This window comes from Leucopleurus acutus, assembly GCF_964270905.1.
Source record: "Leucopleurus acutus genome assembly, chromosome: X".
Taxonomy (NCBI): Eukaryota; Metazoa; Chordata; class Mammalia; order Artiodactyla; family Delphinidae; genus Leucopleurus; species Leucopleurus acutus.
This window is the reverse complement of record NC_139148.1, coordinates 21732336-21804424: the sequence shown is the minus strand read 5'-3', so window position 1 is coordinate 21804424 and position 72089 is coordinate 21732336. Positions and strand designations below refer to the sequence as shown.

General features: G+C 42.0%; 2 protein-coding genes across 2 annotated transcripts; both read right to left on the bottom strand.

Annotated features, from left to right (window-relative positions):
- Positions 1-3778: 3778 nt before the first annotated feature.
- LOC309978094 (melanoma-associated antigen B4-like) lies at positions 3779-4822 on the bottom strand (the record flags this gene model as incomplete). The annotated part of the gene is made up of 1 exon (XM_082864434.1): positions 3779-4822. One exon carries the CDS (start codon positions 4820-4822, stop codon positions 3779-3781), a length of 1044 nt encoding a protein of 347 aa, XP_082720560.1.
- Positions 4823-25811: 20989 nt separating this feature from the next.
- LOC309978093 (uncharacterized protein) lies at positions 25812-56794 on the bottom strand (the record flags this gene model as incomplete). The annotated part of the gene is given in 5 exon segments (XM_082864433.1): positions 25812-25855; positions 25858-27059; positions 28076-28359; positions 30757-30877; positions 55719-56794. Coding segments are annotated over 5 exon segments (2727 nt in total).
- Positions 56795-72089: the final 15295 nt, after the last annotated feature.

Below are 72089 nucleotides of genomic sequence, written 5' to 3'. Positions count from 1 at the left end.
TCCTGCCACCCCTGCCTCAGGCATGCTGGGGCAACAGCAGGGGCTGGTGGTCTTCTACATTGAGGAGTCTCTTAGGTCACATTCAAGACCGTCATTCAACTGGTGGCAGGTCATGGGACCCATTCCCTCTGCTGTTCTGAGGTTGACATCACAAACCTCCCTGGGATCTATGAGAAAGAAATGAAGGGGGTCCTCAGCTTATCAACCCTGTCCAGGTGGCCCCAGTACTGACTGCTCAGTGGGGGGTTTTCTGTCCTGGCCTCTGGAGTCCTCAGTCCTCATTAAGGGTCCTTAATTCGGCTACACATAGGGCCTGATATCCCCACCCCTTTCATTGAATGGTGGCTACACCTTCAAACTAAGGATTTCACTTCCCATAGACCTGATACAAATAAGTGTTGGTGGAGCTTCAGCTTGATAGTCCTGCCCTGGATCCTCAAGGGCTGTAACAAGGAGCAGGGCTGGATTCCTTATCACTTCTATTTAGTGGTAGATGATCCCTCAGTCCTTGCTTTGACCTCTGTCATGTCCTGGAATTCCACCCTCCCTTGCCCTTAGGCCTGCCCCTTATACTAAGGCCAGCACCACCCTGAAACCCCTAGGAGAAAGTGAGATTCTCCTCATCTGACCATACCTGTCCTTGGTCTTCTGAGGCTGAGAGTAAGGAATGAATTCTATGGTTATGGGGTATGTGGTTCCCTTAGTCCTCAGGGTATTCACCTGGTCTCTCGAAAAACCTGGAAATCATCCCACTGCTGGCCCTAGGCCGTACCCCTTAGACCATGTCCCTCACCCCCTTGTGACACCATAGGAGGAAATATGTCACATCATGTCAACAAAGCCCAGGGATACCAGGGATACCAGGACGGGCATGGTTCTGTGGGGTTCTCTCACAGTCTAAAGGCAGAGGTTTCCTTAAGTCCTCACTCGGGATTCTCACCTTGACTCCGGGCAGGGCTTGGGACTTCTTCCTTTGTTTACCTAAGGACCCTCTCCTCAGACTAAAATCCTCACTTCCTGAGGTGCCAGAGAGGCAAGGTCTGGGAATGCCACATGAGGCTACTCCTACCTGTGCCCTTCCAGTGTTGACATCAGGATTCAGGCTCCTTGGGGCTCTCTCTGTTCAGGGTAGGGGTGTGCCCTCAGTCCTCACTCAGGTTCCTCACCTTGACTTCTGAAGGGCCCTAAGTTTCCTCTTTCTTTCAACTTAAAGTCACCCATTTAGACCAAAGCTCTTATGTTCCTCTAAACCCTGAAAATAAGTGAGGGGATGCTCAGCCTGGCAGCCCTGCCTTGGCCTTCTAAGTCTGAGAGCAGACACAGGCCAGTCTCTCTGTGACTTCAGTTATTATGTGGTTTTTGTCTCCTCAGTCCTCATTCATCAAGTCTTCACCTTGACTCCTATCTCTTCCATAAAAGGCTTCTTGGGAAATGCCACATCCTTGAAAACTCTTAATTGATCTCCCTACAACAAATCTTGCAGGAATAGGTTGAGCCCCAGGAGTGATGTGAGATGGGAAGCTGCAGCCAAGCAAGGGCTCCAGCACAGGTGTTGTGCTATCAGAGAAAACACGCTGATCTCTTCCTTCTCTTCACTGGCCAGATATAGCCTTATATAACCTCAATTCTAATAGATTTACTTTCTACAGGGAAAGGGCTGAATTAAATGATTTTGTGAGCCCCTGATCTTTTGAGGTTTACTGACATTCCTTCATAGATAGTTATATTGTCACCAAACGCTATCTATTTCTTTCTTTATTTGTACCTCACTTTTATTTTCATATTTTTATTACTTATTCCTGGAGCTTTTTTTTCCAAAACCATGTTTGGGGTATGAAGTCCTGCTTTTTAACACCTGAAATACATTTTGGACTAGTGAGCAGAAAAATGAAGTGACCCAAGGTCGGCCTCAGCCTGGGAGGAGTGGCATAGTGCGGGCTCTAGAGGGATTCAGAGCCAGGGTTCAGTCCAGCTGTCACTTACCAGCCTTGAATTTGAGAATATTCCAACTTCTTTATCTGCAAAGTGAGTCTGAAAAAGTCTATAGTGTAGGACCACAGGCATGGATATGTATGTAAACCACCTGGCAGTTTGAGACAAAGTTTGGTACTTTCAATGAATGGCAGTTATTACTAAGATGATTTTGACCCCAAATGATAACAAACTTCCTTCACAGAATTTTATTTCTAGCCTACATTAGAGAAAATGCAACTCCAAACAATATAGAAATCCACATCAGCCAAAATGCCAACCGAGTAAAACTAAGTAGTATTTCCCTATTAGAGCATTTGTTTTAATATTGGCATGGGGTCATCTTCTCCAGATGGATGCAACTAGGAGTTCATTTGTCTCAAGGACCAACAACTTCCCTCCCAGGTGCCTTTTCATCCAAACCACCCCTAATTTCATTCATACCATTGCCACTAAAATTTGAGCCCTCCCTTAGAGTTTGCCAAATTACACTCAAAATAACCTAATTAAAATGCCCTTTCACTGGAGTGAGCTCTGGCAATCCCATCCCACAAAAAGAGAGACAGTCCAGTGGCTTCTTGGCATCTCATTTCAATGAGTATCACCTTTATTTCTCAGAAACTCTCTGGACCGCCCATGCCTAAAACACCTAGTTTGAGTGTTCACTTGCCCTGGGGCAAGTGCATAGGACCCCTTCCATTCCCTAGGTGGGGATTCTCTCTGGTTTTTCCACATCCCAAAGTTAACTGTGAAGATATGTTTTCCATTCCAGGTTTAGTCTCTCAACTCTGAGAAACACCATCTGAGTGGCCCTTTCCATCACTCCCACAGCTTCATCTAGCCCACCATGCATCCTGTTAATTACTTCCTGCTGAGGGACTAGAAGTTTCCCAAGACCCAACGCTGCCTTTATCAGGTAACTTACACTCCTTGCTCTCATTTGGAACCTCCTCTTCCACACCCTCACTTTTAAAAAAAAATGTTCATTTGTTTATTTCTTTGAGTGTATCTTACCATCTTCCTTACATGATAGCTGATGCTAGACTCTAAAAATTCTATGGGCAGTGGCTTGGTCTTCATTTTCTTACCAACCATAGTAGTACTGGAGAGGCTTCCAAAGAGAAGATGGTCAATTAATTTGAGAGAAAAAAGAAGGAATGACCAAGAAGTCTTATTTACCATGATTTAATTTTCAAACAGTTTGAATAACCTAAGCAAAGCTAGGTATATATTATTTAATTTTACAAGCAAAGAGAAAGAAAAGAAGGCAAACTAAGAATTAACCAGCCTTTACTTTTGTATCACCATTTTGAGATCCCCAATATTTTCTCGTGGGATTCTTTCTCGTTTCCACGAAAAATCCTATTCCAATGCCATGTTACCTTGTTCTGTAGCAAAAGGAAAATATTGAAGGCTTTTCAGTTTTTTTTGCAATTAGCAAACTCTTAATCTTAAAACTGAACAGCAATAAACATGACATCCATGACATTAATACACTTCGATTCTAAAGCAAAATAAACATTCAATGAAGTAATAACATTTGAAAAGATACTAAACATCTCTATCATAAATCTATCTATCTAGCATCTCTCTACCTACTTATCTACCTTTAACTAGGTATTCTTCATTTGGAAAAAAGAAAGAGATATATATTTTATTAAAACTAACTGCACCTAAACTACCATACTACTTAAAACTGTAAGAACATATATATTTTGTTCCCTCCACCCCTACTACTCTGCTCTATTTAGGAGCCTGACTGCTCTCTTCCAAAACAAAGTGAGCAAACTGCCCGCGGCCTCCCTCCCTACATGTGGGAGGAGCTGCGGGCCTTGGCCCTGGAAGGGGCTCTGCCCTCAGCAACAGCTGCAGCCCTGGCCGCGGCTCTCTCTTCCTCATCTTTCAGAGCCTCCTCATAGAGATCTGGTAAGGCACTGGGGACGGTACCGATGATCTTGGCCAAAAACTCCAGCACTTTCATCTTGCTGGTTTCAGCGTGGGCTCTCGGGCCCCACAGGAACTCATAGCGCGGAGGATCGCTGTTGGGCACCTGGCGGTACGTCAGGTACTTCTGCTGCACGAAATCTTTGCTGATGAGCCTCCCGGGATCCCCGAAGATCAAGTGCCTCCTCCCAGCATGGTAACCCAACGCATTGAGGAATTTCCAGAGCTCCTCTTCGGTGGCACGGTTGCCCTTCATGAAGATCGCGCCCAGGACAGTCATCAGGAGGCCGGACGTGGGCATCCTGAACTCATCACTCGGACTTGCGTCGCTGGGGAGGGCCATCTTGCTGATGAGGGCGTAGGAGTGACTGCTGGGGTCGACTTCCTTCAGCTCGAGGCCAAAGACAGCCTCCATGATATTAGAGGCTCTGCTGAGGATCTGAGGGAAGTGCTTCTTGTACTTCTTGTTGAGAGTCTTCAGCAGTGCTGCCTGCAGGATGGGCTCCTTCGTTATGTACTTCTCCAGCAGGAACTCCACGAACATTGTGGACTTCCTTCTCAGAGGATCTCTGCAACTGCTGCGAACGGAAGGTGCTGCCTGGGAGGTACCTGCACTTTTCTCATCTTGGCTCTGGGCACCCTCTTCAGATCCTGGGCATGAAACTCCTTCATCACGAGAGGTAGTGGCTGGGGCTCCCTGAGGCTCCTGGTGAGTGCCAGCAGCAGGGGAGCTCGGGGAAGTATCCCGAGAAACAGAAGCGGGGGAAGATGGCGACTCTTGTATCTCTTCTGCCGCCGCCGCCGCCGCCTCCTCAGTGGCCTGGGCACCCTTGAGACTCTGAGTCTCCCCCTGGGCCTGGTGGCGTTTCTTGCGGCCATGGCGCTTGTTCCTCCGGCGCCGAGGCATGATGACACAGGTCAGGGCCAGCAGGCGGGAGTGTGCGCAGGAAGGCAGGCAACGAAGGCACCTGGGGGAGGGACAAGGAGATGCTGTGAGCACCCTCAGCGGGGAGATTCCTCCCTGGCTTTAACCAAGGCCGCCTCTGCAGGGTCCTGGAGGGCACTGCTCGAGGACCCACAGGGCTCCTGTTCTCCTGCTCAGCCTGTACCCTGAGACCCCTGTGGAGGACGGTAGAGTGAGCCTTGGGCCACAGCCAGCCAGCCCTGCCTGGGCGGTAGGGGGGTGACAGTGGGGGCTGGCAGGGGAGGTAGGTCTCCGCGGTTCCCATTCAGAGTCAGGATGACAGTTGGTGGCAAGACACCCCCACCCCCTCCCCTCTGCTGCTCTGAAGTTGACACCACCATCTTCCATGACACCCAGGAGGAGGAAAGGAGGGAGCGTTCAGCCCACCACCGAAGGGTCCTGGGACCCTCCGTTCTGCTGCCTGGTGGCTGCCCCTTCAGAACAACGCTCTCACCTCCCTCGGACCTGGCAGAGGAAATTACGGGCAGTCTCAGCCTGAACCTGGCAGAGGAAATTACGGGCAGTCTCAGCCTGACAGTCCTTTCTTGGGAGTCTAAGGGTTGACAGGAGGGGACGGGCCATATTCTCTCTTGTCCCTTCTCTTCGGGGTGGGTGACTCCCTCAGTCCTCACTCGGGGTCCTCCCTGGACGGCCGGTGCAGCCTGGAGCTCCTCATTGCCCCGGGGGCCATCTGCTCGCACCAGTGCCGGCACCTCCTTGCGTCTCATTGGGAGGCGGTGAGGGTGACCACGCGGCCGCACGTGGCAGAGTTTTGCCAGGCCTGCAGCGTGCGGCACACAGTCGAGGCCCTGTGGCTGGCGGCCCCACTGGCCCTCACTCAGGGGCTTGGGCTGACTCTTGGGAGTGCTTAGGGACGCGCCTGCTGCGGGCCTGCACCTCCCCTCTCAGACAGCAGCCCTCCCTCCTCCGTGTGTGGCCAGAAGGAAGCGGCTGACAACAGGGGAGGGGTTCTGAGGTGCCCTTGCGACGGGGAGGACGCTCCTCGCCCTGACTCCTCCCGTGCCCTGGAAATCCTCCCTCTGCTGACCTGCGGCCAGCCCCTCAGGACAAGGCCGCCTCCTCCCTGGGCCTCCCGCGTCTGTCCGTCCGTCCGCGTTCGCACTGAGGGAGCCCCTCAGTCTTTAGACCTGCCCGGAGGCTCCCAGGCCGACGTCAGGGGCGGGGTCCGCGTGGCCGCCATTCTGGGGTGTGGAGCCCCTCGGTCCCCACGAGGGTCCCGTCCTTCACGCCACAGGGCCTGGGGCGCTCCCTGTACTGAGCTGAGCCAGGGTCCACCAGCCTCAGAGCGAGGCCTTCCTTGCCCGAGACCCCGCGGGGGAAGCGGATGGACTTTGGGCCTAACAGCCAGGCCCGAGCCTCTGGGGCCGAGAGCAGGGCCGCGGTGGGCGGGGCCTGTGTGGCCGCCTCTTTTCGGAGGGAATGGGGATTGGGGGTGTCGGGGGCCTGTCCCCGCACTTCTAACTGGGGCCACCTCACACCTTGACACCTGACGAGACGTGGCACTCCTCCTGTGGCTCACCCTCGCCGGACGGCAGCTCTCAAAAATGGCGCGCCCCCACAGCGCGCTTACGAGGAAGTCACATCCGGTCATGCGCATCTGGGGTCCAGGAGGACAGCAGGGGCGGGGCCAGGGCGGGGCCAGGGCGGGGCCGGGCGGGACGCAGGCGGTGGGGGGGGGCGTTTCTGGGGGAGCTTCCCGCAGGACTGGCACGAGGGCCTTCCATTGACTCTTGGCGGGTCCTGGGACATTTCCCTCTGCTGAGCTGAGTCAGCAGGCGTCACACCTCGGCTCTCATTTCTGTCGGCGCCCTCAGCCGGAAGTATGTGGGGCCCTGAGCCTCACAGCCATGCCTGGGTCCCTCGAGACTGACAGTGAGGGCGCTTTGGGGCCCCCTCTTCTGTGGTGGATGCTGCTCTCAATCCTCTCTCAGTGTCTTCTCTTGACTCCCTGTAGGTGCTGGGCTACCTCCCGTCTGCTGACCTGAGGCCAAGGTCTCACATCAAAGACATCAACTCCCTGAGACTGCTGGTGTGAAGTGCAGGCACATCTCATCTGGACTCTTCTGCCTGGAGCCTCCCAGACATGGCTGCTGCAGGTAAGATGAGCTGAGGGGAAAGGAGGCGAGACTCTCTTCTGTGGTTTGGAGCCCGTCAGGTCTCACTCAAGGTCCTCACATCGACTGCTGGCGGGGCCTGCGATTCCTTCCTTCTCTGGTATGAATCCATCCCTGTCCCCAGCCATGCCCCACAGAATCCCAGAGGAGTTAGTGAAGGGGCGCCTTAGCCTGACAGTTCCCACTGTGGTCTCTCTTTGTTGACATCAGGGGCATTGCCCAAAAGTTCAGAAATGAATTTCTGTCCTTTTGTACAACTACTGTGTTACTTGCTTTTCTCTTTTAGTCCGTGTGCAATGGTCTATTAAGATGATCACTTAAAAAGGCCAGTTGTCATGCACTAAGAAAGTTTCAGATGGTTATTTCACAGCCTGTGGACCATACTGCCACATCCAGCCCAATCTTTGGTGTCCCATGCTCCTGGCATGCGGGCTCTGAAATGCTGCCTCAGATTCCTTCAGTGAAGCAGTAGAGATTCATGGTCCCAGAGCACAGTGGAAGAATCAAGGGCTCAACGTTATAGGCTTTTCTCTAATCAATCCTGTCATCTGCCTCTCTTGCAGGCTACAGACCTGTCTCGAATTCAGGGCCTCCCCCTACCTGCCCACACTCAGGTTCTAGTTCAGTGGAGACTTATTGTCCCTCAGGGATTATTTAGTTTTGTGTTTTTGCGTTTGTTAATGTTTTTTCTTTGTTCTTTCTGTAATGTTTCCATGGTTGATTTTGGGTACAGGAAACAGTAGCCCATGTTTGACTGTAATCAGCTGCTGTGGATAAGGTACTAAATCTGTAAATAAATTAAGGAAAATTGATACTCTTACAATGTCTGTGCCTGATGAATACACATAACATACTATTCTGGTTGAGACATCTTTTTCCTAAGTCAATCAGGAAATTCTTATTGTTGCCTCCATGTAGATTATATACATATTTGTATGGTTTCTTTCTAGGTATGTTTTTATATTGTTGCTTTTGTCTATGGTGTATTTTCTTTTTTTTGATTTTTTTTAACATCTTTAGTGGAGTATAATTGCTTTACAATGGTGTGTTAGTTTCTGCTTTATAACAAAGTGAATCAGTTATACATATACATATATCCCCATATCTCTTCCCTCTAGCGTCTCCCTCCCACCCTCCCCACCCCACCCCTCTAGGTGGTCACAAAGCACTGAGCTGATCTCCCTGTGCTATGCGGCTGCTTCCCACTAGCTATCTGTTTTACGTTTGGTAGTGTATATATGTCCATGCCACTCTCTCACTTTGTCCCAGCTTACCCTTGCCCCTCCCCATATCCTCATGTCCATTCTCTAGTAGGTCTGCATTTTTATTCCCGTGTTGCTCCTAGGTTCTTCATGACCCTTTATTATTTTTTTAGATTCCATCTATATGTGTTAGCATACGGTATTTGTCTTTCTATTTCTGACTTACTTCACTCTGTATGACAGTCTCTAGGTCCATCCACCTCGCTACAAATACCTCAGTTTCGTTCCTTTTTATTGATGTGTAATATTCCATTGTATATATGTGCCACATCCTCTTTATCCATTCATCTGTTGATGGGCACTTAGGTTGCTTCCATTTCCTGGCTATTGTAAATAGAGCTGCAATGAACATTTTGGTACATGCCTCTTTTTGAATTATGGTTTTCTCAGGGTATTTGCCCAGTAGTGGGATTGCTGGGTCATATGGTAGTTCTATTTGTAGTTTTTTAAGGAACCTCCATCCTGTTCTCCATAGTGGCTATATCAATCTACATTCCCACCAACAGTGCAAGAGGGTTCCCTTTTCTCCACACCCTCTCCAGCATTTACTGTTTGTAGATTTTTTGATGATGGCCATTCTGACCAGTGTGAGATGACATCTCATTGTAGTTTTGATTTGCATTTCTCTAATGATTAATGATGTTGAGCATTCTTTCAAGTGTCTGTTGGCAATCTGTATGTCTTCTTTGGAGAAATGTCTATTTAGGTCTTCTGCCCATGTTTGGATTGGGTTGTTTATCTTTTTCATATTGAGCTGCATGAGTTACTTGTATGTTTTGGACATTAATCCTTTGTCAGTTGCTTCATTTGCAAATATTTTCTCTCATTCTGAGGGTAGTCTTTTCGTCTTGTTTATGGTTTCCTTTGCTATGCAAAAGCTTTTAAGTTTCAATGGGTCCCATTTGTTTATTTTTGTTTTTATTTCCATTTCTCTAGGAGGTGGGTGAAAAAGGATCTTGCTTTCATTTATGTCACAGAGTGTTCTGCCTATGTTTTCCTCTAAGAGGTTGATGGTGTCTGGCCTTACATTTAGGTCTTCAATCCATTTTGAGTTTATTTTTGTGTGTGGTGTTAGAGAGTGTTCTGATTTCATTCTTTTACATGTAGCTGTCCAGTTTTCCCAGCACCACTTATTGAAGAGGCTGTCTTTTCTCCACTGTATATTCTTGCCTCCTTTATCAAAGATAAGGTGACCGTATGTGCGTGGGTTTATCTCTGGACTTTCTATCCTGTTTCATTGATCTATATTTGTGTTTCTGTGCCAGTACCATACTGTCTTGATCACTGTAGCTTTGTTGTATAGTCCAAAGTCAGGAAGCCTGATTCCTCCAGCTCCGTTTTTCTTTCTCAAGATTGCTTTGGCTATTCGGGGTCTTTTGTGTTTCCATACAAATTGTGAAAGTTTTTGTTCTAGTTCTGTGAAAAATGCCAGTGGTAGTTTGATAGGGATTGCATTGAATCTGTATATTGCTTTGGGTAGTAGAGTCATTTTCACAATGTTTGTTCTTCCGATTGAAGAACATGGTATATCTCTCCATCTACTTGTATCATCTTTAATTTCTTTCATCAGTGTCTTATAATTTTCTGCATACAGGTCTTTTGTCTCCTTAGGTAGGTTTATTCTTAGATATTTTATTCTTTTTGTTGCAATGGTGAATGGGGGTGTTTTCTTAACTTCACTTTCAGATTTTTCATCATTAGTGTATAGGAATGCAAGAGATTTCTGTGCATTAATTTTGTATCCTGCTACTTTACCAAATTCATTGATTAGCTCTAGTAGTTTTCTGGTAGCATCTGTAAGATTCTCTATGTAGAGTATCATGTCATCTGCAAACAGTGACAGCTTTACTTCTTCTTTTCCAATTTGGATTGCTTTTATTTCTTTTTCTCCTCTGAATGCTGCTGTGGCTAAAACTTCCAAAACTGTGTTGAATAATAGTGGTGCGAGTGGACGACCTTGTCTTGTTCCTGATCTTAGGGAAATGATTTCAGTTTTTTACCATGAGGATGATGTTGGCGGTGGGTATGTCATATATGGCCTATATTATGTTGAGGAAATTTCTATCTATGTCTACTTTCTGGAGGGTTTTTATCATAAATGGGTGTTGAATTTTGTCGAAAGCTTTCTCTGCATCTATTGAGATGATCATCTGGTTTTTCTTCTTCCATTTGTTAATATGGTGTATCATGTTGATCGATTTCCGTCTATTGAAGAATCCTTGCATTCCTGGGATAAACCCCACTGGACCATGGTGTATGATCCTTGTAATGTGCTGCTGGACTCTGTTTGGTAGTATTTTGTTGAGGAGTTTTGCGTCTATGTTCAACAGTGGTATTGGTCTGCAGTTTTCTTTCTTTGTGACATCTTTGTCTGGTTTTGGTATCAGAGTGATGGTGGCCTCATAGAATGAGTTTGGGAGTGTTCCTCCCTCTGCTATATTTTGGAAGAGTTTGAGAAGGATAGGTGTTAGTGCTTCTCTAAATGTTTGATAGAATTCGCCTGTGAAGCCATCTGGTCCTGGGCTTTTGTTTGTTGGAAGATTTTTAATCACAGTTTCAATTTTAGTGCTTGTGATTGGTCTGTTCATATTTTGTATTTCTTCCTGGTTCTGTCTCTCAAGGTTGTGCATTTCTAAGAATTTGTCCATTTCTTCCAGGTTGTCCATTTTATTGGCATAGAGTTCCTTGTAGTAAACTCTCATGATCCTTGGTATTTCTGCAGTGTCAGTTGTTACTTCCCCTTTTTCATTTCTAATTCTATTGATTTGAGTTTTCTTGCTTTTTTTCTTGATAAGTCTGGCTAATGGTTTATCAATTTTGTTTATCTTTTCGAAGAACCAGCTTTTAATTTTATTGATGTCTGCTATCATTTCTTTTTCATTTATTTCTGATATGATCTTTAACATTTCTTTCCTTCTGCTAACTTTGGGCTTTTTTTGTTTTCTTTCTCTGATTGCTTTAGGTGTAAGGTTAGGTTGTTTATTTGAGATTTCTCTTGTTTCTTGAGGTAGAATTGTATTGCTGCAAACTTCCCTCTTAGAACTGCTTTTGCTGCATCCCATAGGTTTCGGGTCATCGTGTTTCATTGTCATTTGTGTCTAGGTATTTTTTCATTTCCTCTTTGATTTCTTCAGTGATCTCTTGGTTATTAAGTAGTGTGTTGTTTAGTCTCCATGTGTTTGTATTTCTTACAGATTTTTTCCTGTAATTGATATCTAGTCTCATAGCGTTGTGGTCGGGAAAATATACTTGATACGAGTTCAGTTTTCTTAAATTTACCAACGGTTGATTCGTGACCCAAGATATGATGTATCCTGGAGAATGTTCCACGAGCACTTGAGAAGAATGTGTATTCTGTTGTTTTTGGATGGAATGTCCTATCAATATCAATTAAGTCCATCTTGTTTAATGTGTCATTTAAAGCTTGTGTTTCCTTATTTATTTTCATTTTGGATGATCTGTCCATTGGTGAAAGTGGGGTGTTAACGTCCCCTACTATGATTATGTTACTGTCACTTTCCCCTTTTATGGCTGCTAGTATTTGCCTTACATATTGAGGTGCTCCTATGTTGGAGTGCATAAATATTTACAGTTGTTATAGCTTCTTCTTGGATTGATCCCTTGATCACTATGTAGTGTCCTTCTTTGTCTCTTCTAATAGTCTTTGTTTTAAAGTCCATTGTGTCGGATATGAGAATTGCTACTCCAGTTTTCTTTTGGTTTGCATTTGCATGGAATATCTTTTTCCATCCCCTAACTTTCAGTTTGTATGTGTCCCTAGGTCTGAAGTGGGTCTCTTGTAGACAGCATACATACGGGTCTTGTTTCTGTATCCATTCGGCCAATCTATGTCTTCTGGTTGGAGCATTTAGTCCATTTACATTTAAGGTTATTATTGATATGTATGTTCCTTTTACCATTTTCTTAATTGTTTTGGGTTTATTATTGCAGGCCTTTTCCTTCTCTTGTGTTTCCTGCCTAGGGTAGTCCCTTTAGCATTTGTTGTAAAGCTGGTTTGGTGGTGCTGAATTCTCTTAGCTTTTGCTTGTCTGTCAAGCTATTAATTTCTCCGTCAAATCTGAATAAGATCCTTGGTGGGTAGAGTAATCTTGGTTGTAGGTTTTTCTCCTTCATCTTTTTAAATATGTCCTGCCACTCCATTCTGGCTTGCAGGGTCTCTGCTGAATGATCAGCTCTTAACCTTCTGGGGATTCCCTTATGTGTTATTTGTTGTTTTTCCCTTGCTGCTTTTAATATTTGTTCTTTGTATTTAATTTTTGATAGCTTGGTTAGTATGTGTCTTGGCCTGTTTCTCCTTGGATTTATCCTGTATGGGGCTCTCTGTGCTTCCTGGACTTAACTATTTCCTTTCCCATATTAGGGAAGTTTTCAATTATAATCTCTTGAAACAGTCCCTTGCTTTTGCTCTTCTTCTTCTGGGACCCCTATTATTCGAATGTTGGTGTGTTTAATGTTGTCCCAGAGGTCTCTGAGACTGTCCTCAATTCTTTTTATTCTTTTTTCTTTATTTGGCTCTGCAGTAGTTATTTCTACTATTTTATCTTCCAGGTCACTTATCCGTTCTTCTCCCTTGGTTATTCTGCTGTTGATCCCTTCTAGAGAATTTTTAATTTCATTTATTGTGTTGTTCATCACTGTTTGTTTGCTCTTTAGTTCTTCCAAGTCCTTGTTAAATGTTTCTTGTATTTTCTCCATTCTGTTTCCAAGCTTTTGGATCATCTTTACTATCATTATTCTGAATTCTTTTTCAGGTAGACTGCCTATTTCCTCTTCATTTGTTAGGTCTGGTGGGTTTTTATCTTGCTCCTTCATCTGCTGTGTGTTTCTCTGTCTTCTCATTTTGCTTAATTTACTGTGTTTGGGGTCTCCTTTTCGCAGGCTGCAGGTTCGTAGTTCCCGTTGTTTTTGGTGTCTGTCCGCAGTGGCTAAGGTTGATTCAGTGGGTTGTCTAGGCTTCCTGGTGCAGGGGACTAGTGCCTGTGTTCTGGTGGATGAGGCTTCCTGGTGGAGGGGACTAGTGCCTGTGTTCTGGTGGATGAGGCTTGTCTTTCTTGTGGGCAGGTCCACGTCTGGTGGTGTGTTTTGGGGTGTCTGTGGCCTTATTATAATTTTCGGCAGCCTTTGTGCTAATGGATGGGGTTGTGTTCCTGTCTTGCTAGTTGTTTGGCATGGGGTGTCCAGCACTGTAGCTTGCTGGTCATTGAGTGGAGCTGGGTCTTGGCATTGAGATGGAGATCTCTGGGAGATTTTTGCCGTTTGATATAACGTGGAGCTGGGAGGTCTCTTGTGGACCAGTGTCCTGAACTTGGCTCTCTCACTTCAGTGGCACAGCCCTGATGCCTGGCTGGAGCACCACGAGCCTGTCCTCCACACGGCTCAGAATTAAAGGGAGAAAGAAAAAAAAGAAAGGAAGAAGATAAAATAAAGTAAATTAAAATAAAGTTATTAAAATAAAAAATAATGATTAAGAAAAAAGTTTTAAGTAATTAAAAAAAAAAGGCAAACAGACAGAACCCTAGGACAAACGGTAAAAGCAAAGCTCTACAAACAAAATCATACACAGAAGCATACACATACACACTTACAAAAAAGAGAGAAAGGGAAAACATATATTTATGTATCGTTGCTCCCAATGTCCACCTCCTCAATTTGGGATGATTCGTTGTCTGTTCAGGTATTCCACAGATGTAGGGTACATCAAGCTGATTGTGGAGATTTAATCTGCTGCTCCTGAGGCTCCTGGGAGAGATTTCCCGTTCTCTTCTTTGTTTGCACACCTCCTGGGGTTCAGCTTTGGATTTGGACCCGCCTCTGCGTGTAGGTCGCCTGAGGGCATCTGTTCTTCGCTCAGAGAGGATGGGGTGAAAGGAGCAGCTGATTCGGGGGCTCTGGCTCACTCAGGCCGATGGGAGGGAGGGGTACGGATTGCAGGGCGAGGCTGCGGAGGCCAGTGTGACGTTGCACCAGCCTGAGGCGTGCCGTGCGTTCCCCCGGGTAAATTGTCCCTATATCACGGGACCCTGGCAGTGGCGGGCTGCACAGGCTCCCGGGAGGGGGGAGGTGTGGAGCGTCACCTGTGCTCGCACACAGGCTTCTTGGTGGCGGCAGCAGCGGCCTTAGCATCTCATGCCCGTCTCTGGGGTTCGCCTTGACAGCCGCACCTCGCCCCCCTCCTTGGAGCTCCTTTAAGCAGCGCTCTGAATCCCCTCTCTTCACACACCAGGAAACAAAGAGGAGAAAAAGTCTCTTGTCTCTTCGGCAGCTCCAGACTTTTTCCCGGACTCCATTGCGGCTAGCTGTGGCGCACTATCCCCCTTCAGGCTGTGTTTACCCAGCCAACCCCAGTCCTCTCCCTGGGATCCGACCTCCGGAGCCCTGAAGCCCGAGCCTCAGCTCGCAGCCCCCACCTGCCCTGGCGGGCGAGCAGACAAGCCTCTCGGGCTGGTGAGTGCTGGTTGGCACCGATCCTCTGTGCGGGAATCTCTGAGCCTTGCCCTCCACACCCCTGTTGCTGCACTCTCCTCCGTGGCTCCGAAGCTTCCACCTTCCGCCACCCATGGTCTCCGCCCGCGAAGGGGCTTCCTAGTGTGTGGAAACCTTTCCTCCTTCACAGCTCCCTCCCACTGGTGCAATTGCCGTCCCCATTCTTTGGTCTCTGTTTTTTCTTTCTTCTTTTGCCCTACCCAGGTACGTGGGGGAGTTTCTTGCCTTTTGGGAGGTCTGAGGTCTTCTGCCGGCGTTCAGTAGTACATGTTCTGTAGGAGTTGTTCCATGTGTAGTTGTATTTCTGATGTATTTGCGGGACGAAGGTGATCTCTGTGTCTTACTCTTTTGCCATCTTGAAGCTCCTGATGTATTTTCTATCAACATGATCTAAGGAATTGTTGATAGTGTTTCCGGCCAGTCTCTTGATTGCGCTGTGGTGATCTTTTTTCCACCAGGTTTCTGAAGTTCCTTATATGTTTGACTATTTTCTGTGCCGATTCCCTTAGAGTTTTAATTAGAGGATCGAATTATTGGCATTGCTATCTTTTGCTTTTCGTCACTCATGACTCTTATTTATTTGCTATTGTTGTGTATAGCTCTGTACTGGCTATGTGTTCTTGTGCAGATTTTTTTCTAGTTTTTAAATCAATAGACTTTTTTAAAGAACAGATTTAGGACTACAGAAAATTAAGCAGCTAGTGCAAAGAGTTCCCATACAGCCACTCACTTCTTCCAGTTAGATTCTCCTATTATTAACATCTTATATTGGTTCAGTGGATACAAGTTCATTTGTTATAATTGATCAACTCATAGTGATACATTATTATTGACTATTGCCCACTGTTTATAACACACTTCACTTTTTGTGCTTTACACTTCTATAGTGGTTGACAAAGGCATGATGTCATCTACTCACCAACAGAGCATCATGCAGAAGAGTTTCACTGCCCTAAAAATCTCCCGTGGTCCACCTGTCCATCCCTCAAAACCTCACTTTGAGCCCCTGACAACTCTGAACTTTTTACTCTCTCTAGAGTTTTGCCTTTTCCAGAATATAATATTGACGGAATCCTACAGTATGTAGGCTTTTTATTTATTTATTTATTTTTTAACATCTTTATTGGAGTATAATTGCTTTACAATGGTGTGTTAGTTTCTGTTTTATAACAAAGTGAATCAGTTATACATATATCCCCATATCTCTTCCCTCTTGCGTCTCCCTCCCTCCCACCCTCCCTATCCCACCCCTCTAGGTGGTCACAAAGCACCGAGCTGATCTCCCTGTGCTATGCGGCTGCTTCCCACTAGCTATCTATTTTACGTTTGGTAGTATATATATGTCCATGCCACTCTCTCACCTTATCCCAGCTTACCCTTCCCCCTCCCCATATCCTCAGGTCCATTCTCTAGTAGGTCTGCATCTTTATTCCCATCTTGCCCCTAGGTTCTTCATGACCATTTTTTTTTCTTAGATTCCATATGTATGTGTTAGCATACGGTATTTGTTTTTCTCTTTCTGACTTACTTCACTCTGTATGACAGACTCTAGGTCCATCCACCTCACGACAAATAACTCAATAAGTAGGCTTTTTAAACTAGTTCCTTTTGCTAATCAATATACATTTAAGTTTCTCTATATCTGTTTGTGGTTTGAAATGTCATTTCTTTTCATGGCTGAATCGCATTCCGTCATGTGGACTACCACAGTTTGTGTACCCATTCATCTGCTGAAGGTCATCTTGGTTGATTTCAGTTTCTGGCAGCTATGAATTAGTGTACTATTAACATTTGTTTGAAGGCTTTTGGATGGACATAAGTTTTCAACTCTTTTGAGTAAATACCTAGGCGTTTAATTGCTAGATCATATGATAAGATTACATTTAGCTTAAAAGAAACTTCCAGACAGTTTCCAGTGTGTCTCTATCACTTTGCATTCCCTTTAGCACTGAATGAGAGTTCCTATTGGTCCCCATCCTTGCCAGCATTTGATATTGTCAGGTGTTTGTTTTTGTTTTAGCCATATTGATAGGTATCTCTTTGTTATTTTAATCCCAAATTCCGTGAAGACCCGTGATGTTGATCATCTTTTCGTATGCTGCTTCCCATCTGTGTATATTTTTGGTGAGGCGTCTGTTCATCTCTTTTAACCACTGTTAAATTGACTTTTTTGTTCTCTTATTGTGGAGTTTTTTAAGAGTTCATTGTATATTTTTGATTCATGTTTATTATCAGATATGTCTCTTACAATTATTTTTTTCCCAGTCTGCGGCTTATCTTTTCATTCTCTTAATAGTACCTTTTACAGAGTAGAAGTTTTTAATTTTAATGAAGTTCAGCTTATCATTTTTCTCTTTCATGGATTGTGCTTTTGGTGTTGTGTCTAAAATCTCGTTGCCAAACCTAAGACTTTCTCCTATATTACCTTCTGTTTTGTTTGCTTTTTTTTGTTTGTTTGTTTTCCCACTCCTCATGGCAGGCAGGATCTTAGTTCCCTGACCAGGGATCAAACCCATGCCCCCTGCAGTGGAAGTGCAGTCTTAACCACTGGACCGTGAGGGGAGTCCCTGGATTTTTTTTAATTTTGAGTTTTCCATTTAGGTCTGTGATCCATTTTGAGTTAATTGTTTTGCAACATGTAAAGTCTGTATCAGCATTCTTTTTTGTTGTATGTGGATGTCTAGTTGTCCCAGCACTGTGAGTTAAAAGACTCCTTTCTCTATTGAATTGCCTTTGCTCCTTTGTTAAAGATCAGTTGACTGTATGAGGGGTCTGTTTCTAGGTTTTCTATTCTGTGCCTTGGTCTATTTGTCTCTTCTTTTGCTAATAGTTTGTGGTCTTGATTATTGTAGCTTTAAAGTCCGTTTTGAAATCCAGTAATATCAGTTCTCTGACTTTGATCTTCTTCGGTATTGATTTGAGTTGGTTATTATGGATCTTTTCATTTTTTATATAAACTCTAGATTGTTTGTTACTATCTACAAAATACCTTGCTGGAGTTTTGAGCAGAATTGTTTTGAGTATATAAATCAAGTTGGGAGTAACTGATATCTCAACAATCTTGCAACCTCCTATCCATGAACATGGAGTGTTTCTCTATTTATTTAGATCTTCCTTAATTTTTTTCAGTGACATCTGTATTTCTCATATAAATCTTATACTTATTTTTCTAAGAATTATTTATAATCGATCTTTTTTTGGTGCTAATGTAAATGGCATTAGGTTTCTCAATTGCAAGTTCAATTTGTTTATTGGAAAACAATTGACTGTTGAGTATTAACCTTGGCTTACTGATACCAGGAGTTTTCTTCTTGTTGGTTATTTGAGATTTCCTACGTAGACAATTAGGTCATCTGTGAGCAAAAACAGGTTTATTTTTTCCATTCAGATCTGTATGTCTTTTTCTTCCTTCTCTTATCTTATTGCATTGGCTAGGACTTCCAGTCCAGTGTTGAATAGACATGGTGAGAAGGCATATCTTAGCCTTGTTCCTGATCTTAGTGTGAGAGCATCTATCGTCTCAGTATGAAGTAGGATGTTTTACCTGTTTTTTGTTTTTTTTTTTTAAGATGTTCTATTCAGTATATGAAGCTGAGCCAATGCCTCTCTACTTCTAGTTTGCTGGGAAATTTTATGATGAATGGGTATTGGATTTTATCAAATTCTTTTCTTCACCTATTGATATGATCATGTAATTATTTTCTTTGGCCTAGTGATATGATGAGTTAGCATTACTGATTTTCAAATGTTGCACACCTGAAATAAAGTCCACTTAGTTGTGGTATATAATTCCTTTTATACATTGTTAGATTTGTTTTGCTTATACTTTGTTGGGGAATTTGCATCTATGTTCATGAGAGATATTGGTGGTCAATTCTCCTTTCTTTTAATTTCTTTTTCTGGTTTTGACATTAGAGTGGTGCTGGCCTCATAGAATGAATTAGGAAGTGTCCCCTCTGCTTCTGTTTTCTGGAAGAGATTGTAGAGAATTGTTTTCATGTCTTCCTTAACTTTTTGTTAGAATTCATCAGTGGAATCATCTGGGCCTGGTGCTGTCTTTACTGGAAGCTTATTAATTATAGATTAAATTTCTTTAATAGATACAGACCTATTCTGATTATCTATTTATCCTTGTATAGTTTTGTATCTTCAAGCAATTTGTCGATTTAACTTTTCAAATTTGTAGGCATAGAGTTGTTTATAATATTCATTTATTATCCTTTTAATGTCCGTGGAATCAGTAGTGTTGGCCCTTCTTTCATTTCTGCTATTAGCAGTTTAATTGGTGTTTTCTCTCTTTTTATTTTCCTTGAGTAGCCTGGTTAGACTGTTATCTTGTTTTTTCTTTTTTTCTTTTGGATATGTGCAAAGAAACAGCTTCTGGGTTTGTTGCTTTTCACCTTTTTTTTCCCCTTTCTTCAGTGTCATTGATTTCTGCTTTGATTTATTATTTCTTTTTCCTCTGCTTTTTTTCTCTTCTTTCACCAGTTTACTAAGGTAGAAGCTTAAATTATTGATTTTAGATTTTTCTAGTATAGACATTCAATGCTATACATGTCCCTTTAAGTCCTGGTTTTGCTATATTACACAACTTTTGATAAGTTGTAATTTTGTTTCCATTTACTTAAACATATTTAAAAATTTCTCATTAGATTTTCTCTTTGGCCCATGTGTTATTTAGAAGTATATTGTTTAATCTCCAAATACCCTTGATTTTCTTGCTACTTTTTTGTTATCAATTTCTAGTTTATTTCCATCGCAGAATGAGATTATTCTTTGTATCATTTATATTCTTTTAAGTTTGATGATGTGTGTTTTATGGCATAGAATATGATCTATCTTGGTGTATGTTCCGTGTGGACTTGAAGATAATGTGCTTTCTGCTTTTGTCAAGTATTCTATGAATGTCATTCAGATCTAGTTAATTGATGTTGCTTTTCAGTTCAACTGCACCTTACTGATTTTCTGCCTAGTGGATTTGGCAATTATGAAAAGAGATGTGTTGACATCTCCTTCTATAAGAGTAGATGTGTCTCATCAGTGTTTGCCTCGTGTATCTTAACAGAATTTTTTGGTGCATACACATTAAGGGTTGCCATGATTTCTTTGAGAATTGGCCACTTAATCATTAAGTAATGCCCATCTTTATTCCTGACTTTCTTGTTGTGAATACTGCTTTGTCTGAAATAATATAGCTAGAGCAGATGGGTTTTTTTCCACTCATATTAGCATGGTAGAGTTTTCTCCATCCCTTTACTTTTTTTTTTGAATTTTATTTTATTTTATTTTTTTACACAGCAGGTTCTTATTAGGTATCTGTTTTGTACATATCGGTATATATACGTCTATCCCAATCTCCCCATTCATCCCACCCCCGCTTTGCCCCCCTTGGTGTCCATACGTTTGTTCTCTACATCTGTGTCTCTATTTTCGCCTTGCAGACTGGTTCATCTGTACCATTTTTCTAGATTCCATATGTAGGCATTAATATACAATATTTGTTTTTCTCTTTCTGGCTTACTTCACTCTGCATGATAGTCTCTAGGTCCGTCCACGTCTCTACAAATGACCCAATTTCATTCCTATTTATGGCTGAGTAATACTCCATTGTATATATGTACCACACCTGCTTTATCCATTCATCTGTCGATGGGCATTTAGGTTGCTTCCATGACCTGGCTATTGTATCCATCCCTTTACTTTTAATCATTTCATGTCTTTATATTTAAAGTGTGTTTCTTGTAAACAGCATAGGGTTAGATCTCCTTTGTTTTCATTCTTTTTTTATCAATCTCTACCTTTTAATTGGTATATTTAGACCATTCACATTAAAAGTGATTATTGATATAGTTGGATTAACATTGACCATATTTGTAACTGTTTTCTACTCCTTGAGCTTACTCTTTGTTTCCTTTTCAATCTCGTGCTCTTTTTCTGCCTTCTCTAGTTTTAATTCAAGATTTCATGTTATTCCATTTTCTCTCCTCTTTCGCATATCAGTTATACATTTATAAAATTTCTAGTGGTTTCTGTAGCGTTTCCGTTATACATTTGCAACGTATTCAAGTCCTCTTTCAAATAACCCCATCCTGCTTCACGGTTAGTGCAGGTATCTCGTAACAGTGCAAGTATACCATTTCTGCCATTTATTTTTCTTATCCATAATGTATAATCACTGGATGCATTGCTGTTATATTATTATTTTGAAGAAATAGTTATCTTTTTTGATCAGTTGAAAATAATAAAAATAAAAGGCTTTTTTTAATCTTCATTTATTTCTTGTGTTACTCTCTTCCTTTCTTTTCATCAGCCAAAGCTTCTGACCTATATCATTTTCCTTTTCCCAGAAGAACTTCTTTTAACATTTCTTGCAAAGTAGATCTGTGTGACAAATTTCCATCAGTTTTTTTGTCTGTCAGAGAAAGTCTTTATTTCTCATTACTGTTGAGGGATTTTCTCCCCCTGGCTACAGAATTCTAGGTTGGTCGTAGTGTTTTTGTTGTTGTTGTTGGGTTTTTTCATTTCAATGCTTTAAAAATTTAACTGTAGTCTTTTCTTGATAGCATTTTTTTGAAGAGAAATTTTGGTAATTGTTACCCTTGTTCCTCTATAGTAAGTTCTTTTTTTCTCTAGCTCGTCTCAAGAATTCTCTTTCTGTTTGGTTTTCTGCAGTTTGAGTATGATATGCCTAGGTGTAGATTTTTTTTTCTCTTTATCCTGCTTGGTGTTCTCCGAGCTTCCTAGATCTGTGGTTTAGTGTCTGTCATTAATTTGGGGAAATTCTCAGTCATTATTACTTTGAAAATTCTGCTGCTTTCTCTGTTTCTTCTCAGATTATTCCCACTATGCATATGTTACATCTCTTGTAGTTGTTCCACAATCCTTGGTTACTCTTTTCTTTTTTAAAAATTGTTTTCTCTTTGCTTTTTAGTTTGAGGGGTTTCTACCAACGTATATCTTTAATTTCACTGATTCTTTGCTTGGCCATGTGCAGTCTACCCGGTGAGCCCATCAGTGGCATTCTTCATGTCAGTTTCGATGTTTTTGATTTCTCACATTTCCTTTTGATGGTTTCCTACAGTTTCCGTCTCTCTATGTACATTACCTACTATTCTTGCACGTTGTTCACTTTTTCCATTAGAGGCCTAGCGCATGAATCATAAGTATTCTAAAATTCTAGTCTGATATTCCAGATTATCTCCTATATCTGAGTGTGGTTAATTGCGTTGTTTAATCAGACTGTGCTTTTCTGCCTTTTAGACCCCTGTGGAGGACGGTAGAGTGAGCCTTGGGGTACAGGCTGCCAGCCTACCTGAGTGTCACTGGGGTGACAGAAGGGGCTGCCAGTGGGACCTTCCGTGTCCTAGGGCGGGGAGTCTGCTCAGTTCATCTTCAGGATCTTTAGGTGGACGGCAGCCAGGGCCTGGGCTTCCTCCCCTCTGTTGCTCTGCAGTTGACACCTCAGTGGTCCCGGGGGCCCACGAGGAGGAAGTGAGTGGTGGCCCAGCTCACCGGCCTGACGGGGAACACCGTGCTGACAGCTCTGTGGAGTCCTTTCTATCCTGGGATCACTGGGTCCTCAGTCCCTATTCAGTGCTCTCAGCTGGCTTCACGTAGGGCCTGGGACCCACCCTTCTGCCCTCTGATGGCTTTACCTTCAGGCTAAGGGTCTCACCTCCCTTAGACCTGATGTAAAGGAGCCTCGGCCCGACTGCCCTGTCCTGAACCTTCAAGTGCTGAAAGCAGGGGCAAGGCTAGACTCCTTGTCGTCCCCACAGCTCAGCGGGTGGGGCATGTTCCCCTTAGTCGTCACTCAGGGTTCTCAGTTTGACTCCTGGGAAGGCCTGTGGCTCCTGTCTCTTTACCTGAGGACATGTGCTCATAGAAAGGCCCACCGCTCTCTGAGAGCCAACAGAAGAAAGTGAGGGTAGCCTGATGTCCCACATCTACCTGTGGTCTCTGAAGGCAGGAAGCCGGGGCCGGCAGATCCAGGCCTTGTTATGCTTGGCCGCGCTGGTCCTCACTCAGGCCCTTCCTCAGTTTGACTCCTGGGAAGACCTATATTTCTCCCTCTCTTCACCTATTACTGTCCCCACTTCTCTGTCACCCTGGGAGGCGTTAAGGGTAGCCTCTGCTCGGCCTGACATCTCTCAAGGCATCTCCCAGGACTGACAGCAGGGGAGAGATGATGTGCTGCCCCCATTGTTATGGTTTTCATGCTCCACTCCAGCCTTAGGTCCTCACCCCAACTCCTAGCACAACCTGGAAATTTCCCCTGTGCTGAGTCAGCCAGCCTTGGAGCAAAGTCCTCACCACCCTGAGTCCCCAGAAGCAGAAGTCAGAGTAGGCCACGTGCAGCCACAGCTATTTCTGAGGGGCTTCTGAGGACTAACACAGAGGGCAAGATTCCCCGGGCTCTGCTCTTCTGGGGTTTGTGACCTCAATAGTCCTCACTCTGTCAGGATCTGGGACTCTTCCCTCTACCGACCTGAGTCCTCCAGAGCCGGAGGCAAGTGGGTGACACATGGAACCACCCCTGCCCGGGGCTTCCCCGGGCCGAAAGGGTGGTGGGGCTATGCGTTTGTTCCTGTCTCTTTTCGGTTGGGCGTTCCCCTTGGTCCTCACTCAGAGTCATTATGCTGGCTCTTCCCGTGACCTAGAGAGGCCTGTGCTCTCATATTACAGCCTTTAATTCCCCGAGACCGCCTAGGAGGATGTGAGGGTTGCCTCACGTGGGCATGACTGCCTGTGGTCACTCATGGCCGACAGTAAGGGAGGAATTCTGTGGCGTCCCCGCTTTTATGATTTGGGTGGTTCCCTCAGTCCTCATGGTCCTCTGCTCGACTCTTGGCATGACCTGGAATTCCTCCCTGTGCTCCCCTGAGGCTGGCTCCTGAGACCAAGTGCCTCATCTACCTGAGACGCTCTAAAAGGAAAGGCGTGGGGCGCATCATGCCAACATTCCTGGATTTGCCAAGGGGAGGTATCCAGTGGCAGGGCTCTGCTCTAGGTGGAGTCCCTTTATCCTCATTTAGAGTCACTAGATTTCCAGTCTCTACTGAGTGAGGCTGTTCCCCATAGACCAAGGCCCTCGCCTCCCCGAGACCACCCCCAGTGGAAAGAGGGGGCAGGTCAGCCAGAAAGCTTTGTCCTGGGCCTCCTGGGGCTGACCTCAGGGGCGGGACTCTGCATTCTCCTCTGTTCTGGAGTGAGTGGTCCTCTTGCTCCTCATTCAGGGTCCTCATCGTGATGCCTGACCAGACCCAGGACTCCAGCCTCCACTCCCCTGAAGCTGTGCTCCTCAGCACAAAGGCATTACCTTCTTGGGAATTCTGAATTGGAAGTCAGGATGAACCAGATCTGTCCAAAGCTGTTGGGGTCTTCTGAGGAGCAGGACTTTACAAGGCCCCACTCTTCTGGAGTCAGTGGACCCTCAGTCCTAACTCTGTTTTCTTACCTTGACTTCAGGTAGCATATGGGACTCCACCCTCCCTACTGTCTGTCTGCCAGCCTCAGGCCAAGGCTTTCACCTTCCTGAGACACCAGAAGGGGAGATAAGAGACCTATTCCCTGGCTACTCCTGCTGGGGGCCTCTGTGTGGTCCCCTTTGTTATGGGGAGTCCACTCATCGGCACCCAGTGTCCTCACCCTGAAGCAAATTAAGGCCTGTTAGGATCTCCTACTTGGGCAGAATTGGAGATGCTGCCACAAGACCAAGGAACTCACCTCCCTGAGAACCTCTCCACCCTTGCCCTGGAGGAAAAGAAGGGGTACCTTCAGACAGACAGCTCTGCGCATGGCCACACAAGGGAGAAAGCAGGGTAGACTTTGTGGGGCCCCCTTCTGTTCTAAGGTCCTCACCTTGAGTAACTATCAGAGGCTGGGGCTCCTCCCTCCACTGACCTGAGGACACAGCTCTTAAACCAAGGCTTTTATGTCCTTGAGAAACTTGAAGAGCAAATGAGGAGATGCTGATCTTTTCGGGGTATCTGACATTGCGTATGTAGAAGATCCCATTGTCACCGAAAAAATTTTTTTTTATTCATACCATTCACTTATTCAGCGTTACTATTACAGTATTCCAAAACAGTGCTTTGGGAACAGGGCCCCTTTTATCCCATGAGATACATTTTGGAGTGGTGAGAAGAAAAATGAATTAAAAGACGTAAGGTCTGGCTTAGGCTGGGAGGAGTGGAAGAGTGTAGGCTCTAGACTATTCCAGACCAGGGGACTAGAGCCAGCAAGGTCACTTAATCAGTCTTGTGAACTTGAGACACCTGCAAGTTATTCACCTGTAAAGGGAGTCTGCTAAATCCTATCCTGCGTGAATGTTGGAATGTTATGTACTACATGTAAAGCAGTGGCATACTCATTAAGCAGTATTGGGTTTTTGATGAATGGCAGTTATGATATGATTATTATGAACCCCAAAGTACCACCCTCCCATCAGAGTTTATTTTTAATCCAGTAGGTAGCAGAGAATATGCAGTGCACCAGGGCAAAAGAAACAAATACTCACAAATGAGCTAAATCAGTCAAAGTATCTTTTATTTCTACCAAATGAAAGTTTAAAGGAAATAAGGCAAACCACGAGTTAAATGGCTTTTACTCTGTTTTCTCCACTTTTTGTTTCTAAATATTTTCTGTGGTCGCCTTTCACATTTCCATGACAATATCTATTGCAGTGCCATGTTTTCTATTTCTGGATCATACAGAAAATATAGATGGTTCGTGAATTCCTTTTACATGTACCAAAACTATAACTTTAGAACTCTTTAAATAGCAATAAATATGCAAGCAATGTCATTCACGAATTCATATTCTTAAGAAAACACACTATCTATTACAAGAAAAAAACATTGGAAAAAACCTAAATAAATCAATCAATAATATATAGAAGTTACTAGTTTAAAACAGGAAGGTAAATAAGATCTATACTTTGTTCCCTCCACCCCTACTACTCTGCACTATTTAGGAGCCTGACCGCTCTCTTCCAAAACAAAGTGAGCAAACTGCCCGCGGCCTTCCCCGCTACATGTGGGAGGAGCTGCGGGCCTTGGCCCTGGAAGGGGTCTGCCCTCTGCAACAGCTGCAGCCCTGGCCGCGGCTCTCTCTTCCTCATCTTTCAGAGCCTCCTCATAGAGATCTGGTAAGGCACTGGGGACGGTACCGATGATCTTGGCCACAAACTCCAGCACTTTCATCTTGCTGGTTTCAGCGTGGGCTCTCGGGCCCCACAGGAACTCATAGCGCGGAGGATCGCTGTTGGGCACCTGGCGGTATGTCAGGTACTTCTGCTGCACGAAATCTTGGCTGATGAGCCTCCTGGGCTCCCCAGGGATCAAGTGCCTCATCCCAGCATAGAAAGCCAACTCACTGAGGAATTCCCAGATCTCCTCTTCGGTGGCACGGTTGCCCTTCTTGAAGATCAGGCCCAGGAGAATCATCAGCAGACCGGACATGGGCAGCCGCGACTCATCACTTGTACTTCCCTCGCTGGGAAGGGTCACATTGCTGACGAAGGCGTAGGAGTGACTGCTGGGGTCGACTTCCTTCAGCTCGAGGCCAAAGACCACCTGCATGATCTCAGAGGCTCTGCTGAGGATCTCAGGGAAGTGCTTCTCGTACTTCCTGTTGATAGCCTTCAGCAGTGCTGCCTGCAGGATGGGCTCCTTCGTCTTGTACTTCTCCAGCAGGAACTGCACCAACTTTCTGACCTTCCTGGTCAGAGGATCTCTGCGACTGCTGCGAACGGAAGGTGCTGCCTGGGAGGTACCTGCACTTTTCTCACCTTGGCTCTGGGCACCCTCTTCAGATCCTGGGCATGAAACCCCTTCATCACGAGAGGTAGTGGCTGGGGCTCCCTGAGGCTCCTGGCGAGTGCCAGCAGCAGGGGAGCTCGGGGGAGTGCCCGGAGAAACAGAAGCGGGGGAGGGGGGCGACTCTTCTATCTCTTCTGCCGCCGCCGCCGCCTCAGTGGCCTGGGCACCCTTGAGACTCTGAGTCTCCCCCTGGGCCTGGTGGCGTTTCTTGCGGCCATGGCGCTTGCTCTTCCGGCCCCGAGGCATGATGACACAGGTCAGGGCCAGCAGGCGGGAGTGTGGGCAGGAAGGCAGGCAACGAGGGCACCTGGGGGAGGGACAAGGAGATGCTGTGAGCACCTCAGCGGGGAGATTCCTCCCTGGCTTTAACCAAGGCCGCCTCTGCAGGGTCCTGGAGGGCACTGCTCGAGGACCCACAGGGCTCCTGTTCTCCTGCTCAGCCTGTCCCCTGAGACCCCTGTGGAGGACGGTAGAGTGAGCCTTGGGCCACAGCCAGCCAGCCCTGCCTGGGCGGTACGGGGGTGACAGTGGGGGCTGGCAGGGGAGGTAGGTCTCCGCGGTTCCCATTCAGAGTCAGGATGACAGTTGTTGGCAAGACTCCCCCACCCCCCCACCCCCTCCCCTCTGCTGCTCTGAAGTTGACACCACCATCTTCCATGACACCCAGGAGGAGGAAAGGAGGGAGCGTTCAGCCCACCACCGAAGGGTCCTGGGACCCTCCGTTCTGCTGCCTGGTGGCTGCCCCTTCAGAACAACGCTCTCACCTCCCTCGGACCTGGCAGAGGAAATTACGGGCAGTCTCAGCCTGACAGTCCTTTCTTGGGAGTCTAAGGGTTGACAGGAGGGGACGGGCCATATTCGCTCTTGTCCCTTCTCTTCGGGGTGCGTGACTCCCTCAGTCCTCACTCGGGGTCCTCCCTGGACGGCCGGTGCAGCCTGGAGCTCCTCTCTTGCCCCGAGGGCCATCTGCTCGCACCAGTGCCGGCACCTCCTTGCGTCTCATTGGGAGGCGGTGAGGGTGACCACGCGGCCGCACGTGGCAGAGTTTTGCCAGGCCTGCAGCGTGCGGCACACAGTCGAGGCCCTGTGGCTGGCGGCCCCACTGGCCCTCACTCAGGGGCTTGGGCTGACTCTTGGGAGTGCTTAGGGACGCGCCTGCTGCGGGCCTGCACCTCCCCTCTCTGACAGCAGCCCTCCCTCCTCCGTGTGTGGCCAGAAGGAAGCGGCTGACAACAGGGGAGGGGTTCTGAGGTGCCCTTGCGACGGGGAGGACGCTCCTCGCCCTGACTCCTCCCGTGCCCTGGAAATCCTCCCTCTGCTGACCTGCGGCCAGCCCCTCAGGACAAGGCCGCCTCCTCCCTGGGCCTCCCGCGTCTGTCCGTCCGTCCGCGTTCGCACTGAGGGAGCCCCTCAGTCTTTAGACCTGCCCGGAGGCTCCCAGGCCGACGTCAGGGGCGGGGTCCGCGTGGCCGCCATTCTGGGGTGTGGAGCCCCTCGGTCCCCACGAGGGTCCCGTCCTTCACGCCACAGGGCCTGGGGCGCTCCCTGTACTGAGCTGAGCCAGGGTCCACCAGCCTCAGAGCGAGGCCTTCCTTGCCCGAGACCCCGCGGGGGAAGCGGATGGACTTTGGGCCTAACAGCCAGGCCCGAGCCTCTGGGGCCGAGAGCAGGGCCGCGGTGGGCGGGGCCTGTGTGGCCGCCTCTTTTCGGAGGGAATGGGGATTGGGGGTGTCGGGGGCGTGTCCCCGCACTTCTAACTGGGGCCACCTCACACCTTGACACCTGACGAGACGTGGCACTCCTCCCGCGGCTCACCCTCGCCGGACAGCAGCTCTCAACAATGTCCTCGCCCCCACAGCGTGGTTAGGAGGATGTCACATCCGGTCATGCGCATCTGGGGTCCAGGAGGACAGCAGGGGCGGGGCCGGGGGGGGCAGGGCGGGACGGGGGGTGGGGGGTGTTTCTGGGGGAGCTTCCCACAGGCCTGGCACGAGGGCTTTCCACTGACTCTTGGCGGGTCCTGGGACATTTCCCTCTGCTGAGCTGAGTCAGCAGGCGTCACACCTTGGCTCTCATTTCTGTCGGCGCCCTCAGCCGGAAGTATCTGGGGCCCTGAGCCTCACAGCCATGCCTGGGTCCCCCGAGACTGACAGTGAGGGCGCTTTGGGGTCCCGTCTTCTGTGGTGGATGCTGCTCTCAATCCTCTCTCAGTGTCTTCTCTTGACTCCCTGTAGGTGCTGGGCTACCTCCCGTCTGCTGACCTGAGGCCAAGGTCTCACATCAAAGACATCAACTCCCTGAGACTGCTGGTGTGAAGTGCAGGCACATCTCATCTGGACAGTTCTGCCTCAGGGTTCCTGGAAATGGTTGTAGGAGGTGAGAATCTTGTGGGTTTCAGTGTTTTCGGTTAGGGAAGTTGCACTGAGTTCTATGAATCTTGGAATTTTTCCTTTTTTTTTTTTTGGAATTTTATTTATTTTTTATACAGCAGGTTCTTATTAGTTATGCATTTTATACATGTTGGTGTATATATTTCAATCAGAGTCTCCCAATTCATACAACCACCACACCACCCCTCACCATTTCCCCCCTTGGCGTCCATACGTTTTTCTCTACATCTTTGTCTTTATTTGTGCCCTGCAAACTGGTTCATCTGCACCATTTTTCTAGGTTCCATATATATGCATTAATATACAGTATTTGGTTTTCTCTTTCTGACTTACTTCACTCTGTATGACCATCTCTAGATCCATCCATGTGTTTACAAATGACCCAGTGTTGTTCCTGTTTATTGCTGAGTAATATTTCATTATTTATATGTACCACATCTTATTTATCCATTCGTCTGTCGATGGGCATTTAGGTTGCTTCCATGATCTGGTTATTGTAAATGGTGCTGCAATGAACATTGGGGTGCGTGTGTCTTTTTGAATTATGGTTTTCTCTGGGTATATGCCCAGTAGTGGGATTCCTGTGTCAAATAGTAATTCTATGTTTAGTTTTTTAAGGAACCTCCATACTGTTCTCCATAGTGGCTGTATCAATTTACATTCCCAGCAACAGTGCAAGAGGGTTTCCTTTTCTCCACACCCTCTCCAGCATTTGTTGTTTGTAGATTTTCTGATGATGTGCATTCTAACTGGTTTCTTCCCTTTCCTAACTTTAGCTCTGGGGCCTCTCTTGCATGATATCAGTGCCATTAATCAAATTTTGTGGAATGAATTTTTTTGTTATATGAAATTACTGTGATATTTGCTGTTGTATTTCAATATTTTCTTTATATTTTTACAAATAAAAATTGCTTTTTATGTATATTGTATCAAATGTGATGTTTGGATATATGGGTACAATGTGAAATGATTGCCAGAACGACAGTATTTATCATATCTCCTCCCATAGTTAACCATTTTTGTGTGTGTGGTGAGAAATCCCATCATTTTGAACAACATGGATGAACCTAGGAGGACATTATGCTAAGTGAAATAAACCGGACACAGGAAGACAAATATCACATGATCTAACTTATATGTGGTATCTAAAAAAGCAAAAGTTGAACTCCTAGTAACAGAGAGTAGAATCGTGATTACCAGAGCCTGGGGGGTTAGAGAGAAGCAGAGATACTGATCAAAGGGTACAGCTTTCAGTTATAAGATGAAAAAGTTCTGGAAACTTACTGTACAGCATGGTGACTCCTGTTAATTATAATGTATTATATACTTGAAATTTGCTGAAAGAAGAGATATCAAGTGTTCTTACTATTTTATTTCCATTCTTGCCATATAGTCTATTAAGATGACCATTACAAAAAGCCCTGTCTTCACCAACAGAAGTTTCAGGTGGTTATTAGGCCAATCTCTGGACTCATATTACCTCAACCAACCAGATTTTGGTGCTGTTCTGATATTATGCCATAGTCCTGGAATAACCCAATAGTCCTGGCATGTGGGCTCTGAGGAGCTGCCTCAAGTTCCCTCAAGTTCAGTGAGGCAGTGGACATTCATCCACCCAGGGCACACTGGGAGAAACAAGGGCTAAACTTTAAAACCTTTGCTTCAAATGATCCTGTCTTCCCTAGACCTATCTCAACTGCCCTCACACAAACCCTTGTTCAGTACACACTTAGTACCCTCAGGGGTTGCTTATTATTGTTTTACTGTTAATGATGATATCCTTTTGTTTATTCCTTCTTTAGTTTTTCCAGGGTTGATTTGGGGCACAGGAGAGCGCACCTGGAGTTTGGTTGTCATCTTGGAAGCTACAGGTGCAGCACTAAAACTGTAAATAAGTTAAGGAGAATTGACATCTTTACAATATTCTGTTCCCCTGAATAAACATATTATACTGCTCTATTTGGGACATTTTTTTTCTAACTCTATCAGTAAATTTTTATAGTTGTCTTCATAAAGATCTTGTACAGTTTTGTAAGGTTTCATTTTAGGTACATTTTAGATATTGTTGCTGTTGTGAATGGGATTGTCCTTTACGTGTTCTAGTTAGTTATCGATTTTGTGTGACCAGGTTTCTGATTTTGCTGTAGTGATTTTCAATATACTAGGTTTTTGATGTTCCTTATACATTTGAATATTGTGTTTGCCTATTACTTTAGGTATTTTAATTATAAAATCATATTGGTACTATTATTGTTTCTTTTCATTATTCATATATTTAATTATTCTTGTTTTTGGCTGTGTCCTGCTATACATTCACATACAGGTTTGTGGTACCATACATCTGTGTGTTTTTCCAGACTTTATTGGGAATGCTTCTTATATTTCATATGTATATTTGCTGACGACTGTGATATGGGAATTCCATTCTTATAAGTTTGCTACAAGTTATTGCCATTAATTTATGTTATTTTTATCAAAGCTTTTACTTTACCCCTGCACTTGATCAAATGCTTTTTCTCCCTTATCTGTTAGTATAGTGAATTCTGATTCATGTTTTCTAATGCGATTTCTTCTTTGCATTCCTTTGACACAGCCTATTTTTTCCTATTAATTCACCGCTACATTGCATGTGCTATGAAGTTATTTAAGACTTGTCTCTATATGAGTGAGCTTGACTCATGTTCTTTTTTCAGGGTATCCTTACCTTGTCTTTGTATCAAGGAGCGCTACCCCATTAGAGTGGATGAGTCATTTCCTATCTTTTGTATGGTTTGGAAGAGTTTACATAAAATTTTGATTGATTCCTCCTTCATTTGGTATAAGAAGCTTCCAGGAACATTTTGAGGGTTCCATGGGTTTTAACTACAGTTTTAGTTTTTATTGTTAGATTAAGTTTTTTGTTTCTTTATGGACCTATTTAGTCATTTATATTTTGCTAAAAAAATCTTCCATGTCAGTTGGATTTTTAAATTTAGAGGCATGCTATTTATAATAAAATCATGTTATTGAAATTCTTAAACAGACAACGGCACAGAGAATAGAATAATGAACCCAATATACCTGATACTCAACATCAACAGTCCTCAATAATAATAGAAAGACACTTGAAGATGAAGGTTTATTTATTGGTAACATTACTCCAGAGATGACACTGTGCATTTCCATTAGGAGATACATGATGTCTGTTATCTCCTTTGTGGTGATGTTGCCAGTCATTGAGGTTCATCACCCTCAGCCATTAATCCATTAGGGGCTGCAGAATGGTAACTCTAGCATTCCTTTGTGGTTATTAGCTAAAAAATTCTCTAGGTAGAATTTTTTCCTTATCCACCATTTGTTATCCTGTTGTAAGGGTAAAAGTATTTATAGTGTTCTATTATAGCCTTTAAGTCTCTTCTGTAGGTATATCTTATAGAATTTTATTGAACTAATATCACTTATTTCTACTTTCTTTTGTAATTGATAATAACTACAGAAAGTATTATGGAAATATTTTCAAAGAGCTGGCTTTCATTAAGTTGGCTCTACTACCTTCTAATTCATCATTTCTGCATTTATCTTCATTATTTCCTACCTTCTAATTATTTGAATGTAATGTGCTATTGTTTCTATAGCTCTTGAATCATTTGAATGTTTTAAAATTTTTTTTCTGGTAAATGTATTTAAGGCTATAATATTCGAGTACCACTTGGACTATTTCTCACAGGTTATACTGTAGAGCTTTATGTGTAGTGCTTGAAATTTTTAAAAGTTGAATAAATCTGTCCATTATACTGTTAGAGTTTTTGAATATATATTTGTGTGTTTGTGTATACACACATATGTGACAGAGTTAAGTTTTTCTTAGGACTGAAAGGAGGCTTTCACATGAAAAAATAAATCAATAAAATTGGTCATCTGTAATTGGTCAACTGTTATCCAGGAAACAGAAATCACTCCATACAATTTGGAGAATTTAGTGTAGGAGATTGGTTACTTGAGAAGCCAACTGGGGAGAATTGAGCAAAATACTTCGCAACTTAAAAAGGCATTCCCGCCTCTAGGCTAGAGGAACAAAGAGAAAAAGTGTTGTTACTGAGGTAAGTTGAAGCCACGGAGATAATGTGGCCATCGAAGGGAAACCACCTGCTTCAGAGAGGAAGAAGGTGAAGGATTCTGGGCACTTTGATCCTCCTGGGCTCTACTCTGCAGCTGTCACTCCTTGGTTTAACTGAGCTGGCATCCAGGTGTTGGAGAGCACAGAGCATGAGAAATGAGAGTCAGACATTTTATACTAAAGAGCAGAGCAGAAGAGTGAGGAATCGATTTGAGGGAGAATAAATCCACGGCTGGCATACCTTGTGGACAGATTAAATGAGAGAAAAATCATATCTAAATTGATACAGAATAGTGTTTTATAAAACTTATTCATTCATGTTAAAAGAAATTATGCTACCAGGCAGAGGATATCTTTGAAAGTAAAGGATATCTATGAAAACAAGAACAATAAATAAAAACAACCTATGAAATCAATACAGTTATTTTTAAAAGTTGGTGGGTATAAAGTTAATATGTAAACATGCGTTTTGTTTCTGCAGCAACAAACATGTGACCATGAAATTAAACAAAATATAACTTGTAAGTTACTAAATAAAATGCACATGCCTCATATAAAAATATATATAATAAAAAATTTTAAATATATAGCTATTAATAGAGAAATTAACAAAAACTTAAATAGGGAATTATCATATATTCATGGAGAGGAGCATTCAATATTGTAAACATGTTAATTCTCCCCAATTTTAATCTGTCGTGTATGGTAATACCCAGTCCTCCCAAGAGAAATTCAAGAGGTTTTGTATGTGAAGCTTGATAGCTTATTCTAAACTTTAAATTTATTTGCAAATGGCCAAGAAGAGTCAATATGCTCTTGATAAAGAAAACAAATATGAGGACTTACTCTACTAGATGTTAAGAATTACTTTTTTAAAAAACACTACAGTAATTAAAAATTTGTGTTATAAGTATCGATATAAGCAAATAGACCAACAGAACTGAATAGAATGTCCTAAAACACCCACTTATACATGGACCTTTGATTATTAAAACTGCCATTGCAGAGAAGCGGAGAAAGAACACTCTTTTTACTAAGGTGTGATAATGGAACAACTGTATATCCAAATTGAAAAATAATGCAACTGGAATACTCCCTCACACTAGACCCAAAATTCAATTTTGGAGACTACTAAAAACCTTCTTTTATATATATTATGGTAATTTTCAAAGTTGCATCCAGTTGAGGAGAGCAAAAAAACTTTGTATTTTCTATCAACTAGAGAGATACCAGCATTGTTCAACTAGGGCATCTGGAAGGAAAGGGCTGAAAGGAAAAGGGGACATCAGTCAGCTGAGTAACAGAAGGACTGGGAATGATGTGAGCTGAAGAAGAAGAAGAAATGTCAGCTCCTTCAATCCCCTTGTCCCCCACTTAGTTGGCCTGGATACCATCTCGGGCTTTCACTTTCAAAGAAAAGTGCATGGGGATTTAGCACAGGCTTGGGAGAAAGCTACCTGGGCCAATGATCTGTTCATTCCATCTACCTCTACACCAGTCTCTCCACTGACCTGTCAATCGCTAGTCTTTGAGGAAGCATAACCTGGACAGTAGTGTTATAGACATAGTGACCAGGGGATATAGTGCTGATTATAGACACACTGAAGAGAACCAAGAAGACATTAGTGACTCAGAGGCAGTCCCAGCTTGTCCACCTGTGATGGGGGCAGTGTCTCACCTTCTTCTCCACCAGAATGAGTGCTCCTGCTGTGGGGTGAGGAAATTGGGAGCCAGGGCCTCTCCCCCGCTCCCTTTTTTTTTTTTTCTTTTGCCCACGTGGAGGTATCCTGCAGATTCTGCTCTTTATCAGGGAGACTCTTTTGTAGAGGCTTACACTGGGGTTTAGAGTACTTAATGGTACAAGGGAGACATTTCTTTCCCTTGTTGTTGTCAGGGCTACTCTGAGTGGAGAGAGGTTGGGAAGCAGGGAGTGACCCTGATTCCACAACGGGCAGGCAGCTTTGCACAGTCTCATTGTGAGAGCCTGCTTCTCTAGCAAGTGAACTAACACCACTCAGGGCAGGTTGTGCCCTGCAAATGTGTAAAAGAGGACTTTCCATCATCTGATGGAGCTCCAGTGGGAAAGACTTTAGGCTGACAGCCTATCCCGAAATGTGGAATAAGTCACCCAGATATAAATCCACAGGGTCATAAGCTGAGGGGAGCTGGAGGAGGATGGGGACTAACCTGGTTATCTCATAGGTACATCTCAGCCCAGAACGAGGCCTGCCTTCACTTCAGCTCTACATACTTCCTTCCAGCTACCCTCAACTCTGACAGGAGTGAACAACTCCTACTTACTCAAATATTTCATGAACCTTTTTCTAACTGTTACCAGGTAACCACTTTAGGCTTGAAACTTGGTACGTAAGGAATGAAGAAAGGCCAAAAGAAAGGGTTAATAGCTAGGTCAGTATAGTAGAGTATTCTTCTTGTATCCATTTTCTACTGCTGCTACATAGCAAGTTAGTGCCAATTTAACATGATAAATGAACACAAATTTATTATCTCACAGTTTCTATGTGTAAGAAGTCCAGGTAGAACTCAACTGTTGTCTCTGCTTTAGAGTCTCACCTAGCTGCAATCAACATGTCAGTTGAGCTATGTTCTTATCTAAAGGCTCAACTAGAGAAGAATCCCAGCTGACTCACTTTGTTGGCAATGGTGCTAAGAAATGTTGGGTTTGTTGTTGTTGCTGGCTGTTGCTTAGAGGCCAGCCTCAGTTCCTAAACACAATTCCATGACACGTGGCTCATTCCATACTGGCCATTTCCATAGGTCTCCAAAGACCTGTCCAACATGACAGATCTTTTCTTCAAGGTCACCAGCATAGCAAGAGCATTTCTGCTAGCAAAATGGAGTTTTATATAATGTACACAGTCAGGGAAGTACCATCTCCCCTTTGACAGACATAAGGGCAAATACAAATTTAAAATAAGGAAGAAGTAGAAATATTAAATCATTATGTTGTACACCTGAAACTAATAAAATGTTATATGTCAATTATACCTCAATAAAAATAAAATAAGAAATTTTTTTCCCCCAGGGCAAAAAAGAAACGAAACTCCCCCCACTCCCCTGTTTTTTAGAGCATGTACTTTAAAAAACTTGTAAATTCTTTCTCTGCCTCATTGAGATCTATGTAAATCTTTTAAAAGCTAAATAAGCCTCTCGCCAGTTTTACAACCCAGGAATGTTTTTCTCAAGTAACTGGGAGCCACCTCTTTGAAATATAAATATCAAGGAAGTTAGCACCCCATCTCCTAGACTCCATAAGAGTTTAACTTTGACCTGCCTCCAAATTGTAAAAAAAACTGCCTCCTTTCACAAAGGTATAAGTTTATTTTTCCTTTGGATAAAGGCAATTATCTAACAAAGAGGGCAGCCCCAATTACCAGATAAATTTAGGATGAAGTATGTGTAATACATGGAGCTGTCAGGTCCTCTTACTTGAGGAACAGTTATCCTTATCTTGAGAACATGGGTGTAATGGGTTGTATTTGTTTGGTGGTATAAAAGGGTGAGCTGTCTTTCTGTCTTCACAATCTTTGTAGCAGATTGCCTGTGATGAGTGTCACATTCTGGTTTAATTCTTATTAAATAATAAAACTTTTCTTTCTTTCCTATATTTTGCAGAAAGGCATTTGTTAGTTGGCAGGAGAGTTTGTTTCTAATAAATTACCCCAAGAAATCTGGCAATGAGGACAAGACTTCCGTAAGTTCCTGAATCAAGTGAATCAGCAGAAGTTCTGTAGATACACAACAGTCAGGTAAGAGATTTAAATGATAAAGTCTTCCTTCTAGCTCTGTGCCCTTTTGGATTATTTGTCAGAAAAACCAACCTCGTCAAATTCAAGATTTTACTATAAAATATGCATGGTAATATGGGCTCTAAAATCCCATCAGGATCACCATCAGCTTTGATGATGGAAAAATATGGGAAGCCACTTCTTTCTCTTTACTGGGTACTAGCTCTGTCACATTAGAGATGGTATACCTGTAAGAATCTAGTCTTGCAGTGGCCTGAGGATGCTTCCTTTAATTTGGATAAAGCAACATATTTTCAGAGGTTCTCAGAAGGGCCTCATCTCAACCAAATGAATTATTAGTATTTATGGGATTAATATCATTCCTACAGGAAAATTAAATATAAGTTGGATAGCCAGGAGGAAAACCTGAGAAAAATGGAGGAAATTAGAGAATTATAGGCACTGTCTCTGTCACAGAACCCTCCTCCTTTCCCTGATGTCCCAACTCTCTCTGCTCCCCTGCTTCTCTCTTTTTTTTTTTTTTTGTGTGTGTGTGTGGTACGCGGGCCTCTCACTGTTGTGGCCTCTCCCGTTGCGGAGCACAGGCTCCGGATGCGCAGGCTCAGCAGCCATGGCTCACGGGCCCAGCCGCTCCGCGGCATGTGGGATCCTCCCAGACCGGGGCACGAACCCGTGGCCCCTGCATTGGCAGGCGGACTCTCAACCACTGCGCCACCAGGGAAGCCCTTTCTTTTTTTGTTTTTATTATTTGGCTGCGTCAGGTCTTAGTTGCAGCACGCAGGATCTTTCGTTGCAGTTCATGGGATCTTCGTTGTGGTGCGTGGGCTTCTCTAGTTGCAGCCTGCGGGCTTTTCTCTAGTTGTGGCGCACAGGCTCCAGAGAACGTGGGCTCAGTAGTTGCAGCGCATGGGATCTTAGTGGCATGTGGGATCTTAGTTCTCCAATCAGGGGTTTAACCTGTGTCCCCTGCACTGGCAGGTGGATTCTTAACCACCGGACCACCAGGGAAGTCCCTCCCCTGCTTCTCTTTATCTTTCCCTAACTCAAATCAGTTTCTGGAGAGGAGGAGGCAGTGATCTTTTGGATGTGTGACTCCCTTCATTAGTGATTTCCTTGCACAGAGGGACTAAGGAATAAGTTTGTTAACTGCTAATGAATTACCTGCCCTGTTTGAGGACACAGGTTTGTGTACCTCATGCCCTAGCCTGAGTCCACTTCATGTTTTCATGCCCAGGTTCACCTACAAGATTCCCATATCATCCCCACACCAGGTAGGTAGGAAGGAAAGCAGAAATGATAAAGCAACATGATCATGGAATAATTGAGAATGTGGACAAAAGATTCTGTCCCCATATGAAGGCAACAGGATGGAGAGTAATTCCACTAGGCACTTGAAACAAAGCAAACAAAAAAAGATGTTAAGCTGATAAAAGTCAACATGGGAAGATTAGCCAAAAGACCATATAATTTACATTTTTCTTGTTTCAGTATGAGAACAACAAGCTCTTCCTATTCGGATCACCAGCAATGCCGATGACAGCATTGAGGAGCTGCCCAGGCCTCCAAGGTAATTCGCTTGCCTTTCCAACGAGCTGATGTGACTCATTTAAAGGCTTTTTTTCACTGTATCCTAGAAATACTTTGCAGTGTGTTTTCAGTTCACAGCCCCACACGTGGGGATGTGCACTGGCTGCTGTGTGGAATTTTACAACTAGCTGGCTTGGTGAGTTTGGTGGAACGAGCATGTCAGAGTCCAGAAAACTACCGCATCAAGGTGTATGGTGACCAAAGGAAGCCACTGCCCCCCCCCGCCACAAGTGTGGAAGAACCAAGGGCATTAAAGACTTGCAAGAAGGGTTGCTAATAGCCATGCTTGAAGCCTTTCTGCTAAAGGTGAGCTGAGAGAAGTTTCAGAGGTGTAACCAGAAAACCAGTGAGTCCCCCCAACTGATTTCAGTTGGCTATTTGCTCAGGCGGTCTCAAAATTTATTGGCTCAGGGCCAAAGGCAGATCAAAATCACTCTCTGGCCCTAAGCACACTTGTCTGGGCTCTCTTGATGACTATCCACATTCAAGTTAGGCAGAAGGAGGTAGGATGACAAGGACAGATTGTTACTCAGATCTTAGCAGCAGCTATGTTGTTTTCTGACAATCGAAAGAAAGACAAAGAAGGAAAGAAGAAATTAAAAATTGTTGTGTTAGCTGCTTAGTTAAAACTATTTAGTAGAGGAATAACCCCTACTCTGGACAACTTGTGAAGGGAGTAAAGAAGGGAGACTGTATGTCATTCTTACAAGAAGCCGGGACATTGGAAAAGGAACTGTAAAGAGAAACTCCAAATGCAGAAGTTGCAGGAAGCAGGGAATCAGGAAAGCCCAGGAAGACTAGGGAATAACTGGCAAAATGGCTAAAAATGGACAGATATTGGAATCTTGGGGGTGGGAATTGGTGATACTGGTGCTACTTATTCTGAAATTTCCTCGGGGATTTTTCGCTTTTTATTTGTTGATAGATCAATACAGGTTTCTGGTATTTTGGGTCAGCCCTCTTCTTGTCCCTTTTCATCCATGGTTCCCATACAGATAGGGCCTATGACTAAGGAAAATCCTTTCTGACTTTCTCTTTTTTTGTTGGTTTTTCTTCTTCTTTTTTTCTTCTTTTTCTTTTCTTTTTTCTTAGTTTCTCTTGATCCTCCTGTAAACCCACTGGAGAGAGACATGCCTGGAAATGAAAGGTTACCACATTCTATACACTGGACAGAATGTCTGTGGAGTACCCTAGGGGGAGAAAAGCACCTGATTGGGTTCATTGTGCCTTCTGAATGAAATGGGGAACGGCAGAAAGTGGCAGTGTCATACCATGCTGGAAAAGCACCCCAAGCTAAAACAAATCTATGCATCACTTTGGGCCCTAGGGAATAATGATACTGGTTTAATTTGAGATATAGAACCAATAAAAATAGCTCACCAAAGGGATGTCATGGCTACGCATAAAACAATATCCTTTGTTGAGATCTCACTGGTAAGGAATAAAACTGGTTATAAAAGAATTAAAGAAAAAGGGAGATAATAAAAAAGATAATACTTGCCCTGCAATACTCCCATACTTACAGTAAAGAAGGAAGGTGTATTTTATGAAGATCTTTGACCACTACATCATTTTGTACAAGATCTTAGTGAAGTAAGTAAATCTGTTGTTCCAATAACCCCTATAGTCCCTAAGCCTCCAACTATTCTCACTTGTGACTTCAGTACCAATATCTGTAGTGTTTTTTTCTCTGTAGTTGATCTGCATCCTGATTTTTTTTTTCTCCCTCTCTGTTCCTCTAGCACACAAATCTATATTCTTGTTTGTGTTTGCTTACAAAAGAGTACAGTATTTATGGCAAAGGATTCCTCAGAGCTCTGGGGACTCTCCTACTGTTTTCTCTAGTCATTTACAGCAAAATGTAGAGAAATTTGTGCCACTAGTAGAGGGACAATCATGCAATATGTAGATGATTTGCTGGTAGATTCAGAAACTAAAGAGCAATACAAAGCTGAAACTTTTGTTACAATTCCTCTCTTCACAGGGCCATAAGGCCGCCCTAGGCAAAGTGCAGTATTACCAAACTGAGGGAGAATACAACATCTGTTGTCAGCTGAAAGTGGCAAAGTGTTAAAATCGAGGAGCCAGCCAATTTTGCAATTGTAGACAGTGGATTCTAGGTTTTTACAGGGCAGTCATAACTTCTGGCACAGCAGTTGCACGTTGTTCTGTAGATCCTCAGGTTTTTGTCCCTAGAGTCTGAAGAGGCTTTTGAATAATTGAAATTGGCTACAGCCTCTCTCTCCCCACAGCTTTGGAGTCTAAATTTTGAAAAACCTGGCATGATTTATTTGACATTTCTGTTTAAACTGCAGATTTGATAATGTTTACTGCTGGGTCATGTACTTGAGATAAAAGTGGCTGACTTGGGGTTCCCTGGTGGCGCAGTGGTTGAGAGTCCCCCGCCGATGCAGGGGACATGGGTTCGTGCCCCGGTCCGGGAGGATCCCACATGCCGCGGAGCGGCTCGGCCCGTGAGCCATGGCCGCTGAGCCTGTGCGTCCGGAGCCTGTGCTCTGCAATGGGAGAGGCCACAACAGTGAGAGGCCCGCGTACCGCAAAAAAAAAAAAAAAAAAAAAAAAGTGGCTGACTTAAGGCTTCCTGTGGGGTGGTGAAATGAAATCTTGGAAGCCCATGTTTTGTCCAGAGTTAGGTCTGCACAAGCAGACGAGATAACAGTTCCTAGAGCTACAATTCTTGGTCCTAGACTTAAAATGGATACATATGCTACTAATCAATATTTGGTTCTGCCATGCCACAGGGTAAATTTGGAAAAATAGGGGATTTTTTACTTCGATAAGAACTAAATTTTCTCATGGAAAAGTTATAGCTGATTTGTTAAAGGCTTTACAACTGCCCGCTCAGGTATCAGTAATTCATGGTAGAACTCACACAGGGCAGAAGGATGAAGTTTCTAAAGGTAATAATTTTGCTGATAGAGCTGTAAAATTTGCTCTTCAAACATGGCAGACTCATTCATTTTTGCTTTTGTTGCTTGTGCTTTGCTGTCATATCCAGGAAATCACTGCGTAGATCAATGTCAAGGAGCCCTGTTTTCTTCCAGGAGTTTTACAGTTTCAGGTTTTAAATTTAAGTTTTTACTCCCTTTTGAGTTCATTTTTGTGAGTGGTATAAAATAGGGGTCCACCCTCATTCCTCTGCATGTAGTTATCCAGTTTTCCCAACACCTTTTTTTGCAGAGACATTCCTTTCCCCCATTGGGTATTCTTGGCACCCTTGTCAAATGTTAGTTAATCATATATGTGGGGGTTTATTTCAGGGCTCTTGATTCTGTTCCATTGGTCTATGTGTCTATTCTTATGCCAATACCATACTGTTTTGATGACTATAGCTTTGTATTATAGTTAGAAATTCAGAAGTGTAATGCCTCTGGCTTTGTTCTTCTTTCTTAAGATTGCTTTGGCTATTCTTGTTCTTTTCTAATAAAATAGAACTACCATATCATACAGCAATCCCACTTCTGGATATATATCTAAAGGAAATGAAAACAGGATATTGAAAAGATGTCTGCACTCCTGTGTTTATTGCAGCATTATTCACAATAGCCAAGATATAGAAACAACCTAAGTGTCCATCACGGATGAATAGATAAAGAAGATGTAGTACATATATACAATGGAATATTATTCAGCCATGAGAATGAAGGAAATTCTATCATTTGCAACAACTTGGATGGACGTTGGGGACACTGTGTTAAGTAAAATAAGTCAGAGAAAGGCAAATACTGTATTATATCACTTATATGTGGAATCTAAAAAGGATAAACTCAGATTCATACTCCCCATGTGAAGCCAGCACCACAGAAGGACTAGGAGTGTAATTCCCTAGAGGATTTGAAACTTAAGTTTTCTAGAGTAACTGAAGTTGATACTTAATTCAACTGAAAGGAGGCATTCTAGCAAACTTACTATTCTCACAGACCACCTTGCTGTCCTGTTCACAGTAGTGGCTATCAAATACTTTAAGAATCATGTTTTACTAGGAAAAAAAACAGGTTTCTTGTTAAAATATGGAAATATACTGCTTGGACTGTTTCATGCTGGAACAACAACAATCCCACAAAGCTCTCAGAGACACTCACTCCAAGATATTGTATAATCACTTGTTCAAAATTACAGAACTATTCATATTTAAGGCAACAATTAGGTATTGGGACTATGACTATCCCAAAAGAGACAGAAAGATGGTATAAAAAAGCAAAGCATCTAACTAATAGACAAACAAATCTGTTATTTACAGATAGAGACTTCAGAGGACAGGTCTAGTGTCACTCCATTAACCTTGGGATGCAGGTCCTCTCCAGTCCCAATATATAGAGATAAACAAGGTCATTATTTGTGGAGGTTTAATTGACTGCTATAATAATAGAATTACTGATTTGGACCGATGCCAAAAAAGAGCTTGGATTTGTCCTCAAGGCTTAAAACAATTAGAGTCATGTACATTAAACACAGCAAGTTCAAACTCTACCCTTCAATAGGTGCCTTGTAATAAGATATTGATACTAGATAATGGCCAACTGTCTTTGTGTTTCACATCTGGGAAAAATTATTTGGTGAGATGGAGCACTTATTGAAAGAACTTTAAGTCATTATGTAAATGTTATGTTACTTATGTAATTAAGGGAAACTCAGGAGAAATTTATTGGCCCATGTAAGAAAAACTCCTAGTTAAAATTTTAGATGATCAGACTCTAGAGTTATGCTCTCCCTTAGGCTTGGATTGGGTACTATAATATTTTATAAGGGACTACTAAATAATACTCAAATAGTTACTCATTTGGAAGTTTGAGCAATAAAGCATCACAACAGTTTGTAAAATTAATGTACGATGAAGAACTTTTGCACATTGCTAATCAAGAATTTGCTTTAACCATTCACCATTGGTCTGATATATTTAAAGGTTTTCTCCCCAAGGCAAATAATGTACTGAATTTTTCAACCCATCCTACTTTATTTCTGTACTTGCATTGCTTTGTAATTTACCACAGACTTGTTGGTTATTTAGATGGCTGTAATTTGCCCAGAGAAAGGTAGAAATGGCAGTGGAAATAAATTTTAAAACAGTAGTGTTAACTATTTTGCAGCAACAAAGGGAGGGTACTGTAAAGATAAATACAAATTAAAAATTTAAAAATTTAAATTCTTTTGGTGTCCAAAAAAAGGAATGTGACTTCCTTTATTTTTAGAGCATTTACTTTAGAAAACTTGTAAATATAAAACCTTTCTCTTTTAAATATTCTTGCCAATTTTATAACCCAGGAATGTTTTCCTTTGGATAAAGTCTAACACAGAGGGCCACCCCAATTACCATGTGCATTTAGGAAGAATTGTGTCTGACAAATGGTGATACCAAGTCCTCTTACTTGAGGACTAGCTATCTTTTATCTTGAGAACATGGATGTAACGGGTTGTATCTGCTTGGCTGTATAAAAAGGTGAGATTTCTTGTTAACTTTGCTATCTCTTTAGTTGCTTGCCTGTGATGCACATCATATCACAGTTTAATGCTTATTTAATGATAAAATTATTTTCTTTCCTGTATAACATTCAATTTTACCTGAGCCCTGTGATTCTGGAAAACAGCATAGGTTACGAGATTCCCCCCCACTTTGTGTTCCAGGAAATAGCTTACCTCAAAGAACCATTCTTCCCCATATAATTTAAATAAGACTCATGGATTTTCCTTTGTTTACCTATGACAAGGCCAGATACAGATCCTCAAAAATACCACTTTTTGTCTCATAAATGATCAGTTGAAACAAAATGCTTGTTAGCCAAACTTTGGTTAAGCTTCTTTTCTTCCTCCAGGCCCCTGAATTTTGGCCTCCTCTCACCAGGGCTAGCATACAACCCCTCTTGAGAATCAGCTGTCCTCAGGGTAAAACATTCTCTGATTTAGTATCCAATCACACTACCCCTTCATCCCCTTTCCCCACACCCAGTTCTTTCTAGCATTGTTTACTCCTGTCTACAAAAGAGAGTCCCTTTTTGCCTAATGCTTGAGATCCTTGCAGATCTTATGGTCACAGCTTTTCTCTATTGCAATAGGTGCCCTTGCCCTGTTTCAGAAGTCCCTTTCTACCCTGTAATAATCCTTTTTCAAGAAAGATCTCTCCTTAATAGTCTAGATTTGTTTTATATTTTACACATAGCTTGTAGAGAGGCATTTTTGAGTCAGCAGGATGGTTTGTTTCTAATTATTTCCAAAACACATATAATATAATGTCATCATAGGGGTGACATCTCATCACCTTTGTCATAATATATTGGTTAGAAGCAAGTCACAGGCCCTACCCACAATGAATACACAAAGGCATGACCACCAGGAGGTGGGGATCACGGGGGCCCCCTGAGGTTCTGTCTGCCACAGTTTACCCTCCAGGCCTCAATATTTCAAGTCCCCACCTTACACAGAATTCATTCACCCTCACCCAAGATCCCCAGAAGTCTTGCCTCATTACAAAATCAACTTAAAATCCAAGTCTCATCATCTAAATCAGGTCCAACTGCAGATGATGAGGCTCTTGGGGGGAAGTTCATTAAGCAAACCAGCTGGGCACAATAAATCTCTATTTATGGACATATAAGATAAAGAGACAAGTCATCTGTCCTGACAAATCCAATGTACAATGGAGAGATAGCAGTAGGGTAACATCTATAGACATTCCTGTTTAGAAACAAGAAAATGGGAAGTATAAGAGTCACTGGACAGTATCAGTTCTGAAATACCAATGGACAAATGTTTCAGTTCCTTGATTAGATTTCAAAGCCTGGGAAAAATTCCTCTGGTTATCAGCTCCATCTTGTGAGTCATCCTTCCTTTTTTATGGAAGATAGCATGTGTTTGTAGTTGAGAATGTAAAACAGTTACTTTGCAGGCTGTGATCAAATGCACTGGGACTAGTACTTGAAACACCTACCGTGCCTCCCCCAGTGGAAAGTTTCTTTCTAATTTATCCAGGATTAAAGAGTAACTGCTAAGAGCCATTTTACATTTTAGGCTTTAGTCTCTCAACTTTGAGACATACTATCTGAGGGTCTCTCCCTTACCTCACCCACCATATAGCTAAGCTTAAAACTTCCTTTCCACTGAAAAACTGCAGTTTCCCAAATGTCCAAATGGATTTGCCTCAGGGCTTTTACACCTAACAGCTCTCACCTGGGCTCCCACCCCTTCACTCCTTTTTAATTGGGCTAACATGATATAACTTCTAACTGCTCCTAGACACAAAAGCCCTAACATCCCCAAGAATATCAAGGTGTTTTCCAAAGAGCACATGTTCAGTTAATGTTTAGAGAATAAATGAGTCAATGAACGTGCTAATTTAAGTTTTAATTTCTCCTACATTCTTGGATTAGTTAAGTAAATTCATGTATGCATCTTTTAATTTTAGAAAATGATGGACTGAATGTATTAGGAAAGCCATCAGTCAACCATCTTCACATTACCTATTTCTTAAACCCAACAGTTTTACTACTGAGTTCTTTCATATTTCCAAAGAAACACCTACTCAATGCCATGATATCCTATTCTATATCATAAAATAAGATGGAAGATTTACCAATTTGTTTTCCAAATTACATAGCTCCCACTCTTAAACCTGATACGTAGCAATAACTATATAACCAAAGATTTGATTAATAAACTTATATTCTGAAGCTATTTAAATCTTCTATTAAAAGACACATTTAGAAATTAATTAGAAAGAATGAACGAAATTAAGAAAGAGTGAAAAAATTATTTAAAAAAAGAAGGAAAGAAGGAAGGGAAATCTCCAAATTACCACATAAAACAGAAAGACAAAACGATATGCTGTGTTTCCTCCAGCCCAGTACCAGTTCTCCACTAGTTGGAACATTGTCTGCTCTCTTCAACCACAAGTTAAAGAAAGCAGTTCAGACTCATTGTGGGTAGGAGAAGAAACTGGACATGACCCTGGAACATGTGCTGTCCATGGCAGTAGTGCTAACCCTTGCTACAACTTGCTCAGGCTCTCTCTTCCTCATTTCTAAAAGCTTCCTCATATTGGTGTGGGAAGGAACTGTGTATTGTATAAGTGACCTTGCTCAAACCTGCAGGACGTTCATCTTGCTGGTTTCAGCATGGGCTCTTGGACCTCACAGGAATTCATAGCATGGAGGATCTCTGTTGGCTACCTGTTGGCACTTCAGTTACTTTTCCTGCACAAATCTTTAGTGATAAGCTTCCTGGGCTCTCATAGATGAAGTGTTTCCTCCCAGTCTACACCCCCATTATATTCAAGAATTCCTAGATCTCCTTCTTAGTACGGCAGTTGCCTTTCATGAAGATGTGGCAAGAAGAGTCATCAGGAGACTGGTCTTGGACAATCCCTGCCAGCATTCAAACTGCCATCATTAGTGACATGCAGTTTTCTGACAAGGCCATAGAAGTGCTTGGTAGATTCCATTTCCACCAAGTTAAGGCAGAAGACCAGCTCCATGTGTTCAGAGGCTTTCCAGAAGATCACAAGGAAGTGGTCCCTGACCTTTGTTGACCTTTGTCAGCATGTTTGCCTTTGTAATGGGCAGTCATTTTACAACTGATCAAAAGGAACTGCACCAACAAAGTCACCTTCTTGGTTAGAAAGTCTCTGCATGGGTGCTCACACAGAAACAGCTACCAATTGTGTGTGTGTGTGAGTATGAGTGTATATGTGTGTACGTGTATATATGCATAAATATACGCAATCTCAAAAGTTTCTTGAAAAATACTAGCCTATGTGTGATTTACTGTGATATTCATTATTCTATTTCTAGCCCATACACTGTGTTCTGTTAAAAATAATAATAAAGGCCAATGCTCACCTCTAAAGAGGTTTCAGATGTGCAGCCATAAAAGGAGAAATTGACAGAAACACAGTAATAGTGGGGAACTTTAACACCCCACTTATGTCAATGGACAGATCATCCAGACAGAAAATCAATAAGGAAACACAGGCCTTAAATGACACATTAGGCCAGATGGACTTAATTGATATTTATAGAACATTCCATCCAAAAGTAGCAGAATACATATTCTTCTAAAGTGCACATGGAACATTCTCCAGGATAGATCACTTGCTGGGCCATAAAGCAAGCCTCAGTAAATTTAAGAAAATTGAAATCATATGAAGCATCTTTTCTGACCAGAATGCTATGAGATTAGAAATCAACTACAAGGAAAAAAAACTGTAAAAATCACAAACATGTGGAGGCTAAATAATACGTTACTAAACAGTCAATGGATCACTGAAGAAATCAAAGAGGAAAGTGAAAATGAAAACATGACAATCAAAAACCTATGGGGGGCTTCCCTGGTGGCGCAGTGGTTGAGAGTCCGCCTGCCGATGCAGGGAACACGGGTTTGTGCCCCAGTCCGGGACGATCCCACATACCACGGAGCGGCTGGGCCCATGAGCCATGGCTGCTGAGCCTGCGTGTCCAGAGCCTGTGCTCCGCAACGGGAGAGGCCACAACAGTGAGAGGACCGCATAACGCGAAAAAAAGAAAAAAAAAAAAAAACCTATGGGATGCAGCAGAAGCCATTCTAAGAGGGAAGTTTATAGCAATACAGTCTTACCTCAGGGAACAAGAAAAATCTCAAATAAACAACCTGACCTTACACCTAAAGCAACTAGAGAAAGAAAAACAAACAAAACCCAAAATTAGTAGAAGGAAAGAATCATAAAGATCAGAGCAGAAATAAATGATATAGAGATGAAGAAAACAATAGAAAAGACTAATGAAACTAAAAGCTGGTTCTTTGAAAAGACAAACAAAATTGATAAACCTTTAGCCAGACTCATCAAGAAAAAAAAGGGAGAGGGATGAAATCAATAAAATTAGAAGTGAAAAAGGAGAAGTTATAATGGACACCACAGAAATACAAAGGATTGTAAGAGACTACTACAAGCACTATATGCCAATAAAATGGACAACCTAGAAGAAATGGACAAATTCTTAGAAAGGTACAATCTCCCAAGACTGAACCAGGAAGGAATAGAAAATATGAACAGACCAATCACAAGTACTGAAATGTAACTGTGATTTAAAAATTTCCAACAAACAATAGTCCAGGACCAGATGGCTTCACAGGTGAATTCTATCAAACATTTAGGGAAGAGTTAACACCTATCCTTCTGAAACTATTCCAAAAAATTGCAGAGGAAGGAACACTCCCAAACTCATTCTATGAGGCCACTGTCACCCAGATACCAAAACTAGACAAAGATACCACAAAAAAATAGAACAGTCATATGGATACATGGGAATACTGTAACATAATTACAATTAGCTTTTTAAGTTTTCTAGTTTTTGATAGGTGAAAAATAACACATTTTTTCATGTTTAATGTGTTCCTGTGTTTATTATTCATTTGTGTTTATGTTTCCTGTTTATTGTTCATGATGTTTGCCAATATTTAGTGTGGTCAGATTTGAATGAAATTTTTATGTATAAAAAATTAAAATTTGTTTTGAACATTTAAAATAAATAAATCACAATGTCACCGTTGTTAAATCAAGAAATAGGTATAACTATTTTACACAGTTATTGAGAAGAAATAGAACTGAAAAGAATTTTTAAAAAAAAACAAAACTCAGGAACCATGAGCTGGGGATGTCATCTAGATTATCTTTTCCAGACATGTCCACACTCAGCCCTTTATCTGCAGAATCATTGAGGTAATTAGCCTCAGGACATCTCCCCTCAATTTCTCCCTCTCTGCAGTTTTAGGTCCCCTTCCACTACTCACTGGTTTTCCTGGCCTGTCTCAACTGTCATCACTTCCCAAGCCTGCCCACTCATACTGCCCCAAACTCAGTGGAGGAGGCACTGTACACAGGGTAAATATATCAGATTCCAGCAGCCATCAACACAGCTCCCAGCCAGGAACACTGGCAGGGATGCAGTGAACCACCAGAATAGCCAAGAGATGTAGCTCTCCCAGCATCTAGCATCACTGGGTGACACAGAAAAGCTACCTATACTCTGCCTGATGGTAGGCACAGAGGATTCTAAGGTAGGTGAGGTGTTTGGCATGCCTCTAGTCCTTTCATCCAGTAGATATGCCCACCCAGACCTCTCAACTTCTAGCTGCTGGTGGTAATTGAGAGTTTTCCCAAGCTTATTATCAGAAGTTATCTTGGACCCTCTACCCAGATTCTCCACCTTCTCTCCTTATAGTCCTTTCTCTACCTTATGCTGGACTCTAAATCCAGAATGCTGACTGCCAGCCTACCATGGGCTCTCTAGATGAGGTTTTTCATGTGGTCTCTCTCATGAACTCTGGCAATTGCTGTGATCTCAGATCTTCACTAGCTAAGGGTGTCCTGCCTGGTTCTCTTGCCCAACAGCCGATCATACTCATCAAGTCCTTGCTTTTCAAAGTAAAGGAGGGATGTCTTGATATTTCAGAATGTAAAGTATGCCTAGAAGAATCCTGGTACTCAAGACATTAATGCAGAAATCCAGCTCCATATGGGTATAAGTTTAATTTTATTCTCAACCTGTTTGAAAATAAGGAAATAAAATAACAAGACAGTATCTTTCATCTGAAAGTTTGGCCAAAATTTAAAAGACTGATGAAATAAAATGCCTGTGAGAATGTAAGGCATTCACACACGTGAATCTGAAAGGCTGTAAATTGGTATGGCATCTTTGGAACAGAAGTTCAGCAATATTTGTAAAAAATTTCAGTCTTAACACTCTGCCCACTTTAATCAAGTTTGCACTTTTCTATTTCTTTCCTGTGAGAAAGCATGCACATTTGTCTAAGATTTCATGTTCAAAGATGTTGATTTCAGTCCTATTACTCATAGCAACAAATGGGGAACAATTTTTATGTCCATTAGGAGGAGAATAATTAATTATCACGCAAACATAATAAGTAGGGTAATCCTTACGTGTCTTTTTCTTGGAGGGCAGTTTGGAATATGATGATTGGCGTTCTTATGATACATGATTAACATCTGTGTGTAATCAAGACTTGCAACACCCTGATTGCTCCTATCTTATTCTTCCTGAAGATCTTTCCTTCGAATGGCCAAAAGGTACGAAAAGATGCTCAACATCACTAATTATCAAGAAGATGCTCAACATCACTAATTATCAAGAAAATGAAAATCAAAACCACAGTGAGATATCATTTCACACCAGTTAGGAAGGTTATAATTTTAAAAAAGCATAATTAGGTGTTGGCTAGCATGTGAAGAAATCAAACCCTTGTACACTGTTGGTGGGAATGTAAAATGGTATAGCCACTATAGAAAATAGTATGGAAGTTTCTCAAAAAATTAAAAGTAGAACTACCATATAATCCAGCAATCTCATTTCTGGGTATGTATTCAAAAGAATGGAAATCAGGATCTCTAAGAGATGTCTGCATTCTCATGTTACTTGCAGCACTACTCACAACAGCCAAGATATGGAAACAACCCAAACGTCCATCAAAGATAAGCGAAGAAAGAAAATGTGATTCATACACAAACACACACACGGACACACACACACAATGGAATATTATTCAGCCTTAAAAGAGGAAATCCTGCCATTTGCAACAATATGATGGACTTGAAGGACATTATGTTAAGTGAAATAAGCCAGTCACAGAAGGACAAATGGTTCTGCTTAAGTGAGGTACCTAAAATCATCAAACTCATAGAAGGAGAGAATCAACTGAGTTACCAGGGGCTGGGGTGAGGGGGAAATGAGGAGTTGTTCAATTGTTATAAAGGTTCAGATATGCAAGATGAATTAGTTCTCAAGATCTGCTGTACAGCATGGTGCCTATAGTTAACAATACTGAAAAATTTTAAAAGAGCATAGATCTCATGTTAAGTGTTTTCACCATGAAAGAAAAAACCAAAGGGACACGAGGAAACTTTTGGAGGTGATGGATATGTCTGTTACGTTGACTGTGGTGATGATTTCACGGGTGTATACATATGTCCAAACTCATCAAACTGTATGTATTAAATATGTGCAATTTTTTATATCAAATATATCTCAATAAACATGTTTTTTTTTAAAGAAAAAGGATCTTAGTTGTTAAATGAGTGTGGTGGATCTATGTGTGCTGTCATGGAAATATTCTGCATTCATTTTTTTAAGTGACAGGGTCAAGAGGCAGAACAATATGTACATTGTTAATCATACATGTTAAGTTCAATATATTTTTATAGCACATCTACATATGAAAAAACCTCAGGTCAGCTTTAAAATGACACACATCAGTTTGTTAATTGTGGTTGCCTCTGAGGCGGGGGCTGGATTTTGAGGAAAGGGGGAGATTGTAATCTATCTGTAAGAATTTTTTGCAGCAAAAATATATGTACTATTACCTTTGTAATTACACTATTTAAATACATCTAACCACAAAAATAGTAGGTATGTGGGACTTCCCTCGTGGCACAGTGGTTAAGAATCTGCCTGCCAGTGCAGGGAACATGGGTTCGATCCCTGGTCCAGGAAGATCCCACATGCCGCGGAGCAACTAAGCTCGTGCGCCACAACCGCTGAGCCTGCGCTCTAGAGCCCGCAAACCACAGCTACTGAGCCCACGCACCGCAACTACTGAAGCCTGCCCGCCTAGAGCCCATGCTCCGTAATAAGAGAAGCCACTGCGATGAGAAGCCCGCTCACCGCAACGAAGAGTAGTCCCCGCTCACCACAACTAGAGAAAGCCCACAGGCAGCAACGAAGACCCAATGCAACCAAAAAAAAAAATTAAAAAAAAATAGTAGGTATGCATTAATCAGATAAAGTAACTGATGCAACAGATAAAACCTGCAGACCCACAATGGCTTAAAGCAACAGAAATTTATTTCTTATACACATAAAGTCCAATGTGGGTAGGCAGGGGTCTCCACTGTCAGATGACCCAGGGATCCAGTCTGCTCTCATTGGCGGTTCCACTTTTCAACAAGCGATCTCCATGTTTGCTGCTGAATGGAATAGAAAGCATGGAAGTGGCATACTGGCTTTCAAATTCCTTGGCCTGGAGGTGACAAACATTGTTCATATTTCAGTGTCTGCGTAGTCACATGAGCCTTCCTAAATACAAGCGGATTGGACTGAACGTGTAGGACACATTTGTTCAAAGACAGGGTATCTGTCAGTAAACCCCTGACATTTTTCCCCTCCTAGAACGACTGTGAGTTCTGAGGAATTCAGCCTCAGTAGATGTTTGTTAGACAGTGAATTCCATGGTCTTTTCTCATCTTCAACTTATGAGGGAGGCTTTTGTAAACTCACTTATTGGTGTATGTGTTCAGTGGCCAGTCTCAAATAACACATTCCTTCAAAATCCTACTGACAATATCTGGGTCATTTACAAAACCCCCCATCTAACTTCAGTTATATCCCAAGAACCAGTATCTTCTGTAAGAAGTAAGATTGTGATCACCACCTCATTTGGAATATACTCTGAAACTTGTGGGCTGGGGATGGGGCTGTGGTAACCAGGTATCTAGACTTCACTGTCAGTGGTTCCACTGGGAGGGATGGGACCTTCACTGTACCCGTGCAGAGAGTTGGAATGCTTTAATCAAGGGGAGGGCATATGACTCTGGACTGCCTGTATCACAGGAAACAGGGTGCAGCTCCAGAGGTCACAGTGAAGAGCTGGTCAGTGTATGAGGTTCCGATTTGGGCAGGAGGGCACACTGGGGAAGACCCAGAGGAAACATGCTGTAATTGAGGAAAGTGCTGGTACAGGACTGTGCCAGTATGTGAGCAGAGTCACCTGTCAAGGAACCCTGGGGCTAGTGACAGGGGGATCCTCAGCATATGAAACCCACAGACAATCCCCAAATTGTGCTTTATTCTCATATTCACCTTCCTTCATCAGGGTCGCTTTTTGTACTTTGACTAGAGTGTCTTGTTTTTTAATTGTATGTGATACATCTTGGAGTAGTGAGAATAATAGAGAATGAAAAGACAGAAGGTCTGCCTCAGTTTGGAGGAGTGGAAAAGTGTGGGCTCTAGAAAAATCTGGACCAGGGGTCTAGTCCCAGCTCTTTCACTTATCAGCCATGTGAACTCGAGAAAATTACAAGTTCTTCATCTGCAAAGTATGTCTAATAAGCCCTATCTTGTAGGACTGTTGGGATATATGTAATGGATATGAAGCACTTGACAGAGTAAGGTCTTTAATGAATGGCAGTTATCATATGATTTTTTTTTTTTTTTTTTTTTTTTTACTGCAGATGATACCACCCTCCCCTCTGGGAAGATTTATGTTATATTAATCCAGGAGATATCACAGAATATGCAGTTTCCACCAAGTGATCGCATAAAGCTGCTTAGCAGGTAAAACAAAATAAATTCCCCCATTTGAGGATGTTACTTAATTTGTATGTGGGGTTGTCCACCCCAGTTGGATGCAACTCAGAGGTCGTAGAATTTGTGTCAAGGACCAACAATGTCCCCCCCGGGTGCCTTTCCATCCAAATCACCTGTATTTTTATTCACTTCTTCACCACCTAATATGGAGCCCTCCCTTAGAGTTTGCAAAATTATACTCAAGATAACCTAATTAAAATGGCTTTTTTTTTCCTTTTTTTTTTTTTTTGCGGTATGCAGGCCTCTCACTGTTGTGGCCTCTTCCGTTGCGGAGCACAGGCTCCGGACACGCAGGCTCAGCGGCCATGGCTCACGGGCCCAGCCGCTCTGCGGCATGTGGGATCTTCCCGGACTGGGGCACAAACCCGTGTCCCCTGCATCGGCAGGCGGACTCTTAACCACTGCGCCACCAGGGAAGCCCTAAAATGCCTTTTTAATGCCTGAGATATGGTTCTCAGCATTCCACCTCAAGGGAGTATCACCTTTATTTCTCATAAATTCCTTGGAGATGCTGTGCATAAAACAACTAGATTGTGCTCTGTGTCCAGCTGCACTTGAAGAAGAGCACAGGACACCTTCCATTTCTGCCCAAGGAGGAGCTTTTCCTCTGGTTTATTGATGATACTAAAGTAACTCTTATGAACAGGTTTGCATTCCAGGGTTTTGTCCTCCTACTCTGAGAAACACCGTTTGTATACCTGGCCTCCGCTCACCAGTCCCACAGCCTCATCTAGTCTACCACCCAGCTTAAATTAACAGGATATCCCACTGAGAGACTTGTATTTTCCCCAACCCCCAAACTTCTGTTACCCAGGGAATTTGTACCTTATTGTTTTCACCCTCCCCCTCCCACGTCTCCCAACCCCATCCCTGTCCCATTACCTCCTTACTCCTTCTTACTTGTCCTTTAGGTCTTAGAGGGTATTTCACCATCTTCTCTATATAATTACTGCTCCTTGACTGTACAGTTCTAAAGGCAGGGTGTTTTGTATCCTAGTTTCACCATTTATAACACAATAATTTTCAAAGAGCAGATGCTCAATATTTGGAGAATGAATGAGCCAGTGAGTATGAGTTCTAGTTTATAAGTCTTTTATTTCTCCTACGTTCTTTAATAAGCAAAGCAAATCCAGTTATGTATTTTTTATTTTTACAGAATAACAGACTAAAATGGATAAGGTAAACCAAGAACTACACATTTTTTAAACTTTTTTTCTCCTGTATTTTTTTTAACATCTTTATTGGAAGTCTCCTGTATTTTTTGATCCCAGTAATTTTACTGATAAAATTTTTCACATTTCCAAAGAAATGCCTATTACCATGCCATGTTTTATTGTTCTAGTTCAATAAATGCGAAAGGTTTCCCAATTTGTCTTACAAAATAATAAAACTCTTAATCTTAACTCTATTAAGTTAAATCTAATAAATATGTAACTGAGGTCACTAATAAATTTAGATTCTGAAATTATTATACCTTCTATTAAAGAAACAACATTTAAAATATAACAAAAGGAAAGAAAGAGAGAAAGGAAGGGAGGGAGGGAAGGGGGAAAGAGAAGAAAAGAGAAGAAAAAGGAAAAGAAAAGGAAGAGAAAAAATTAAACTCTAAGTTTACCATATAGAATAGGAACACAAAGAGGATATTACACTGTGTTCCCTACAGACCCACCCTGGCCATCCACAACTTAGAATGTTACTGCTCTTTTTCCACAAGGAAAACAATCTTCTCAGACTTCATCATTTGAACTATAACCTAAATAAAAAAGAAAAAAAGGTAAAATTCCAAGTTAGCAATACACAACAGGAACTCAGGGATATACCCTTCTCCAGTCCCACCCTGGCGCTCCACTATTAGAACACCGACACACCTTTTCAACCAAAAAGTGAAGAACCAGCCTTGAACTTCACTTAGCCTGGGAGAAGTTGCTGGCCATGGCCCTGGAGCGTGCACTGGCCACGGCCCTGGAGCGTGCACTGGCCATGGCAGCAGCACGAGCCCTGGCTGCCATTCTTGCTTGGGCTCTCTCTTCCTCGTCTCTCAAAGCTTCTTCATACCAGAATGGGAAGGCACTGGGCACTGTATCATAAATCTTGGCTAAAAACTCCAGGACTTTCATCTTGCTGGTTTCAACGTGGGCTCGTGGACCCCATAGGAACTCATAGCGCGGAGGATCGCTGTTGGCCACCTGACGGTACTCCAGGTACTTTAGCTGCACCAAATCTTCAGTGATGACCTTCTTGGGATCCCCATAGATGAAGTGCTTCCTTTCAGCATGTACACCCATCATATTCAGCACTTCCCAGATCTCCTCTTCAGTGGCACAGTTGCCATTGATGAAGATCACACCCAGCACGATCATCAGGAGCCCGGTCTTGGGTGGGTTCTCTTCTTCATTCATCGTTCCATTGGAGGTGAGGTCTAGTTTGCTGACAAGGGCATAGCAGTGCCTGGTAGGATCCACTTCCTTCAGATCAAGACCAAAGGCCAGCTCCATGTGCTCAGAGGCTCTCTTGAGGATCTCATTGAAACGATACTTGTACTTTTTGATAACAAACTTCAGCATCTCTGACTTAGTAATTGGCTCTTTTTTTTGATACTTATGCAGCAGGTAATGCACCAACAAAGCCACCTTCATGTGTAGAGGATCTCTGCGTAAGTCCTCAATGCCCTTGGAGGATTTTGAGCTTTCCTTCTTTTGGCTGTTGGTACCTTCATCTGAATTGGTGCATGAAACAGCTGCATTAGCATTGGTGGTTCCCTGAGGTCCCTCAGGAGTGCTAGGTGTCCCAGCAGCAGGCATATTCTGAGGCCTGTCCTGAAAGGGAGGACAGACAGAGGAAGGGGACTCTCCTGCTGCTGCTGCTGCTGCTGCTGCTGCCGCCGCCACCCCAGTGGCCTGAGCATCCTCCAGACTCTGGGTCTCAGCATGGGCCTGGCGGCGTTTCTCACGGGCACGGAGCTTACTCTTCTGACCTCGAGGCATGATGACTGGTCAGGGACTGCAGGCAGCTGTTTAATCTGCGAAGGTTGATGAGAGGTCACCGAAGAAGACAGAGGAAGAGATGGTGTGTATAGCCTCAATGGGGAGATTCTTCTACCTTGTTTCCAAGAAAAGCTGCCTCTGCTTTTCCCCTTAAGGGTACTGTTTTAGGAACCCACGAGACAGGGGCTGGCAGGACTCTGTGGACCTCCTCTGTTCTGCATGAGCTTGTCACCTCAGTTCTAACCCAGGATACTAAACTTGACTCCTGACCAGTCCTTTGACTCCTCCCTCTGCCAACTTGAGGCTACCCCTTCAGACCAAGGATTCCCATCCCACAAATTCTGCAGGTGGAAGTGGAGGGGGGTTGGGCATAACAGCCACTCTTGAGCCCGTCGGGATCGACAGTGGGGTTGGGGCATGTCGGTCCAGGGCGGGGCTCTGTGGGGCCGCTTCAATTCTGGGAGGAGTGTGTCCCTTCAGTTCTAACGAAGATTACTCACCGCGACACCTCTCCAATTCTGGGACTCCTCCGTCTGCTGATACGAGGCCACACCTCTCAGACTGCAGCCTCAGTCTCTATAGCTGGTGTGACAGAAGTTAGGGAGAGTGCTTCCGGCCACGCCCACCTGGGCTTCCCAGCGTTATAGCAGAGGTGGGGTTGTGGGGGCCTCCCTCTCTCTTTTGGGAGGCGGAGGAATCACGCAGAACTCACACCGGGGTCTTACCTGACTCCTGACAGGGCCCGGGACTTCCTCTGCTGAGATGAGTCAGCTGGCCTCAGACCAAGTTCTCATTTCCCTCAGAACCCCCAGTTAGAAGTAAGGGGGAACCTGAGCCTAGCAGCCGTGTCTGGGGTCTCCCAAGACTGACAGTAGGGGGGCTCTTTGTGGCTTCTTATTTTGGAGTGGGTTCTCCCCTCTGTCACCCTTCAGTGTCTTACCTTGATGCCTTGTAGGTGCTGGGCTACTTCTCTGCTGACACTGCACCAAACCTATCAGGTAAGGCATAAATCTGTAAATAATTTAAAGAGAATTGACATCGGTACAGTATTCTCCTCACCGTGAATAAACATAATATGTTGCTGTATTTAAGACTTCTTTTATCTAAATCTATCAGTAATTTTTTTATATTTGCTTCCATAAAGATCATGTGCATTTTTGTTAGTTCTCTTTTTAGGTATATTTTGGATATCGCTGCTGTTTTGAATGGTGTATTTTCCATTACATATTCTAATTAGTTATTTGTTTTGTGTGATAAGAGTCCTTCTTTTGGTATAGTGATCTTCTACACCAGCTTTCTTAAGTTCCTTATACATTTGAATATTTGGCAGCCAATTTCTTTGGAGTTTTTAATTAGAGGATCGTATTACCTCTTTTCATTATTCATGACTTTTATTTTGGTATTGCTGTGTATGGCTGTATACTGGCTATGCAATCCAGTCCAGGTTTGAACAGCAAAGTTGGTACCATACCTCCGTGTCCTCTTCTGGACTTTATTGGGAATGTTTCTAACATTTCACACTTATATATGTTTGCTGTTGATTTAACAATATGGAAATTCCATTCTAATATAAGTTTTCTAAAAGTTATTACCATGAACAGGTGTTGAGTTTTTATCAATTTCTTTACTCCCACACATGTTCAAATGCTTTCTCTTCTCTGTCTGTTAACATAGTGAATTCCAATACTACTCTTTGTTAGCAAAACCATTCCAGAGGTGACACTGCAATTCTATTAGGAGATACATAATGTCTGTAGTTTCCTTTGCGGTGATGTTGTCAGTCATCGAGGATCATCACTGTCATCCATTAATCCATTACAATTGCTGAGTTGTAATTCTCCAATTCTATCATTCCTTCTCAAGATTATTAGCTGAAATGTATCTATAGGTAGAACCTTCTGTTATCCTCCCTTTTGTTTTCTTGAGGTGAGCCTTACAAGGCCCTATTTTACTGCCTAGAAAGATAGATAGCTAGATAGATAAAGAAAGCTAAATCTCTCTTTGTCTAATCAATATCAGAACAGTCTTTAGCCCAAAATTGTTTCATATTTTTTATAATTTTAAATAACAAAAAAATCTTCCTTGAGAACAAAACCAGTTAATAACTGGTTGAATAATTCATCTTTCATTAATTACTATTAATGAGCAGCATTGGAATAATCAATGTTCAGGCCCTAGAATTTATCACATGACATATTATTTGTACCTACAGATAGTTATAATTTTGGAAGATGTAGAAAATTGTCCTATGATTTATTCCAAGCTAGCTTTCTGTGAAGGGATATAGTTGCTCTGTTCTTTCTACATAGCTACCCAGTCGTTATACTAGTTGAGTTTTACTTTTTTCTTTATAAATTCCAATGTGGATATGGCAAGTAGTGTAAGTGTTATTACTATCTTAGTTTATGCATATGTGACATAAAAACAAATTGTGGCACTCTGTCCTCTGGGTTCACAAATTTATTCAATATAGGGCTGTCGTAATGGACTTCATTTAAGGACTCCATTAATGTGGTCAATGCAAAAATATCTGATTTGTTTGCATAAATATGCTAATATGTTGCCTCAGTTTATTAAAATAATTTTTCCAACTTCTCATTTCACTTGTTACTAAATTAAATGTTTAGATTTTTGAATGAATATTTACTTCTTGAGTAGGAAACATTGTTGGTTGTTTCTAAGTTAATAAGCCTGGAAATATAGAATGTTATAGAGCAATGACACTCAAACTGTGGGTAAGGAGTCTTAGGTTATAAACTAACTGTACAACTATTTTAGAGTTCTTTATCTGTTATAACCTCCTTCTCCCCCTGTGCTTCCGCCCATCCTGCTTCCCCATGAATGGTATAATAATGCCTTCTCAAGCAGAAGTCATTTAGAGTGATTCAGCCCCTAATAATAACTTGAGCCTTTCAATGGCTGAAGACTTTGTTCCCCTTTGCTTTCTGTTTCAGTTCGACTTGAACAAATTGTCCACACTTAAATCTGCTGTGTCCAGTACCATTTCAACCCTTTCAATGGCCCCACTGCCAATGAAGGACTGAATTTCTGAAGGCTTCCTCATCCCCATACCTCATTCTCTAAAACATCAGCTCCAGCCAGGATAATGATATTAAGGAGGAACAAGACATGTTAGTGATCAGGGCCATATTAAAAGAATGGATGCACTGTCTTCAATGAGCCCAATACCCGTGACACCATGCTTAGACTGACATAGCCAGGAGTCACTTTGTCAGCTTAAGAGAACTCTGCTTTTGAACACATAACTTCGCCCCTTGCCAGGCAACCAAAATAACTGAGTAGAGAGTTTATTTAAGAAATAGAAAATGTTAATATGGCCTAGTAAATGGAAGATAAGGAAGTGTCCAAGGGTACATGTTACTGAGTCAGGGCCAGGACTAAGGTGAGGTGGGTGATAAAATAAATAAATTTTCTTTATTTTAAATAATGAAATAAATAAATGCAAATAAATACAAAGTTTTAAATAAAGACAGGATCTGACCCTGCACTTGTATGATGCTGAGAGTGAGTGCCTCACTTGTTTAACCCTATTTTTAGCCAGTGGATGGTGTTTTTATTTAAAAGTGTGATATTTTCTTATCATGGATTTTGGCATTTATTTTGACTTTTTAAAATATTGAATTGAGACATAATTTATCTTGATTACTGAGATTTTTTTGATTTCCCCCCCCTTACCTTAAATTTTGAACTCAAGGTGAAGGCCTGACTTGTCTCACCCTAGCCCCAGTCCTGGTAGGTCTTTAGTGTTTAATACTGATCCTGGCCTCACACTTTTAAGAGCATCATTACTTAATGCCTTGTTTTAAATTTTAGGCATTATTTCACTGTCTGCTTTTGTGATCTTGAGCAGTAAAATTACCCTATATGAGACTCTATTAAAAAAAAAGGTTTAGAGTAGATAATAAAGATATTCTTTATACTGAGTTGTTGGGATGACTAAATAAAACTATATATGAGAACATACTTTGTAAACTTTACAAATTGTTAGTTGTTTAGAAATATTTATTGGGTTGAAACTTTGAGAAAGTCCTAAAAATCAGTCTTGATCCATCCTTTGAGATACCCAGTGGATTAATTTTCCATTGCTGCATAGCAAGTTATCACAGACTCAGTGGCTTAAGATAACACCCACTTATTATCTCCCAGTTCTGTTGGTCAGTAGTCTAGATGCAGTTCATTTGTGTTCTCTGCTCAGGTCCTCACTCTCAAGGTGTCTTATTGGCTGAGCTGTTTCTTATCAGGAGGCTCTGGGCAGGGATCCACTTAAAGGATTCAGATTGTTGGCAGAATGAAGTTCCTTGTGATTGTGGAACTGAGGTCTCCATTTCCTTGCTTGCTGTCAGACAGGGGCCATCCTTAGCTCCTAGAAGTTGATTGCATTCCTTGGTGCATGGCCCTCTCCATTTTCAAAGCCCACAATGAAGAATCTCCTTCATGTAGAATCCCCAGAACTTTGAATCCATTTCACCAGGAAGACAGAGTCTTGCCCCTTTTAAGGGCTCACTTGATTAGGTCAGGTCCACCAAGGATAATCTCCCTTTCTTAAAGTCAACTGTGCCATGTAACATAACCTAATCACGGAAGCAATATTCCATCATATTCACAGGTCCCTCCTACACTCAATGGGAGGGGATTAAACAGGAGTGTGAGCCATATGGGGTAAGCTTAAAATTCTGCCCGTCACACCTAGAAAAAAATAAATGATTGCAGAATTTCTGACCACAATGGTAGCTGGAACTCCCAAGTTGCATATACTATACTGAATTTAGAATGAAGGGTTTTAAAGTCTCTATTGCTATGGGTTGTGTTTTTGCTTTTTTTTTTGAACACTTGTGCCTGATGGCCATTAGCAAATACCAAATACTGGGGTATTTGGAACATTTAAAATCTGATCAGTTAAGAGGTTTTGGTTTTTTGTTCATTTGTTTTCTTATTATTTTCACTCTTAGTGGAATGTTAGAACTAACCTTCTCAGTATATATCAATGTATGTGCACTCATGGGGCATGAAGGCATGGGAAGACAAGTTATCAGCTACTACAAGATAAGTGAGAAGTACCCTAAGAAAGAAGTGGTTGTGACTGGAAAACTTTAATTAGCCTAGTGTCCTAGACTGTTTTAAATCTAAAGTGTGACTGAATTATGGAATGGGGCACATGGGTTTCCCCACCCCATTCTCTAAAACATCTGTTATTGAGCCACAGAGATATGAGGGGAAATGGTAAGGAGGGAGGACAAATATTTTAAAGTAAAAATAATAATAACTACTTATTTGTTGAGGACCCATTATGTTCAAGGAAGTGTGCTATGTCCATTATAGTACTTCACCTGTGGTGTAGGTTTTATTTATTGGATTATACAGGCAAAGGAACTGAGGCTTTTAAGATTAAGAAGCTTTCATTCATCCATTTAGTTTTTATTTACTAAACAAGGACCTTTACCACAGTCTTGAAGATACCAAAGGCTTAGACTAAACAAGAGATAGAGAAAAGGGGTGTCAGAAGAAGTATTTTTTTTTCCCCCCTGGTCAGAAGTGGCAAAGATTCCTTGACAGTAGATAAGCAACTTTATTTAGTTTTATGTATTGCATTCAACCCTGTTCATTACTTTCTGTTGTACCCTTTTCTTTGTTTTTTCTTTGTAATATTACTCATAATTTTGATAAGCAAAATGATGGTTAAAAATTGGTTTCAACTATAAACTAGTATTAAAGTCATTATAAGGAAAAAATTAACATGGTATTTATTATAAGGACATTGTTCACTATAGAATCATCTTAAGCATTCAGTTGAAAAGACCTTTAAGGAAATACGCTCTTAGTTTAGCTCTTTTATTTAAGAGAAACTATGTTGTTTTTAAATTTATTTATTTATTTATTTGTTGGTTTATTTATTTATTTTTGGCTGTGTTGGGTCTTTGTTGCTGCACGTGGGTTTTCTCTAGTTGCAGCAAGCGGGGGTACTCTTCATTGTGGTGCACAGGCTTCTCATTGCAGTGGCTTCTCTTGTTGTGGAGCACAAGCTCTAGGAGAGTGGGCTTCAATAGTTGTGGCACACGGGCTTCAGTAGTTGTGGCTGGCAGGCTGTAGAGTGCAGGCTCAGTAGTTGTGGCGCACGGGCTTAGTTGCTCCACGACATCTGGGATCTTCCTGGACCAGGGCTCGAACCCGTGTCCCCTGCATTGGCAGGTGGATTCTTAACCACTGTGCCATCAGGGAAGCCCTATGTTGTTTTTAATCTGGTGGACAATTAGATGTCGGTTTTTACTCAAGTCAAAAGTAGAATCTCAAAGTCAGATTTATGTATTCTTAGAGCAAGTGAACATGTTCTTTTTTTTTTTTTTTTTTTTGGCTGCATTGGGTTTTCGTTGCTGCGTGTGGGCTTTCTCTAGTCACTGTGAGCGGGGGCTACTCTGCCTTGCAGTGAGCAGGCTTCTCATTGCGGTGGCTTCTCTCGTTGCGGAGCACGGGCTCGAGGCGTGCGGGTTTCAGTAGTTGTGCCATGTGGGCCCTAGAGCGCACGAGCTTCAGTAGTTGTGGCATGCAGGCCCTAGAGCATGCAGGCTTCAGTAGTTGCAGTGCATGGGCTCAGTAGTTGCGGCACACGGGCTCAGTAGTTGTGGCTCGCGGGCTCTAGAGCGCAGGCTCAGTAGTTGTGGCACACGGGCTTAGTTGCTCCACGGCATGTAGGATCCTCCCAGATCAGGGATGGAACCCGTGTCGTGTCCCCTGCATTGGCAGGTGGATTCTTAACCAAGCAGGTGAACATGTTCTGATTCTATGCACTTTGAATACCAAGTTGACTTCATATATTTTGTTCCCACTTTAATATTTTTCTGAATGTAAAACATTATCATCCTTAATGCAGCAGTAAGTTATTGATAAGTAATTCAACCATGCACTGTGCTGGGAGCTGAGGAGAAAATGGTGAGCAAAATGTGATCAGAGCCTGCCTTCCTAGAACTTATCATCTAGTGGGAATGACAGATGTAAATCCAATAGACACGTATATACATTTATTACAAACTGTTATACATTACAAAGGAAAAGGACAGAGAGATAAAATAGTGGGATACTATCTGATTCAATAAGTTTGGGAACTTTGTTATAAAGCAGAAACTAACACACCATTGTGAAGCAATTATACCCCAATAAAGATGTTAAAAAAATAAAAAAAAATTAAAAATAAATAAAAAAAATAAGTTTGGGAAGGCTGTCCTGAAGAATTAGTATCTTAACCTAGAAAAAAGGATGAATGTGAGTTAGGTTAACAAAGGTGGGGTGAGGTTTGGAAACTGTTCCTTAGGGGAACCGCCTGTACAAAGGTCTGATTGCATAATAAAGTTGGCGCGCTGGAAGAACACCACTCAGTCGACTGCAAGGAAGACCACTTTAGCTTGAGTGTGAAAGTCAATGGGTAGAGTGTAGTAAAAGAGTTTGGGTTTCTTCTTAGATGCAAAATAAAACAACTAAAAGTTTTAAAGCAGGCGAATGACCTGCTCAGATATGCATTTTGTAAAGAACACTGTGGCTGCAGTGTAAATAAAAAGGGAAGCAAAGCAAAACAAACAAAAAACACATAGGAAAAAGAATTCCAGATACTTGTACAGTATTCCAGGATTGTGACATCAGAGATGGAGAAATTTGGACAGATTAGAAAGCTGTGTATAGGTCGAATTTGTAAGACTCATGTGCTAGTTTGCACATGGATGGTGTAGGAGAACATAGTGTAAAAAATGCCTGCTTAGGGCTTCCCTGCTGGTGCAGTGGTTGAGAGTCCGCCTGCCGATGCAGGGGACACGGGTTCGTGCCCCGGTCCGGGAAGATCCCACATGCCGTGGAGCGTGTGGGCCCGTGAGCCATGGCCACTGAGCCTGCACCTCTGGAGCCTGTGCTCCGCAACGGGAGAGGCCACAGCAGGGAGAGGCCCGCGTACCGCAAAAAAAAAATAAGAAGAAGAAAGAAAAAAAAAAGCCTGCTTATATCTGTGGCCTGTGCAACTGCATTCACAGTTGCATCACCTACTGAGATTGGGAATTCTGCAAGTGTACAATTTACCAAGAGTAGGATTGATAAGAATGGATGTAATTTGAAGGTATGGTTGTGAGTTCAATTTAAAGAGGGTTGTGTTTGAAGCACTTTTAATAAATATGCAAGTGAAGATATCAGGTAAGCAGAAATATATATGAAGCTGAATATTAGAGGAGAAGCCTGGGCTTAAGATGCACATCTGAAGTCATGAGCAGGTATTTGAAAATGGAAGCAATGCACATGAATGAGATTGGCAAGGAAGAGCGTACAGAGTGAAATAAAAAATATGAAGGCAACCCAGCATTTTAAAAATGGGCAGCGAAGCATACTTATTGTAGGAGAATTAGAATATATAGAAAACAGTTTAATCACCCATAATTCTGTTGCATATATATAAAAATTATCAATGTTTTGGTGCCAGAGCTTACTATTCCTATGAATATCCAATAAACCTTTTTACTTTTAATCAGTAGAGATAGCAATTTCTTATTCAATGTTGATGAATAAATTAATCCACTCATCATATTGTTGAACTATAAGCATAATAAAGAAATAAATACATTCTATAAAGAGTTAAACCCATATACTCAGTAACTCTAGTTATGACATCTAGAGAATTTGGTGAACTTCAGTTCTATACTGTATTTGCTTCAGAAAAACTCATTATCACCGTTTGAAAACTAGCACAAAGCCTATGTTCTATTGATGGCAGCATTGTGTTGCTATGTGAAGGACAACTCATTAAATGTACATTATGATGGCAAAGTAGAAAAACTCATTATTGGCTTTTCCTAGACTGAGTCATTTGTGTCCTATTAAAATGAATATTAACTTTTTTTCTTATTTGATTTCAATTTAAACAGCTTTTTAAAATGTCAGTGTCTATAAGCATAATACATTTTTTAATGCAACTAAAATTCATTTAAAAGAAAAGAAAATGATTGTGTGCATTGTACTTATATGTAAATGTGAAACTGATGGCAAAGCATATTGTGATTAATATGTGATATTTGGTATTTACATTAGAGAGGTCCTTTTCTATTTTCAGTGGTACATAGTTTATGGGGTCTGTTGCAATCATTATGTATAATGTAAGACACCAGCTGACCCTTCGGATGAGTATGATATTTAAAAATTTATTTTTTCAGAATGAATCAGTAAGCTTTGAAGTAATTAACTTCTTCATGGCTTAGAGTCATGCTTTTCCAAAACTTAAGAAACTTTCCAGAATTATTAAATTTCAGGTTCCATTGCATCTACATTTAATGTTGTGATGAATATTGAGATGTGTACATTTATTGTCATTTGAAAGAAGTTGTTTATAAAGGATATTGGGCTTTTAAATAAAAATAAGTATTTCCTATTAAACTTTAGTTTTAATCTAGGTCTTTAAACATGAGTTTTATCTTACCAACTGGATAGTTTTTTTAAACTCAGTTTTCATGGCTTGACATTTTTAAACGTGTAGAGAATTTCACTAAACAATAAGAAATCTCTGATATATTCATGGCAGTGAAGTGTAGGATATATAGATAATAAAATATATACAGAGAAGTATATAATACAGAGCTAATATATGAAAAAATCAAAAATGGTTTTAACCAACTCTTCCCTTTTATACTTCTGCTATGCCAAACCATTTACTATTTGAATGAAACTAGTTTTTGTTTCATTTTCCTAGTTCTTGGACTGATGACTGGATAAATAGCCCAAAGACAAACACCAAGAAAGAAAGGTCATGTAGCAGTGACCAAACCATAGCGGAATTAGACACATCAAGTTTAAACAAAAACATCATGGAGAAATAAAATAGAACAAAACCAAATAAAACAAAACAACGTACATATTTTATGAAACACAACCTGGTGCAAGCATATCAATCATAATAGCAATCTATTCTTTGACAAGATCTATTTTGGACCATTTGCACCATTGTGTAGCAGTAAACTCACAATCGAGCATATCCATAATAGCAGTGTTACTGCTATTAGAAATTTAGAAAACAAGTTTTTCCATTTAAAATTGTTACTTGGCTTTTGTAAAGAGGAAATGCTATTTTTTTAGTGGAAGACTCTGTACAAGAGATATATTATTGAAATAGTGAAAGGCAGGTTTTTTGTAAGGAGAAAATTTGATATTGCTGAAAACTGCCTCTAAATAAAGAAGAAAAAAATGACATATTACCTTAGTGTTTTCAGACACAGCATTTGATCATCTCAGTGCTGAAAGGTGTGGGCGTATATTATTGCTTTTCCCATCTCATGGATGAGAAAGGAAACTGAGGCACAGTTAAGCTAAGTGATTTATTTGAATTGTGTAGAACATACATTTCACAGAGCATAGTGGTAAAAATTTGAATATTTTACCATTCTCTCCTCCTATTCCCAGGAACCAATTGCTCTAAATTAGAAAGATATCTTTTCTGGGAGAATTCTCTTCTTGGTGACACTTTGTTTAAAATGCTGTTAAAAAAAAAAAAAAAAGAAAGTAATAAAAAAGAGGTAGAGAAATGTAGTGAACAGTAATAGTAGTAAAACTTCTAGTAATAGCCAAGTCAACAGTAAAGAATATAGTAACCAACTCAAGACACCATGAGATGACGGTGATGAGGAGAATGTATCAGAAAGATCCTAGATGAATCTTCTTTCCTGTGCTTATTGAACTGTTGACCACTCCTTGTGTACAACTGGTTAGGGGTCTAAATGATGCTTGCATGTGCCTGGTAAGTTATAATAGACATTAAAAAATATTTGGTGAATGTGGGCTTCCCTGGTGGCGCAGTGGTTGAGAGTCCGCCTGCCAATGCAGCGGACACGGGTTTGTGCCCCGGTCTGGGAAAAAAAAAAAAACCTTTGGTGAATGTCATGATGAACATTGTTGATGGTATAAAATAATTGAAATTTATGTGTATTTCAACATATGTAACAACATATTGATAGTGTGATAATTGAAATTTATATGTATTTTAATATGAATGCTTAGTAGTTTTGCATAAATAATTTTTTTAGGGAATGTTATTTTCAAGTAATTTCATGTTGCTTAAAGTCTCAGTTTCACAATTCTAGCAATGAATCTAATGTATTCAATACCTTGCCTGAGTAGATATGGAACCAGATTTTGCCCTGGAAGAGCTATACTTCTGTAGTTCTTTAAATAGTTTGTTGAGTCAGTTAGCTATTGTCACAATTGTGTTGTATTTTTTAAAAGCCCATATTCAATGCATATAGCAAGTATTTATTTCTCCCTCATGCTTCTGCAAGTTGGCTGATATTTTGTGATCTTGGCTGAGTTTGTTTGGGCTTGGATCCAAGCTGAAGCTAGGATCCAAGTAGGCTACATGCGTCTGTCATCCTCTTTGCTCCAGGGGCTACTTGTAGCCTCTTCTTCTCATAGCAATGATGCAATATGCATGCATGAGAACAAGTTCTAGGCCACAGTCATATAAGCACATTTCAAGTCTCAATTTGTCATGTCCACTAATATCCTATTGGCAAAAGCAAGTCAATGTTGGCCAAACCCAACATCAGTGTATCGTGGATGTATACTCTTCTCATCCAGGTCGGGGCGGAGAAGGTGGGGAGTGAATATTCACTCAACAGTAGTCTAATCTACCATCCATACCTTAATCAAAATGCAATCTGCCTTTGAGTTTTTATTGTGGATCCCCAGAATGCAAACTATTTTCTACTTCTTGTTACACAAAGAAAATAGTACAGTAGCTAAAAGTGTTTTAAGGTCAGCAGATCTTTAAGACTTTATTTGTTCATAAGTAATGCAAAAAACTATGTTACACCACAGACCTATGTAATCAAAGCTCTCTCACATATATACAGAGATTTTGCTTATTATCCGTTTTTTTGAAATTCTTTGTCAACATTTGTAAAAGGTGGGGAGGACTCTCTAGATGCTTGGACTTTCATATTAATGTTTAGAAACAAGAAGGCATAAAATGTAATCCACTGCCTCAGTGTGATATTCAAAATTATTGTATTGTTAATTAGAGATTTGTCAGGGAGATGCAAAAATAAAATTCAAACTGCAGATTTGTTGACTGTGCTTAATAAAGACTTGGGATTTTTGAATAAGCTAAAGATTGGCAATTTTCTAACTAGGGCTATCATTACTTAGAAGCAAACATCTGTTAATCCCAGTTCTATGATGGAGACTGAGTTATCGTGATGTTTTCTGTGAGGACACAATGAAATTTGATTTACTTCTTTATATTTTGAAAGCCACTGGAAACCATGAGGCTTCCCTCACTATCATGGCCTTTATTGGGTTGCTTAACTTGACCACTTGCTTATATTTTATCTTTTTAAGTTTCAAAATATGAAGGTTTCTGAAAATCACCTGATGTTTTATATCAAAATGTTTCTACAGAAAGGATTACTCTTATTCATTAACCAAAGGAATTCTGAAACCACATACAGAAAACAAAAAAAAAAGAGAGAGAGAGAGAATTCCATCATTCCTGAAGCTCATCATACTGTTATTATACTTAACTTTATTTGTGAAAAGAGAAAAAAGAGCTGCTGTTTTTTGTCATGAAGATTGCCTTTGGCAGTTGAATCACTTTATTCTGCATAATGAAAATGATTTTTCTGTCAGTAAAGGTACTACTTCTGGCTGAGTGAGTACATGGAGAACTGAGTGGGCCACGAGAGACACCTCTGGGTTGATACTTAGGGAGAAAGTGTCTACATGTCACTGGTCCTCCTCCTCTGAATAGTTAAGGAGGAGCTTTCAAGTAACATCCTTTGGAACATCTGTCTCAGGAATCACAAAACTTCTTGATCTTTCTCTCTTCCTGATAAAAATACATAAAATAATATAGTAATAAATAATGAAGTAATATATCATTAATATAGGTATAAATCTGCCCTCAGTAGTTATTTGTTGAGTGGTTGAATGACATTTTGTCTATGAATACTTTATACATGTATCTGTTTACTCATAAGCACATATAAACATATGAAACATTTCTGATCAAAATTATATGAATTCACAGTTAACAGTATGTTGAAGTGAGAACCAGCTAAGTAATTTGCCAGTGAAAAATGAAAATGTAGGGCTTCCCTGGTGGTGCAGTGGTTAAGAATCCACCTGCCAATGCAAGGAACATGGGTTCGAGCCCCGGTCCGGGAAGATCCCATATGCCACGGAGCAACTAAGCCTGTGCACCACAACTACTGAGCCTGCGCTCTAGAGCCCACAAGCCACAACTACTGAGCCCACGTGCCACAACTACTGAAGCCCATGCGCCTAGAGCCCATGCTTCGCAACAAGAGAAGCCACCGCAATGGGAAGCCTGCCGGCACCGCAACAAAGAGTAGCCTCTGCTCGCCGCAAGTAGAGAAAGACTGCGTGCAGCAACGAAGACCCAACGCAGCCAAAAATAATAAATTAAATAAATAAATTAAAAAAAAAGAAAATATAGAGCCCCTTGTTCAAAAATTACTGAGGATTTCTAGATGGTGACAACAGAGCATTGAAGCCAGCATGGGGACTTCTAAGCGTGGGCCCCTTTTTGATTCAAAGGTAGCACGTCCATGAACTTGTTCTGATTGAAGTATGTGCTATGTATAGAATGCCCTTTCTTTCATATGACAAAAATAATATATCATTGTCTTTGGGAAGCTTAGCAGTATTAATCTCTTTTAGCCTATGTATGTGCATATATATGTAATAGATATGAATACATACATATATATTATGTCATAATATTTCAACATGGAGAGACTACTTTATATAATTATATTACTATTATTTATTTGAGTTATGTAGTCAAAGCATTTGATAGGAGGTCTATAGTATCCTGTCCTATATTTTTCCTCTCAGGATCTTATCCGATTCCTATGTTGAAGTGGGGTGAAATCAGTATTCCCCACAACTTTCAGGTTCAAACTTAAATTCTGAGTATGTGGCTTACGCTTTCCTTTTCTCTTTTTCTTTGGTTTTTTAAAAAATTTATTTTATTTATTCATTTATTTGGCTGCGTTGGGTCTTTGTTGCTGTGCGCGGGCTTTTCTCTAGTTGCTGCAAGTGGGCGTTACTCTTCGTTGCGGTGCACGGGCTTCTCATTGCGGTGGCTTCTCTTTCTGAGGAGCACAGGCTCTAGGTGCGCGGGCTTCAATAGTAATGGCACACGGGCTCAGTAGTTGTGGCTTGCGGGCTCTAGAGCACAGGCTCAGTAGTTGTGGCGTATGGGCTTAGTTGCTCCACGGCATGTGGGATCTTCCTGGACCAGGGATCGAACCCGTGTCCCCTGCATTGGCAGGCAGATTCTTAACCACTGTGCTACCAGGGAAGTCCCAAGTGTGTGGCTTATCCTTCATTCTCTGAGATTTCCTCCCATTTAAGAGGCTTCTGACATTTGAAGGCCGGAGTGTTTCAGTTATTTGACATGTCTCAGAAGAGCATCACAGTTTTCTTCTACTCTTTCAATTCCCTTTCTGAATAGAAAGGATTCTAGGTAGAAGTATGCTAGAAAGCCATTCCCCATCAGTCGTCTAATAATAACAACAACAAACATTTTTAAGCACCTGATATATGCCAGTCTCTTTATATTTGTTTCTAGTTCTCGTTACTATCCAAGGTAATATAGCATTACCCCGATTTCATAGATTTTGAAAACAATGCTCAGATGGGCTTTTATTATACTGCATTACTTAATTCAGAAGAGATAGAACCACGATGCAACTCTAGATATGTTCAATGTAAATTCCCACACTGCCCTATACTTCCTTATACCACATTGCCAGAAGATGTGCTTAAGGTCAGCAAAGCTACTCTGGGGACAGGAGGAAGGCCAGTCTGGGACTCTGAATATCCAACATAGAGGTACAGTGTTCAATTTGTTTCCACAGTTGACCACCATCACTTCTTTCCCTTTTTGTATGCATACCATCAAGAGGTGGAGTCAACTTACTCTCCTCCTGAGTCTGAGCTGGCTTTGTGATTTACTTTGACCAGTAGGATATGGCAGGTATGACACTGTGTGAGTTCCAGGCCTAACTTTGAAGAGGCATCTTCTGCTTTCTCTTTACAGGGAGGCAGCCACCATGAAGTAAAGAAGCTTAGATCAGAAAACTGATATATGAGACAGCATATGAGGATAGAGAGGACCAGCCATGTAAGTGAGGCCTTCTTGTATCTCCCAGACTTGCTCAACCACCAGTCAAATGCAGCTGAGAGAGTGACTTCAGCCATTGTTATATGTAACAGAAGAACTGCCCAGCCAAGCCCT